Source organism: Artemia sp. Qi Xiang Cuo, chromosome 19 (assembly GCF_049724085.1).
Source record: "Artemia sp. Qi Xiang Cuo chromosome 19, ASM4972408v1, whole genome shotgun sequence".
NCBI lineage: Eukaryota > Metazoa > Arthropoda > Branchiopoda > Anostraca > Artemiidae > Artemia > Artemia sp. Qi Xiang Cuo.
In genome coordinates this window covers 2,460,836-2,532,924 of record NC_142812.1, presented here as the reverse complement: position 1 = coordinate 2,532,924, position 72,089 = coordinate 2,460,836, and positions in this window count along the sequence as shown.

The following is a 72,089-nucleotide window of genomic DNA, read 5'->3' as shown; positions in this document are numbered from 1 at the left end:
CAGGAGAAATTCCGATCAATATTTAATAACCTTCATATCGACTGTACACCGGAATGTATAAATTGTTTAAATAATTTTGAAATGGCAATGATTCGATTTGTAATGCCTTGTCTTACGATCGTCTGATTAGGGCAAGTAACTGAGTTGAAGAGACCTAGAACAGAACTTGTTGACGCTCTTAAGGGTAGAATAGTATATCTACCTGTTGATATGCAAGCAACTGCAGATATTCAGCCTGAAAATCTTCTTAACATTGATAGTTTTGTAGTCATTGTCCATGGTCAGCCTACTTACAACAAGAATGTTTGGACTGCACTAATAGATCTGATAAAAGTCCATGAAGCACTGTTGTGGTTAAGAGAAAACAACAGTCTCTATAAAACAATACGTGCATACACCCTAGAAGATTTAAATAAAATACTTGAAGCGTGTCTTGCTGAAAAATCGGCTGGTGTTGATAATTTACCTGAAATACCGGAAGCTGCAATCCTTCAGAAACTGAAAGAAAGCGCAAAATCTACATTGATTAAACATTTTTTTGTCCAGCCTCTCAATTCAGCGGTTCCAAAAGACTTCATAGAAAATTTTAGACAGATGGAACATCTTGGTACTGACTAATTTGAAATCAAGAAACTAAAAGGTGAGAGCGAAGACTTATTCCAGGAAGAACTTGATCTAAAAGTGTTTCCAAATCTTTTCCCGAAAGGCAAATATGGCTTGCGTGACAAGGCAAGACCGTTTCGGATTAGGAATGCAGAATATTTTAAATCAGGGCTTCTTAGCAGACATACTAAGTTTCGTCTTGACAAACAGTTTCTTTTTCACAGCTTCCAATTTTATAATAAGGAATGAACTCTAGCCTGTAGTAACTAAAATATTAAAATAAGTAATCACACAAAAGCTTGATCTAGTTTATTAAAACTGGGGATTATATAAGTTTTATCGATATCATGGTTGCAGATAAAGTTGAAACCTAGTAAAGAAAAAATCATGTCATAGTAATCTGAGTTGCAGCGGTAGCTAGCAACTTAGTAAGAGACGATCATGTCCAATGTTAAGAAATATAATAACCCATAGTTCCTAACAAAGGAGTCAGATCAAAACAAAAAGTACACCAATAGAACCACCATGTCCGAAACCCCTGTATAGAAAACTTTCTGTCCCTTGGCTTGAACAGCAAGGGAAATATATTGGCTTGAAAATCAAGAAAAGTGGCAGCTACTACAACATTCTGCCTAAACGGGATATATATTTTATTTCTTTTTTCTTTCTTTTCCACAGATAGCCTGGCATTGGAACATCGTAGAGGGTTGTTCAATAGCTCATTTTAAAGGAAATAAATTGGGTTAAAAATCTATAGTAACTAAAATAAATTATTTCTAAAAGAGAATAAATTTTTCCACCAAAAACTGCATTTTTGATGTCTTTTCACACTGCTGTCTTTCAAACATAATCGTATACCAGCGGTAAGATTTGAACCCAAACCTCCGAAGAGACTGGTGGCTAACACCAGTGTCTTGGACCACTCGGCCAGGCTGCCTCTCATAATTTGGGTTTCAGCAGTAGCTAGCAACCTAGTAAGAGACGATCAGTCCCATGCTAAGAAATATAAAAACCCAAAACTCCTAAAAATAAAGTAAGATCAAAACAAAAGCCCATCATTAGAACTACCTTGTCTGAAAACCTACTAGATAAATAATGAATGTCGTCATAGTTTTATATTAGAGCTATGACGTGAATAGAAAAACACGACATTATGTTGTGGTTTCTGAACGCGTCATGAAATAATATCATTGCGCCATGACGTCATGAAATAATCCGGTTTGCAGCGGTAGCTAGCAACCTAGTAAATGACGATCTCGTCCAATGTTAAGAAATATAAAAACCCATAGTTCCTAACAAAGGAGTCAGATCAAAACAAAAAGTACACCATTAGAACCGCCTTGTCCAAAACCCATGTACAGTCAACTTTCTGTCCCTTGGCTTGAACAGCAAGGGAAATATATTGGTTTGAAAATCAAGAAAAGTGGCAGCTACTACAACATTCTGCCTAAATGGGATATTTTTCTTTTTTTCTTTTGTATCCAGAGATAGCTTGGAACAGGAACATTACATAAAGGCTCGATCATCGAATTTAAGCAGAAACTAAGTAAAGGACAATTATGCCTCAATATATTCACAGTGATGTATAAGATTTCCCGTTACAGCTGTGAACAGTTCCACAGTTGCCGGTCCATACCTTGGAAGCTTTTCACTAAACATACAATATTTCTTTTGGATATTACTATGAAGTTTTGCGAAAGCATCTCTAGCTGACTTTTCAACAAAATCTATTCTTTCAGAGATAATTTTAATCCTTAATTTTGAATATTTTTCCTAATCTCGGTAAAACAATCGTAACATTTTTTTCACTTTACAAAGATCAGCCTGTGCGTTCTTTGCAGCTTGTGTAATCTGTATAAATATCCATGCTATCCGAGCAATAGTTTGAATATTTCAATACAAGCTAAGAAAATACCTTAAAATGTTAAAATTAGTTTTATTTTTGGTTAGGTTCTAACTCCCCGAAGTGGGATTGACTATGTGTTTTCAGACCAAAAATTCCATTTTTAATATATTTAATTTTTCATTTTAGATTTGCTAAAGTTATTATGTAAACTGCAAAAATATTTATGATATCTGAGCAATAATTTTAATCTTTTCATTCAAACTAACAAAATACCTGAAAATTTAAAAATAAGTTTTATTTTTTGTTAGGTTATGGATACTCGATACGAGTTATAAGATGTGTTAATTAGATGAAAATATTAGTTTTTGTTTTGTAATAAGATGCCTTCTAAGCGAGTTATACGTAATTTAAAAAAAACAGTACTATACAAGAAAAAAGAGAGAACATCTTGAAAAGAGAAAAGCAAAGTTATTCAACTGACAAGGTGTATCGAGATGCGAAATTGAATAGTGACAAACAGCGTTATTATAATGATGTAGTTTATAGACATTCGAAAATTTAGACAGCAAAATAAAAGAGTAAGGAACGGTATGATAATGATGAAGATTACAGAAAAGTAACAATAGACACAGCCAAACAAAAGAGCAAGGAACGGTATTATAACGATAAAGATTACCGAAACAAACATAAGAAAAAAGTTGCTACCAGAATAATGGGTAGATCCGGGTTGCAGCGGTAGCTAGCAATCCGGGTTGCAGCGGTAGCTAGCAACCTAGTAAGAGACGATCACGTCCAATGTTAAGAAATATAAAAACCCATAGTTCCTAACAGAGGAGTCAGAATCAAACAAAAAGTACACCATTAGAACCGCCTTTTCCGAAACTCCTGTATAGGAAAATTTCTGTCCCTTGGCTTGAACAGCAAGGGAAATATATTGGCTTGAAAATCAAGAAAAGTGGCAGCTACTACAACATTCTGCCTAAACGGGATATTTTTTTCTTTTTTACTCTTTTCTTTCTTTTCTACAGATAGCTTGGCACTGGAACATAGTAGAGGGTTGTTCAATAGCTCATTTTAAAGGAAATTAATTGGGTTAAAAATCTATAGTAACTAAAATAAATTATTTCCAAAAGAGAATAAATTTTTACACCAAAAACTGCATTTTTGATGTCTTTTTACACTGCAGTCTTTCAAACATAATCGTATACCAGCAGTAAGATTTGAACCCACGCCTCCGAAGAGACTGGTGGCTAACACCAGTGCCTTGGTCTACTCGGCCAGGCTGCCTCTTATAATTTGGGTTGCAGCAGTAGCTAGCAACCTAGTAAGAGACGATCAGTCCCATTCTAAGAAATATAAAAACCCAAAACTCCTAAAAATAGAGTCAGATCAAAACAAAAGTACATCATTATAACTTCCTTGTCTGAAACCCTACTAGATAAATAATGAGTGTCGTCATAGCTTTATATTAGAGCTATGACGTGAATAGAAAAACACGAAATTATGTTGTGGTTTCTGAAGACGTCATGAAATAATATCATTGCACCATGACGTCATCATGAAATAAAATCATTACTCTGTGACGTCATAATTACTACTTAAGAACTACAAAGATGAAAATGGTCTCATTCGTGAATTACATAATGGTTAGATCAAAGCAAGCTGCACGCAAGTTAAAAAAACAGTACTACACAGACAACAGAGATAGTATCTTGAAAAGAGAAAAGCAAAGGTATTCAACCGACCAGGCGTATCAAGAATTAAAATTGAGAGAGCAAAACAAAACAGCAAGATATGTTATCAAAATGATAAAGATTACAGACATGCAAAAATTGAGACAGCCAAACAAAAGTTCAAGGAGAGTTATCACAATGATGTAGATTACCGCATCAAATATAAGAAAAATCAAAAGCAAAGGTATTCAACCGTCCAGGTGTATCGAGAAGTAAAAATTGAGACAGCCAAACAAAAGATCAAGGAGCGTTATCAAAATGATAAGATTTAAAGAGAAGCAAAAATTGAGCAGGCTAGACAAAAGAGCAAGGAACGGTATGATAATGATGAAGATTACCGAAACAAACATAAGAAAAAAGTTGCTACTAGAATAATGGGTAGATACTGGGGTGACAAAAGCTATAATGAAAAATTAAATTCTCTGCGAGATTGTACCGAAGAACGCATAAGGACAAAGAGAAAAATTACATTCAGAAATACAAGAAGATGGCAGAAATGCAGGCTGATCTTCGTAAATTGAGAAACATTTTACGCATATTTTACCAGGATCACGAAAAGTATTCAAAATTACAGATTAAAATTCTCTTTGAATATAATAAACATCAAACTCTTCCCTATACTAACTTGCATACGCAACTTCACTATAGTTAAGATTACAGTTTCTATATTTTTACATTAAAAGACGATCACTGAATTTACATTAAAGAACAAACTTCCAGCCGATTTTAGCTATGTATATCCGGGTTGCAGTAGTAGCTAGCACCCTAGTAAGAGACGATCATCCGGGTTGTAGCGGTAGCTAGCAACCTAGTAAGAGACGATCACCTCCAATGTTAAAAAATATAAAACTCCCAACTCCTAAAAAAAGAGTCAGATCAAAACAAAAAGTACACCATTAGAACCACCTTGTCCGAATCCTCTATAAAGGAAACTTACCGCCCTTTGGCTTGAATAAGAAAGAAAATATATTGGCTTGAAAATTAAGAAAAAAGACTTTTACCATGTTATTCTCCACAAACGGGTTATTTTTTTCTTTCCGCTTGATTTTTCTCCTCAGCTAGCTGGGCACTGGAATATCATAGAAAGCTGTATAATAGCTCATTTTAAAGGAAATTGCAACATCTAGTCACTTTTGTATTTAAAAATAAAATACTTTTTAAAGTAGAATCAATTTTGTCAAAAAAATTGCATTTTTGATGTATTTTCATACTTCAGTCTTTTCAAAGATATTTGAATTTTGAAGCAATAAAACAGTTCATGGTAATGAACTGTATAGTAATAATAGCTACTTGTCTCAATAGTAACTGAAACTCCTGGAACAAAAATTTTCTTTTTTGGCTTAATCGCTAAAATTATTATGTAAACTGCAAAAATATTTATGATGCCTAATCAGTAATAGCAATTTTTTAATTTAAACAACAAAAATACATGAAAATTCTAAAATTAGTTTTGCTTTTTGTCTCCTGGAAGAAAAATTTTTTTCATCTCAGTTCAAATTTACTTTTGTATCCTGGAACCAAACTTTTTTTGGTTTGTAACCCGTAAAGTACATATCTCCATATTATTGTCTCATAATTTCAATTATTTTAGTTTTCAGTCCAGAATCGCTAAACTTATTATGTAAAATGCAAAATATTTATGGTGTCTAACCAATAATACTAATTTTGTAATTCAAACAAGAGAAATACCTGAAAATTTTAAAATTAGTTTTGTTTTATGCTAGGTTTTAGATACTCGACACGGGTTTTGTGTACTTAATAATTTTAAACATTGAAAAAATATGGTCTCACGCAAGTGGAAAAAAAGAAAGAATAACCAAAAAAAAATATCAAAATAGAGCAATCCAAATTTCTACTAATAGAAAACTTTACTACATGAAAAATAAAGCTAATCCTGAAATATCAGAAAAGTTTATTTAAAAGAGGTAAAAATGCCACCGAACGCAATAAAGCTCGAGAACGCGTAAGGATTGCTACTAAGATGTCTTGTGATCCAGGATTTAAGAAAATGAAATATGACAGAGCAAAACAGAGTTATGTTACGGATCAGGGGTATCGAGAAGGGAAAATTGAGACAGCCAAACAAAAGAGCAAGGAACGGTATGATAACGATATAGAATATCGAAACGAACATAAGAAAAAAGTTGCTACCAGAATAATGGGTAGATACTGGGGTGACAAAAGCTATAATGAAAAAATTAAATTTTCTGCGAGGTTGTACCGAAGAACGCATAAGGACAAAGGGAAAAATTACATTAAGAAATACAAAAAGATGGCAAAAATGCAGGCTGATCTTTGTAAATTGAGAAACATTTTACGCATGTTTTATCGGGATCACGAAAAGTATTCAAAATTACAGATTAAAATTCTCTTTGAAAGAGCGGATGCTGTTGAAAAGTCTGCTAGAAATACTTTGGCAAAGCTTCATAGCAATATTCAAAAGAAATGTTGTCAGTTTAACGAAAAGCTTCCAAGGTATGGATTGGCAATTTTGGAACAGTTTATAGATGCAATGGAAAATGTTCGACAACACAGTGAATATACGGAGGCGAACTTCTTAGAAAATTCGTATATTAATTTTGGAAGGAGCAATTGCAGTTTATGTAGCAGCACTAAAAATATATATACAAGCATACCTATCAACAGCGAAGGAAAAGCAATGTTTTTCAATTATGGTGAAAACGAGCCTGTTAGGGTTATTAGTAAATGTGCTTGTAAGACTAATGATTTAGAACAAATTCCAGGAACACCGACTCAAGAAAAAAACATTTCTAACTGTGTTTTAAACAGTTCTTTTAGTTCTACTGAATATTTGGCAAAAAATTCTCTGTGTAGTAGAACAAACTGTCCTGAAAAGTACGAAACAACTATTGAAAAATGCTTTAAAACTAGATCTGACAAGGAAATTATGATGGCTGAAGTCACCTATAACAATCTGAGTAAACATTCAAAACCAAAAATTGGGCAGCAGGTTATTTGGCAATGTCACCCTGATATCTGCAAGCTCTATCCGACGGATATTGAATTATGTCAAATTCTTTTTGATATCCTTGAAAATAATATAGCATTATAATTTTCAACTGACAAAGTTGTTAATTTCTACCTTGGCGGCTTGGGTTATTGTTAAATCAATTACAGGGACACAAGAAAGCATGGGCATACGTTATACTGTAGCCCAAATGAGGGATGTCAGAGCTATTTGCGTTCTCTAAGGGCACTAGCTCCACATTTTCCTGTCTTGAACTGTTTCATTAATAGCGTATATAAGGCAGTATCAAAATGTAATATTATACAACATATTAATCTACTAAAAGTCGAGGCCTCGTACAAGGAACTAAGTCATTATATAGAAGAAGTGTCAAGTAGACTCTGTCGTAATAATAGTCAAGACTTCATTTACGGTGATAGCAATATTAGAGTTTCTGTGGATGAAAATACAATATTAAAATTATTTGGTGAGAGCCTTAATAAGGTAGCTAACAACAGGGATGTATACCCCACAATGCATTGTGACAGTTGTGAGCAGATAAAGACAAAATACCAATTGAAGAGTCTAAGATCCCTTTCAAATAAGAAAGGTTTTGATGTAATGATTGCCACGATTTTAGAACACCTACAACAGGACATACCCAAAGATGACAGAGAACAACTAATTTAATGTACAGGTTGGAAATAGGATGTCATAGATTCATTCTCTGTCTGTGATTACTGTGCTGGGAAAATTTTGAAAAGTCGGGAGAATGTCCAATCAGTATTAAATAACCTTCATAAAGACTGTACACCGGAATGTATAAAGTGTTTAAATAATTTTGAAATGGCAATGATTCGATTTGTAATGCCTTGTCTTACGATCGTCAGATTTAGGGCAAGTAACTGCATTGAAGAGACCTAGAACAGAACTTGTTGACGCTCTTAAGGGAAGAATAGTATATCTACCTGTTGATGTGCAAGCAAATGCAGATATTCAGCCTGAAAAAACTTCTTAACATTGATAGTTTTGTAGTCATTGTCAATGGTCAGCCTACTTACAACAAGAATGTTCGGACTGCACTAATAGATCTGAGAAAAGTCCATGAAGCACTGTTATGGTTAAGAGAGAACAACAGTCTCTATAAAACAATACATGCATACACCCTAGATGATTTAAATAAAATACTTGAAGCACGTCTTGCTGAAAAAGCGGTTAATGTTGATAATTTACCCGAAATACCGGAAGCTGCAATCCTTCAGAAACTGACAGAAAGCTCAAAATCTACATTGGTTGAACATTTTTCTGTCCAGCCTCTCAATTCAGTGGTTACAAAAGACTTCATTGAAGATTTTAAGCAGATGAAAGATCTTGGTACTGACCAATTTCAAATCAAGAAACTAAAAGATGAGAGCGAAGACTTATTTCAGGAAGAACTTGATCTAAAAGTGTTTCCAAATCTTTTCCCAAAAGGCAAATATGGCTTGCGTGACAAGGCAAAACCATTTCGGATTAGGAATGCAGAATATTTTAAATCAAGGCTTCTTAGCAGACATACTAAGTTTCGTCTTGACAAACAATTTCTTTTTCACAGCTTCCAATTGCAAGAATTCTCTTACATGTTTAATAGTGTCAGTCATATGTTGCGGACTGTGAAACCAAATAAAAATGCTCGTCAATTTATAGACAGGCTTCATTCCCGTGATGGAGAGATGGAAGCGACTTTGTTTTCTGTTCAGTCAAAAATCAGAGGATCTCAGTAGTATTTTCAATCTCTTTCCTATAAAGTAAAGTCAATGATTGAGCAATTGGGTCCACTGACTTTGTTTCTGACAGTTTCATGTGCTGAGTGGTACTCTCCTGAATTTATTGACTATTTACGGACTCTCCATAAGAACTTACCTGGTGTAGCAAAATGACCCCAGCAGAGTTGACGTGTCTAGATCCAGTTGCAGTTTCCATGCACTTTGACAAAAAATGGATACCTATATTTAATGAGCTAATTTCTTCAAAGACAAATCCTTTGTTTGGTAAAATTAAGGATCATTTCTGGCGTATCGAGTATCAGTAACGCGGTGCGCCTCATGTACATTGTGTATTGTGGATTGAAGATGCTCCTATTATTGGGAAATCAACAGCGTCTGAAGTGATTCAGTATATCAATAGTATTATAACTTGTGAAATACCAAATAGATTGACTAGTCCAACTCTTCACAAACTGGTCAAAGACCATCAAGTGCACCACTGTAATAAATACTGTCAAAGAAAATATAAGAGAAAAAGAGGGAGATGGGTTACATATTGTAAGTTTGGCTTTCCTCGTCCTACAAAGGAACGAACAGAATTATATGATATCCTTGACTGCTTGGCTCATGGTACAAACCGTAAAAAGCCATTACAATAAAGAACGACCTCTTGCCTATTCTAAATTTTATACACTACTTAATTATAGTATAGGTTATCCGGGTTGCAGCGGTAGCTAGCAACCTAGTAAGAGATGATCAAGTCCAATGTTAAGAAATAAAAAACCCATAGCTCCTAAAAAAGGAGTCAGATCAAAACAAAAGTACACCATTAAAACCGCTTTTTCCGAAACCCATGTATGGGAAACTTTCTGTCATTTGGCTTGAACAGCAAGGGAAATATATTGGCTTGAAAACCAAGAAAATTGAATTTAACTACGTTATTCTCCACAAACGGCATATTTTCTTTTTCTTTTCCACAGATAGTTTGGCACGGGAACGGGAAGCTAGCAACCTAGTGAGAGACGATCAGTCCAATGCTAAGAAATATAAAAACCCAGAACTCCTAAACATAGAGTCAGATCAAAACAAAATTACAATAAAAAACGAACTCTTGCCTATACAAACTTGTATAGTGGGACATAATCTGGGTTGCAGCGGAAGCTAGCAACCTAGTAAGAGACGATCACGTCCAATGTTAAGAAATATAAAATCCCATAGTTCCTAACAAAGGAGTCGGATCAAAACAAAGAGTACACCATTAGAACCGCCTTGTCCGAAACCCCTGTATAGGAAACATTCTGTCCCTTGGCTTGAACAGCAGGTGAAATATATTGGCTTGAAAATCAAGAAAAGTGGCAAGTACTACAACATTCTGCCTAAACGGGATATTTTTTTTTCTTTTTTCTTTGTATCCAGAGATAGCTTGGCACTGAAACATCGTAGATAGTTGTTCAATGGCTCACTTTAAACTAAATTAATTGGGTTAAAAATCTTTTTTTAACTAAAATAAATTATTTCTAAAAGAGAACAAATTTTTACACAAAAAAGTGCATTTTTGATGTCTTTTCACACTGCTGTCTTTCAAACATAATACCAGCGGTAAGATTTGAACCCAAGCCTCTAAAGAGACTGGTTGCTAACAGCAGTGCCTTGGACCACTCGGTCAGGCTGCCACTCATAAATAAATATACATGTGAATTTTGGGTTGCAGCAGTAGCTAGCAACCTAGTAAGAGACGATCAGTCCCATGCTAAGAAATATGAAAACCCAAAACTTCTAAAAATAAAGTCAGATCAAAACAAAAGTACATCATTAGAACTACCTTGTCTGAAACCCTACTAGATATATAATGAATGTCGTCATAGTTTTATATTAGAGCTATGACGTGAATAGAAAAACACGACATTATATTGTGGTTTCTGAAGACGTCATGAAAAAATACCATTGCGCCATGACGTCAAGAAATAAAATCATTACGCCGTGACGTCATAATTACTATATAAGAAATGTCAGAACTGTAAATGGTCTCATTCATGAATACATAATGGTTAGATCAAAGCAAGCTACACGCAAGTTAAAAAAACAGTACTACAAAAAAACAGAGATAGTTACTTGATCTGGGTTGCAGCGGTACATAGCAACCTAGCAAGAGACGATCACGTCCAATGTTAAGAAATATAAAAACCCCTAACTCCTGAGAAAAGAGTCAGATCAAAACAAAAATTACACCATTAGAACCAACTTGTCCAAAACCCCTATTAATGAAACTTATCACTCTTTGGCTTGAATAACAAAGAAAAAATATTGGCTTGACAATCAAGAAAATTGACTTTAACCAACTTATTCTCCACAAACGGGATATTTTTTTCTTTCCGCTTGATTTTCCTCCTCAACTTGCTGGGCACTGGAAAATCATAGAGAGCTTTATAATAGCTCATTTTAAAGAAAATTGCAACATCTAGTCACTTTTGTAATTAAAAATAAAATACTTTTTAAAGTAGAATCAATTTTGTCAAAAAAATTACATTTTTGATGTATTTTCATACTGCAGTCTTTTCAAACATATTTGAATTTTATAATAAAGATCGAACTCTTCCCTATACTAACTTACATACGCAACTTTACTATAGTTAAGATTACATTATTTATATTTTTACATTAAAAGACGATCACTGAAATAACAAACCATTCCATACATTGGACTTAGTTAGCTACTTGATTGTTTGAGTTTCGTCTCTTACTATTTAAAAGAAGAAAAAGCCGTAGGCTTTTTCCTGTTTGTATTTATAGTTAAAAAACGAACTCAAGTCCAAAGAAACTGAACACTGTGGTTCATTCATATTATCTTCAGTATTTTAGCTAGAATGTTACAATAAGGAACGAACTTTAACCCTTAGTAACTGAAGTATTAAATCAAACAGTTCGTGGTCATAATAAAGAGCTGTGTAATGGCTCCTTTTAAATGAACTTACAGTAAAGAACGATCGCTCATGCATAGTAACTGATATATGGTGGTTCCACGGATAGTTACTTGTGGTTCGTGTCTTACTATTTCAATCCGAGTTGAAGCGGTAGCTAGCAGCCTAGTAATTAGATAAGGGATCGATGTGGTTCATTATAAATTATAAAAGGTTTAGAGCTTCTAATGTTTGAAGATTATAGAGTTAAAAATTTTCTAATACCGGGAATCGAACCCGGGCCTTCTGGATGAAACCCAGCTATCCTATCCGCTACACCATATTGGACTATAAAACAGCATGATTTAGGAACCATATGCATATTATTATTTCATCATACCATTTTACAGTAAAGAATAACTGATTATATGGTGGTTCCAGGTGTAGTTACATTTACAGTAAAAAACGATCGCTCATGCATAGTAACTGATATATGGTGGTTCCAGGGGTAGTTACTTGTGGTTCGTATCTTACTATTTCAAAGAAGAAAAAGCCGTAGGCTTTTTCCTGTTTGTAATGATATAGCATAAAACGAATTCCAAGTTATAACTGACGTCATCCAGGTTGTTATAGTAAAGAACAAACTCTTGCCCTTAGTTACATACTATGTCATGTCAAATTAGCTAATTAATTTCATCTAATTTTATTTAAAAATAATTCCCACACCGGGATTCGAACCCAAGACACTTAATTGAAAGCCAACTACCCTAAACCACTAAACCATATGAGATATATATAGGAAGCTAATTAAATGTTTTATGATCTCTTATAGCATAACTTTCATCGGATATAGCTGAAACCTAGTAAAGAACAAACAACTAACGATTATTTATTTATGAATGAGACCATTTACAGATTTGATGTTTCTTGTATAGTAATTATGACGTCAAGGCGTAATGATTTTATTTCATGACGTCATGGTGCAATGGTATTATTTCATGACGTCTTCAGAAACAACAATATAATTTCATGTTTTTCTATTCACGTCGTAACTCTTTCTAAACTTTGAAAATAGGGTTTTATTGGTTTTCTAGTAAGAGACGATCAGGCCAATCCTAAGAAATATAAAAACCAAGAATTCAGACCAGATCAAAAGCAAAAGTAGAGTCAGATCAAAACAAAAGTACATCATTAGAACCACCTTGTGCCTAAACAGTATATTTTTTCCTTTTTTTCTTTTTTCTTTCTGATTTTCCACAAATAGTTTGGCACTGGAACATCGTAGAGAATTGTTCAATGGCTGATTTTAAAGGAAATTAATTGGGTGAAAAATCTTCTGTAACTAAAATAAATCATTTCTAAGAGATAATACATTTTCAATTAAAAACTGCATTTTTGATGTCTTTTCATACTGCAATCTTTTCAAATATATTTGATTTTTGTACACATAAATCATAATCGTATACTAGCGGTAAGATTTGAACCCATGCCTCCAAAGAGACTGGTGGCTAACACCAGCGCCTTGGACCATTAGGCCAAGCTGCCTCTCATAACTAAATATGTGAATCCGGGTTGCAGCAGTAGCAATCAACCTAATAAGAGACAATAATGCCAATGCTAAGAAATATAAAAACCCAAAGCTTCTAAAAATAGAGTCAGATCAAAACAAAAGTAAGTCATTAGAACCACCTTGTCTGAAACCCTATTACATAAATGATGAATGTCGTCATAGTTTAATATTAGAGCTATGACGTGAATAAAATAACACGAAATCATTTTTTTGTTTCTAAAGACGTCATGAAGTAATATCGTTACGCCATGATGTCATGAAATAAAATAATTACGCCATGACGTCTTAATTACTATATAAAAATTACAAAAATGTAAATTGTCTCATTCATGATTATGTAATGGTTAGATCAAAGCAAGCTACAAACAGCATTATTGTAATGATGTAGTTTATAGACATGTGAAAATTGAGACAGCCAAAAAAAGAGCAAGGAACTGTATCATAATGATGAAGATTGCAAAGAATCAACAATTGAGCAGGCATCACAATGATGAAGATTACCAAATTAAATATAAGAAAAAAGAAAAGCAAAGGAGTTCAACTGACCAGGTGTATCAAGAAGTAAAAATTGAGAGAGCCAAACAAAACATAAAAGAGCGTTACTGGGGTGACAACAGCCATAATAAAAAAATTAAATTCGCTGTGAGGTTGTACCGAAGAACGCATAAGGACAAAGGAAAAAATTACATTCAAAAATACAAGAAGATGGCCAAAACACCAGCTGATCTTCGTAAATTGAGAAACATGTTATTACATAAAGGCTCGATCATCGAATTTAAGCTGAAACTAAGTAAAGGACAATTATGCCTCCATATATTCACAGTGATGTATAAGATTTCCCATTACATCTGTAAACTGTTCCACAGTTGCCGGTCCAAACCTTGGAAGCTTGTCACTAAACATGCAACATTTCTTTTGGATATTGCTATGAAGTTTTGCGAAAGCATCTCAAGCTGACTTTTCAACGTAATCCTGGTAAGATAATTTTAATCTTTAATTTTGAATATTTTTCGTAATTCCGGTAAAACATTCGTAAAATTTTTCTCAATTTACAAAGATCAGCCTGTGCGTTCTTTGCAGCTTGTGTAAACTGCAAAAATATCCATGGTATCCGAGCAATAGTTTGAACATTTCAATACAAGCTAGAAAAATACCTTTAAATGTTAAAATTGGTTTTATTTTTGGTTAGGTTCTAACTACCCGATGTGGGATTGACTATGTAGTTTCAGACCAAAAAATTCCATTTTTTAAGATATTTTATTTTTCAGTTTAGAATCGCTAAAGTTACAATGTAAACTGTGAAAATATTTATGATATCAGAGCAATAATTTTAATCTTTGCATTCAAACTAACAAAATACCTGAAATTACACATTAAAGAACGATCTTTAGTCCATAGCAACTAAAGTTATAGTAAAAATTGACCTCTAGCCTATTTAATTTTTAAATTAAGCGATTTTAATTCAACATAATAAAATTTCTCCCCGACCGGGCATCGAACCCATTCGCCCGCGTAACAAGTATTAGTGTTCACCAACGGACTATCAAAGACTTATAAAATATGAGTTACTTATAAGAAATGATAAAAATTTCGTTAGCACACTAAAAATTATATTAGGAATTGTTCTGATTAATTATAAATGGCGATTATGTTAGTTTTTATATTTAGGAACGAACTGTTGCCCTTAGTAAATAAAAAATTTTCTAATCCGGGTTGCAGCGGTAGCTAACAACCAAGTAAGAGACGATCACGTCCATTGTTAAGAAATATAAAAACCCATAGCTCCTAAAAAGTAAGTCAGATCAAAACAAAATGTACAATATTAGAACCGCCGTTTCCGAAAACCCTGTGTAGTAAAATTTCTCTCCCTTAGCTTGAACAGCAAGGGAAATATATTGGCTTGAAAATCAAGAAAAGTGGCAGCTACTACAGAGCTCACCACAGATGACATTTTTTTCTCTTTTTTTCTTTATTTCCAAGGATAGCTTGGCACTGGAACATCGTAGATAGTTGTTCAATGGTTCATTTTAAAGGAAATTAATTGGGATAAAAACCTATAGTAACTAAAATAAATTATTTCTAAAAGAGAATAAATTTTTCCACCAAAAACTGCATTTTTGACGTCTTTTCACACTGAAGTCTTTCAAATATAATACCAGCGGTGAGATTTGAACCCACGCCTCCGAAGAGACTGGTGGCAAACACCATTGCCTTGGACCACTGGGTCAGGCTGCCTCTCATTATTATATATATTTAAATCTTGGTTGCAGCAGTAGCTAGCAACCTAGTAAGAGACGATCAGTCCAATGTCAAGAAATATAAAACCCAAAACTCCGAAAAAAATAGTCAGATCAAAACAAAAGTACATCATTAGAACTACCTTGTCTAAAACCCTACTAGATAAATAAGGAATGTCGTCATAGTTTTATATTAGAGCTATGACTTGAATAGAAATACACGACATGAAGTTGTTGTTTCTGAAGACGTCATGAAATATCATAACGCCATGATGTCATGAAATAAAATCATTACGCCGTGACGTCATAATTACTATATAAGAAACGTCAAAACTGTAAATAGTCTCATTCATGAAAACATAATGGTTAAATTACCGAAAAATATATAAGAAAAAAGTTGCTACCAGAATAATGGGTAGATACTGGTGTGACAAAAGCTATAATGAAAAAATTAAATTCTCTGCGAGGTTGTACCAAAGCACACATTAGGAGGAAGGGAAAAATTACATTCAGAAATACAAGAAGATGGCAAAAATGCAGGCTGATCTTCGTAAATTGAGAAACATTTTATCCCGGTTGCAGCGGTAGCTAGCAACCTTGTAAGAGACAATCACGTCCAATGTCAAGAAATATTAAAACCCCAAACTCCTAAAAAAAGAGTCAGATCAAAACAAAAAGTGCACTATTAGAACCACCTTGTCCGAAAGCCCTATAAAGGAAACTTACCGTCCTTTGGTTTGAATAACAAAGAAAACATATTGGCTTGAAAATCAAGAAAATTGACTTCAACCACGTTATTCTCCACAAACAGGATTTTTTTCTTTCTTTCTTCTTTTCCACAGATAGCTTGGCACTGGAACATCGTAGAGAGTTGTTCAGTGGCTCATTTTAAAGGAAATCTCTAGATCTAGTGCTATTTGTACTTAATTTTTTTAATTAATTATTTTTACTTAAAACTTAATTTTTTATATAAAATATTGATCAATGTATAAACTGCAACAATATCCATGGTATCCGAGCAATAGTTCGAATATTTTAATTCAAGCTAGAAAAATACCTTAAAATGTTAAAATTAGTGTTATTTTTTGTAAGGTTCTAACTACCCGATGTGAGATTTACTATGTATTTTCAGACCAAAGAATTCAATTTTTTAATATCTTTTATTTTTCAGTTTAGAATCGCTAAAGTTATTACGTAGACTACAAAAATATTTATAATATCTGATCAATAATTTTAATCTTTTCATTCAAACTAACAAAATACCTGAAAATTTAAAAATTAGTTTTTTACATTAAAAGACGATCATTGGAATAACAAACAATTGCATACATTGGAATTAGTTAGCTACTTGATTGTTTGAGGTTCGTCTTTTACTATTTCAAAGAAGAAAAAGCCTTAGGCTTTTTTGTGTTTGTAATTATACATAAGAGATCGATACTGTAAAATGGAATTTTGTAAGTATCGTCGGTATCATGGGTTTTTATAGTAAAGAACGATCTCTCATCCATAGTAACTGATATATGATGGTTTCCGGGGTAGTTTATAATAGAGGCAACTCGTCTCAATAGTAACTTGCTACATAGAGTTCCTTCGGTATTGACTTGTCCAAAACCCCTGTATAATAAACTTTTTGTTATTTTGCTTGAACAGCAAGAGAAATATATTGGCTTGAAAATTAAGAAAAGTGGCGGCTACTACAACATTCTGTCTAAACGGCATATTTTTTTCTTTCACTTTTTTTCTTTTCCACAAATAGCTTGGCACTGGAACATCGTAGAGATTTGTTCAATGACTCATTTTAAAGGAAAATAATTGGGTTAAAAATCTTTTGTAACTAAAATTAATTATTTCTAAAAGAGAATAAATTTTAACACTAAAAACTGCATTTTTTATATCTTTTCATACTGCAGTCTTTTCAAAGATATTTAATTTTTGTACATGAATCATAATCGTATACCAGCGGTAAGATTTGAACCCACACCTCCGAAGAGACTGGTGGCTAACACCATTCGCCTTTGATCACTCGGCCATGCTGCCTCTTATAACTATATATTTGAATCCAGGTTGCAGCAGTAGCTAACATTCTGGTAAGAGACGATCAGTTCAATGCTAAGAAATATAAAAACCCCTAATTCCTAAAAATAGAGTCAGATCAAAACAAAAAGTTCACCATTAGAACCTCCTTGTCCGGAAACCCTATAAAGAAAACTTACCGCCCTTTGGCTTGAATAACAAAGAAAATATATTGGCTTGAAAATCAAGAAAATTGACTTTAACCACGTTATTCTCCACAAAAGGGATATTTTTCTTTCTTCTTCTTCTTCTCTTCCACAGATAGCTTGGCACTGGAATATTGTAGAGTGTTGTTCAATGGCTCATTTTAAAGGAAATCTCTAGATCTAGTGCCATTTCTACTTAATTTTCTTTTAAAAATTAATTATCTTTTACGAAAAGCTTAAATTTTTTATATCCAATATTGATCAATGACGTCATAGTCGTTGGATGTAGTTTGTATTACATAAAGGCTCGATCATCGAATGTAAGCTGAAACTAAGTAAAGGACGATTATGCCTCCATATATTCACAGTGATGTATAAGATTTTCGATTATATCTGAAAACTGTTCCACAATTGCCGGTCCCTACCTTGGAAGCTTTTCACTAAACGTGCAACATTTCTTTTGGATATTATTATGAAGTTTTGCGAAAGCATCTCTAGCTGACTTTTCAACAAAATCCATTCTTTCAGAGATAAATTCAATCTTTAATTTTGAATATTTTTGGTAATCCTGGCAAAACATTCGTAAAGTTTTTCTCAATTTACAAAGATCAGCCTGTGCGTTCTTTGTAGCTTGTGTAAACTGCAAAAATATCCATGGTATCCGAGCAATAGTTCGAATATTTTAATTTAAGCTAGAAAAATACCTTAAAATGTTAAAATTAGTTTTATTTTTGGTTAGTTTCGAAATACCCGATGTGGTATTTACTATCTTTTTTCAGACCAAAAAATTCATTTTTTTAATATATTTTATTTTTCAGTTTAGAATCGCTAAAGTTATTATGTAAACTGCAAAAGTATTTAAGATATCTGAGCAATAATTTTAATCTTTTCATTCAAACTAACAAAACACCTGAAAATTCAAAAATTAGTTTTTTACATTAAAAGACTATCATTGGAATAACAAACAATTGCATACATTGGAATTAGTTAGCTACTTGATTGTTTGAGGTTCGTCTCTTACTATTTCCAAGAAAAAAAAGCCGTAGGCTTTTTACTGTTTGTAATTATACATAAGAGATCGATACTGTAAATTGGAATGTTGTAAGTATCGTCGGTATCATGGATTTTTATAGTAAATAACGATTTCGCATCCAAAGTAACTGATATATGATGGTTCCAGGGGTAGTTTATTATAGTAAAGGCGACTCGTCTCCATAGTAACTTGCTACATCTAGTTCCTTCTGTAATGAAATATAAAATATTTTTTTAAATAGTTCCTGGTTGTAGCGGTAGCTAGCAACCTAATTAAAAGACGATCATTTGAAGAGCATGCCATTGCATATATTGGGCTTAGTTAGATGTTACAGTAAAGAATAGTAAGAGACGATCACGTCCAATGTTAAGAAATATAAAAACCCCTAACTCCTAAAAAAACAGTCAGATCAAAACAAAAAGTACAGCATTAGAACCGCCTTGTCCGACACCCCTATAAAGGAAACTTACCGCCCTTTGGCTTGAATAACAAAGAAAATATATTGGCTTGAAAATCAAGAAAATTGACTTTTACCACGTTATTCTCCACAAACGCGATATTTTTTTCTTTCTTCTTTTCCACAGATAGCTTGGCACTCGAACATTTAGCTTGGCACTCGAGATTTTTTCAATGGCTCATTTTAAAGGAAATCTCTAGATCTGGCGCCTTTTGCACTTAATTTTTTTTTAATTAATTATTTTGTACGAAAAACTTAATTTTTTATATACAATATTGATCAATGACGTCATAGTCGTTGGATATATTTATTACATAAGGGCTCGATCATCGAATTTAAGCTGAAACTGAGAAATAGATAATTATGCCTCCATATATTGACAGTCATGTATAAGATTTCCCATTACATCTGTAAACTGTTCCACAATTACCGGTCCATACCTTAGAAGCTTTTCACTAAACATGCAACATTTCTTTTGGATATTACTATGAAGTTTTGCGAAAGCATCTCTAACTGACTTTTCAACAAAATCTATTCTATAAGAGATAATTTTAATCTTTAATTTTGAATATTTTTCGTAATCCCGGTAAAACATTTGTAAAATTTTTCTTAATTTACAAAGATCAGCCTGTGCGTTCTTTGCAGCTTGTGTAAACTGCAAAAATATCCATGGTATCCTAGCAATAGTTTGAATATTTCAATACAAGCTAGAAAAATACCTTAAAATCTTAAAATTAGTTTTATTTTCGGTTAGGTTTTAGCTAATCGATATGGGATTGACTATTTAGTTTCAGACTAAAAAATTCCATTTTTTAATTTTTTTTATTTTTCAGTTTAGTATCGCTAAAGTTATTATGTAAACTGCAAAAATATTTATGATATCTGAGCAATAATTTTAATCTTTTCATTCAAACTAACAAAATACCTGAAAATTTAAAAATTAGTTTTACTTTTTGTTAGGTTATGGATACTCGATACGAGTCATAAGAAATGTTAAGAAGATGGAAATATTATTTCTTGCTTTGTAATAAGATTTCTTCTATAGGAGTTATTATACGTAATTTAAAAAAACACTATACAAAAAACAGAGACAACATCTTGAAAAGAGAAAAGCAAAGGTATTCAACTGACAAGGTGTATCGAGATGCGAAAAGTGATAGTGACAAACAGCGTTATTATAATGATGTAATTTATAGACATGTGAAAATTGAGACAGCCAAACAAAAGAGTAAGGAATAGTATGATAATGATGAAGATTACAGAGAAGCAACAATTGAGCAGGCTAGACAAAAGATCAAGGAGCATTATCACAATGATGAAGATTACCAAAAAAATATAAGAAAAAAGTTGCTACCAGAATAATGGGTAGATACTGGGGTGACAAAAGCTATAATGAAAAACATAAATTCTCTGCGAGGTTGTACCGAAGAACACATAAGGACAAAGGAAAAATTACATTAAGAAATACAAGAAGGTGGCAAAAATGTAGGCAAATCTTCGTAAATAGAGAAACATTTTACGCATTTATAATAAAGAACGACCTCTTGCCTATAATAAATTTTATACGCCACTTAATTATAATATAGGTTAGTAATTCAACAGATAGCTTCGCACTGGAACATAGTGGAGAGTTGTTCAATGGCTCATTTTAGAGGAAATTAATGGGGTTAATAACCTTCTGTAATTAAAACAAATTATTTTTATCACATTAAGAGATTTTAATTATGTTCCTTAAGAAATCATCATAAGTAAAAATTTCCTATACGGAAATTGAACTCAAGCCACCTGAGTGAGAGCTATCCCGACCTCTAGACCATATAGGATATATTAAAATATCCGATTAATGAAGTTTATGTTAAAGAACAAATTATTAACCTAGTTAGCTGTCTGATTATTTAAGGATCGTCTCTTACTATTCCAAAGAAGAAAAAGCCGTAGCCTTTTTCCTGTTTGTAATTTAAAACCTGGGTCCAAGTGGTAGTTATAATAAGGAGCAAACTTTTGCGTATAGTATCTAAAATATTGAAATTAATAATTACATAAAAGCTCGATTCAGTTCATTTAAATTACATTAATATAATGTACTGTAGCCCATGGTAACTAAAGTATTAAAAGGAATCATTATATGGAGGATGACGCAACACACACTTATCTTTAGATAAGATAGTATAGAATAAATTAATTTTGATTAGTTTCCTTAATAAGTCATCATAGGTAAAAGTTTCCAAATCTGGGTTTCGATATAAGGTGTAAGTGTAAGGTGTAGAAAACTTATATAGGAAACTATATTGGCGTAGTTATCCGGGTTGCAGCGGTAGCAACCTAGTAAGAGACGATCACGTCCAATGCTAAGAAATATAAAAACCCCAAACTTCTAAAAAAAGAGTCAGATCAAAACAAAAAGTGCACCATTAGAACCGCCTTATTATAAAACTCCTGTACAGTAAAATTTCTGTCCCTTGGCTTGAACAGCAAGGGAAATATATTGGCTTGAAAATCAAGAAAAGTGGCAGCTACTACAACATTCTGCCTAATATATATGGGAATTTGGGTTGCAGCAGTAGCTAGCAACCTAGTAAGAGACGATCAGTCCAATGCTAAAAAATATAAAAACCCAAAACTCCTAAACATAGACTCAGATCAAAGCAAAAGTACATCATTAGAACCACCTTGTCTGAAACCCTACTAGATAAATAATGAATGTCGTCATAGGTTTATATTACACCTATTACGTGAATAGAAAAAAACGTCATTATGTTGTTGTTTCTGAAGACGTCATCATGAAATAATACCATTGCGCCATGACGTTTTGAAATAATCTGGGTTGCAGCGGTAGATAGCATCTGGGTTGCAGCGGTAGATAGCAACCTAGTAAGAGACGATCACCTCCAATGTTAAGAAATATAAAACCCCCCCAACTCCTAAAAAAAGAGTCAGATCAAAACAAAAAGTACACCATTAAATCTGCCTTGTCCAAATCCTCTATATAGGAAACTTACCGCCCTTTGGATTGAATAACAAAGAAAATATATTGGCTTGAAAATCAAGAAAATAGACTTTTACCACCCTATTCTCCACAAACGGGATATTTTTTTCTTTCCGCTTGATTTTTCTCCTCAGCTAGCTGGGCACTGGAAAATCATAGACAGCTGTATAATAGCTCATTTTAAAGGAAATTGCAACATCTAGTCACTTTTGTAATTAAAAATAAAATACTTTTTAAAGTAGAATCGATTTTGTCAAAAAAATTGCATTTTTGATGTATTTTCATACTGCAGTCTTTTCAAAGATATTTGAATTTTGAAGCAATAAAACAGTTCATGGTAATGAACTCTATAGTAATAATAGCTACTTGTCTCAATAGTAACAGAAACTCCTGTAAACAAAATTTTCTTTTTTTGATTAATCTCTAAAATTATTATGTAAACTTCAAAAATATTTATGATGACTAATCAGTATTAGTAATTTTTTAATTTAAACAACAAAAATACATGAAAATTCTAAAATTAGTTTTGCTTTTTGTCTCCTGGAAGAAAAATTTTTTTCATCTCAGTTCAAATTTATTATTGTATCCTGGAACCAAACTTTTTTTGGTTTGTAACCCGTAAAGTACATATCTCAATATTATTGTCTAGAAAAACACGAGCTATGACGTGATTAGAAAAACACGAAATTATATTGTTGTTTCTAAAGACGTCATGAAATAATACCATTGCGCCATGACTTCATGAAATAAAATCATTACGCCGTGACGTCTTAATTACTCTATAAAAAACGTCAAAACTGTAAATGGTCTCATTCGTGAATACATAATGGTTAGATCAAAGCAAGCAACACGCAAGTTGAAAAAACTGTACTACGAAAAAAACAGAGATAGTATCTCGAAAAGAAAAAAGCAAAGGTATTCAACCGACCAGGCGTATCGAGAAGTAATCAAACAAAACAGCAAGATGTGTTATCATAATGATGAAGATTATAGATATGCAAAAATTGAGACAGTCAAACAAAAGATCAAGGAGCGCTATCACAATGATGAAGATTACCGAATCAAATATAAGAAAAAAGAAAAGCAAAGATATTCAACCGACCAGGTGTATCGAGAAGTAATAATTGAGACAGCCAAACAAAACATCAAGGGGCGTTATCAAAATGATGAACTTTATAGAGAAGCAACAATTGAGCAGGCTAGACAAAATATCAAGAAGCGTTATCAAAATGATAAACTTTATAGTTACATAAAAGACCGATATAGTTCATCATAAACGGTATTTGTCAATTAGGTTTTTGTTATATTTTACATAAAGGACGAAAGGTTCAGAGCTTCGAGTGTACGAAGATTAAAGGATTAAAAATTTTCCCATGCTGAGGATTGAACCGGGCCTGCTAGATGAGAGCCAGCTATCCTATACACTAGACCATATGGGATTAGAAAACACAATGATTTAACATCCATATGCATATTTTTATTTCATCATCCGGGTTGCAGCAACCTAGTAACAGACGATCCCATCCAATGTTAAGAAATATAAAAACCCAAAACTCCTAAAAATTACAATAAAAAACGAACTCCTGCCTATACTAACTTGCATAGGCAACCGGGTTGAAGCGGTAGCTAGCAACCTAGTAAAAGACGATCATGTCTAATTTTAAGAAATATAAAAACCCATAACTCCTAAATCTGGGTTGTCAATCCAGGTTGCTCGTCTCTTACTATTTCAAAGAAGAAAAAGCCGTAGGCTTTTTCCTGTTTGTAATATTTTCATATTTGTTATCAGGGTTGCAACTGTATTTATTCCGGCCCTATGCAATACTCAAATCAAGCCAATAGGGAGTGTACCTTGAGTCACTAACCCCTCACTCATTGTTCAAGTATCCGTGTTGCAGCGGTAGCTAGCACTCCGGGTTCCAGTGGTAGCTAGCAACCTAGCAAGAGACGATCACGTTCAATGTTAAGAAATATAAAAACCCCTAACTCCTAAAAAAAAGAGTCAGATCAAAACAAAAAGTACACCATTAGAACCGTCTTGTCCGAAAACCCTATAAAGGAAACTTACCACCCTTTGGCTTGAACAACAAAGAAAATATATTGGCTTGAAAATCAAGAAAATTGACTTTAACCACGTTATTCTGCATAAACGGGATATTTTTTCTTTCTTCTTCTTCTTCTTTTGAACAGATAGCTTGGCACTGGAACATCGTAGAGAGTGTTCAATGGCTCATTTTAAAGGAAATCTCTAGATCTAGTGCTATTTGTACTTAATTTTTTTAAATTAATTATTTTTTACGAAAAACCAAATTTTTTATATACAATATTGGTCAATGTTTCCGGGTTGCAGCGGTAGCTAGCAACCTAGTAAGAGACGATCACGTCCAATGTTAAAAAATATAAAAAACCATAGTTCCTAAAAAAGGAGTCAGATCAAAACAAAAAGTACACCATTAGAACCGCCTTGTCAGAAACCCCTGTATAGGACACTTTCAGTCCCTTGGCTTGAAAAGCAAGGGAAATATATTGGCTTGAAAATCAAGAAAAGTGGCAGCTACTACAACATTCTGCCTAAACGGGATATTTTTTTCTTTTTCTTTCTTTTCCACAGATAGCTTGGCACTGGAACATCGTAGAGAGTTGTTCAATGGCTCATTTTAAAGGAAATTAATTGAGTTAAAAATCTATAGTAACTAAAATAAATTATTTCTAAAAGAGAATAAATTTTTCAACAAAAAACTGCATTTTTGATGTCTTTTCATGCTGTAGTATTTCAAACATTATACCAGCGGTAAGATTTGAACCCACGCTTCCGAAGAGACTGGTGGCTAACACCAGTGCCTTGGACCAGTCGGCCAGGCTGCCTCTCATAAATAATTTATATGTGAATCTGGGTTGCAGCAGTAGCTAGCAACCTAGCAAGAGACGATCAGTCCAATGCTAAGAAATATAAAAACCCAAAACTCCTAAAAATAGAGTCAGATCAAAACAAAAGTACATCAATAGAACTACCTTGCCTGAAACCTTACTAGATAAATAATGAATGTCGTCATAGTTTTATATTAGAGCTATGACGTGAATGAAAAACACGATATTATGTTATGGTTTCTGAAGACGTCATGAAGTAATATCATTGCGCCAAGACGTCATGAAATAAAATCATTACGCCGTGTCGTCATAATTACTACTTAAGAAGCGTCAGAACTGTAAATGGTCTCATTCATAATTAGATAATGGTTAGATCAAAGCAAGCTATACCCAAGTTAAAAAGACAGTACTACACAAACAACAGAGATAGTATCTTGAAAAGAGAAAAGCAAAGGTATTCAACCGACCAGGCGTATCGAGAAGTAAAAATTGAGAGAACAAAACAAAACAGCAAGATGTGTTATCACAATGATGAAGATTATAGACATGCAAAAATTGAGACAGCCAAACAAAAGATCAAGGAACGGTATAATAATGATGAAGATTACCGAATCGAATATAAGAAAAAAGAAAAGCAAAGGTATTCAACCGTCCAGGTGTATCGAGAAGTAAAAATTCAGACAGCCAAACAAAACATCAAGGGGCGTTATCAAAATGATAAACTTTATAGAGATGCAACAATTGAACAGGCTAGACAAAAGATCAAGGAGCGTTATAACAATGATGAATATTACCGAAAAATGTATAAGAAAAAAGTTGCTACCAGAATAATGGGCAGATACTGCGGTGACAAAAGCTATAATGAAAACAATAAATTCTCTGCGATGTTGTACCGAAGAACACATGAGGACAAAGGGAAAAATTACATTTAGAAATACAAGAAGATGGCAAAAATGCAGGCTGATCTTCGTAAATTGAGAAACATTTTACGCATGTTTTACCAGGATCACGAAAATTATTCAAAATTACAGATTAAAATTCTGTTTGAAAGAGCGAATGCTGTTGAAAAGTCGGCTAGAAATGCTTTGGCAAAGCTTCATAGTAATATCCAAAAGAAATGTTGTCAGTTTAATGAAAAGCTTCCAAGGTATGGATTGGCAACTGCGGAACAGTTTATAGATGCAATGGAAAATGTTCGACAACACAGTGAATATACGGAGGCGTACTTCTTAGAAAATTCGTATATTAATTTTGGAAGGAGCAATTGCAGTTTATGTAGCAGCAATAAAAATATATATACAAACATACCTATCAACAGCGAAGGAAAAGCAATGTTTTCAATTATGGCGAAAACGAGCCTGTTAGGGTTATTAGTATATGTGTTTGTAAGACTAATGATTTAGAACAAATTCCTGGAACACCGATTCAAGAAAAAAGTATTTCTAACTGTGTTTATACAGTTCTTTTAGTTCTACTGAATATTTGGCAAAAAATTCTCTGTGTAGTAGAACAAACTGTCCTGAAAAGTACGAGACAACTATTGAAAAATGCTCTGAATCTAGATCTGACAAGGAAACTATGATGACTTAAGTCACCTATAACAATCTGAGTAAACATTCAAAACCAAAAATTGGGCAGCAGGTTACTTGGAAATGTCACACTGTTATCTGCAAGCTCTATCCGACTGATATTGAGTTATGTCAAATTCTTTTTGATATCCTTGAAAAAAATATAGCATTAAAATTTTCAACTGACAAAGTGGTTAATTTCTACCTTGGCGGCTTGGATTATTGTGAAATCAATTACAGGGACACAAGAAAGCATGGGCATTCGTTATACTGTCACCCAAATGAGGGATGTCGTTCTCTAAAGGCACTAGCTCCACATTTTCCTGTCTTGAACTGTTTCATTAATAGCGTATATAAGGCAGTATCAAAATGTAAGATTATACAACATATTAATCTACTAAAAGTCGAGGGCTCGTACAAGGAACTAAGTCATTATATAGAAGAAGTGTCAAGTAGACTCTGTCGTAATAATAGTCAAGACTTCATCTACGGTGATAGCAATATTAGAGTTTCTGTGGATGAAAATACAAAAGTAAAATTATTTGGTGAGAGCCTTTATAAGGTAGCTAACATCAGGGATGTATACCCCACAATGCATTGTGACAGTTGCGAGCAGATAAGGACAAAATACAAATTGAAGAGTCTATACAGTAAAGAACGATATCTCATCCATAGTAACTGATATACGGTGGATCCAGGGGTAGTTCCCTGAGCTTCGTCTCTTACTATTTCAAAGAAGAAAAAGCCGTAGGCTTTTTTCCTGTTTGTAATGATAATCCAGGTTGCATTTCAAAGAAGAAAAAGCCGTAGGCTTTTTTCTTGTTTGTAAGGATATAGCATAAAAGGAACCCCAAGTTGTAACTGACGTCATACTGGTTTTGATACCAGTATGAAAAAACTCTTGTACTCCAGTACGAAAAAAAACAGTATGAAAAAAGAACAAACTCTTGCCCTTAGTTACCTACTATGGCTTGTCAAATTAGCTAATTAATTTCATCTACTTTTGTTTTCAAAATAATACAGAAAAAACAGAGATAGCATCTTAAAAATTGAAAAGCAAAGGTATTCAACCGACAAGGCGTATCGAGATGCAAAAATTGATAGTGACAAACAGCGTTATTATGATGATGAAGCTTATAGACATGCAAAAATTGAGACAGCCAAACAAAGGAGCAAGGAAAGGTGTGATAATGATAAAGATTACTAAAACAAACCCAAGAAAAAAGAATAATAGGTAGTCCGGGTTGGGGCGGTAGCTAGGAACCTAGTAAGAGGCGATCACGTCCAATGTTGAGAAATATAAAATCCATAGTTTCTAAGAAAAGGAGTCAGATCAAAACAAAAAGTACACCATTAGAACCACCTTGTCCGAAACCCCTGTATAGGAAAACATTAAGGAACGAACTTTAGCCCATGGTAAATGAAATAATAGAAGGTTTCATAAAGGACCGATATAGCTCATCATAAATGTATAATAAAGAACGACTTCTTGCCTGTACTAAATTTTATACGCCACTTAATTATAGCATAGGTTAGTAATTCCACAGATAGCTTGGCACTGGAACATCGTAGAGAGTTGTTCAATGGCTTATTTTAAAGTTTTTAAATGGCTCATTTCAATGGCTTTTTTTCAAACTTGGGTTAGTACAGCTAGAACATAGGCTCCTAACCACTAGACGAACACGTCTTATACATTAAGATGATTTTAAAAATTTTCTAAACGATCATCGGAACAACCAACCATTGCATACATTAGACCTATCCGGGTTGCAGCGGTTTTACAATAAAGAACGACACCTAGCCCATGTTAACTGAAACATAAATAGGGATTATGTAATTTTCATCAGTACCATGGCTGTTTATATTAAAAGACGATCATTAGAATAACATACCACTGCATACATTGGACTTAGTTAGCTACTTGATTGCTTGAGGTTCGTCTCTTACTATTTCAAAGAAGAAAAAGCCGTAGGCTTTTTCCTGTTTGTGATAATATAGCATAAAACGAAACCCAAGTTGTAACTAATGTCATCCTGGTTGTTATAGTGAAGAACGAACTCTCGCCCTTACGTACCTATGTCTTGTCAAATTATCCAGGTTGCAGCGGTAGCTAGCAACCTAGTAAGAGACGATCACGTCCAAAGTTAAGAAATATAAAAAACCATAGCTCCTAAAAAAGAAGTCAGATCAAAACAAAAAGTACACCATTAGAACCGCCTTGTCCGAAACCCCTGTAAAGGAAACTTTCTGTCAATTGGCTTGAACAGCAAGGGAAATATATTGGATTGAAAATCAAGAAAATTGACTTTAATCATGTTATTCTCCACAAACGGCATATTTTTTCTTTCTCTTTTTTTTCTTTCTTTTCCACAGATAGCTTGGCACTGAAACATCGTAGAGAGTTGTTCAATAGCTCATTTTAAAAGAAATTAATTGGGTTAAAAATCTTTAGTAACTAAAATAATTTTTTTCTAAAATAGAATAAATTTTGCCACCAAAAACCTGCATTTTTGATGACTTTTCATGCTGCGGACTTTTCAAAGAGATTTGATTTTTGTACATCCGGGCTGCAGCGGTAGCTAGCAACCTAGCAAGAGACGATCACGTCCATTGTTAAGAAATATAAAAACCCCTAAGTCCTAAAAAAAGAGTCAGATCAAAACAAAAAGTACACCATTAGAACCACCTTGTCCGAAACCCCTATAAAGGAAGCTTACCACCCTTTGGCTTGAATAACATAGAAAATATATTGGCTTGAAAATCTAGAAAATTGACTTCAACCACGTTATAAATTTAAATAAAATACAGGAAAATGCAGTTTGGAGAAAATGTGTAGCAGCTGTTTTTATTTTTTTTTTGTTGATGTTGATATTTTCGTATTGTGGTTATATTTTCAAGATATTGTATTTTTTTCTTCCCTGATTTGATTTTGAAATTGATACGAGGTCTTCCACAAGCCATCCTTCTTGGGACCTCTAGTGCCTAAGTGCTTTAATGTAATTATTGTAGTATTTAATAATTTGAATTGGATTGAATTGAATTGAGGGATTGAACCCACGATCCGGGTTGAAGCCTAAAAGGCTTTAATAAATCCAGGTCACAGTGGTAACTAGCAGCCCAGTAAGAGACGGTCTTGTCTAATGTTAAGAAATATAATAACCCATAACTCCTAAAAATAGATCCAGATAAAAAAAAGGGACACAATTAGAACCGCCGTGTCTAAATCCCTTAAATGGGAAACCTTCTGTACCTCGGCTTGAACAGCAACGGAAATATATTGGCTTTAAAATCAAGAAAAGTGGCAGCTACTACAGCATTCTGCCTAAGCAGTATTTTTTTCTCTTTTCCACAGATAGCTTCTCACTGGAACATGGTAGAGAGTTTTAAATGGATCATTTTCAAGAAAATGTCTAGATATATTGCCATTTGTAATTAATTTTATTTTTAATAAAATCAATTTCTTACAAAAGACTTCTTTTTTTATGTACAATATCGATAAATGATGTCATTTTCGTTGGATCTAGTACATAAAAGATCGATCATCGAATAAAGCTGAAACTAAATAAAGGACTATTGTGCCTCCATATATTCTCATTGATATCTAATATTTTCCATTACATCTCTAAACCACTCCAGAGTTACTGGCCCATACATTGGAAACTTTTCATTAAATCCGGGTTGCAGCGGTAGCTAGCAACCTAGTAAAAGACGATCACGTCCAATGTTAAGAAATATAAAAACCCCTAACACCTTAAAAAAAGAGTCAGATCAAAACAAAAAGTACACCATTAGAACTGCCTTGTCCGAAACCCCTATAAAGGAAACTTACTGCTTTTTGGCTTGAATAGCAAAGAAAATATATTGGCTTGAAAATCAAGAAAATTGACTTTAACCGCGTTATTCTCCACAAACGGGATATTTTTTTCTCTTTCTTCTTTTCCACAGATAGCTTGGCACTGGAACATCGTACAGAGTTGTTCAATGACTCATTTTAAAGGAAATCTCTAGATCTAGTGCCATTTGTACTTAATTTTTTTTAATTAATTATTTTTTACGAAAAACTTAATTTTTTATATACAATATTGATCAATGACGTCATAGTCATTGGATGTAGTTAGTATTACATGAGGGCTCGATCATCGAATTTAAGCTGAAACTAAGTAAAGGACAATTATGCCTCCATATATTCACAGTGATGTATAAGATTTCTTATTACATCTGTAAACTGTTCCACAGTTGCCGGTCCATACCTTGGAAGCTTTTCACTAAACATGCAACATTTCTTTTGGATATTACTATGAAGTTTTGCGAAAGCATCTCTAGCTAACTTTTCAACAAGATCTATTCTTTCAGAGATAATTTTAATCTTTAATTTTGAATATTTTTCGTAATCCCTTTAAAACATTTGTAAAATTTTTCTCAATTTACAAAGATCAGCCTTGGCTTAACATTGGACGTGATCGTCTCTTACTAGGTTGCTAGCTACCGCTGCAACCCGGATAAAAAAATTCACATATATTTTGTTATGAGAGGAAGATTGGCCGAGTGGTCCAAGGTGCTGGTGGTAGCCACAAGTCTCTTCGGATGCGTGGGTTCAAATCTTACCGCTGGTACACGATTATGATTTATGTACAAAAATCAAATATCTTTGAAAGACTGCAGTATGAAAAGACATCAAAAATGCAGTTTTTAATTGAAAAGTTTATTCTCTCTTAGAAATAATTTATTTTAGTTACAAAATATTTTTAACCCAATTAATTTCCTTTAAAATGAGCCATTGAACAACTTTCTACGATGTTCCAGTGCGAAGCTATCTCTGGAAAACAAGAAAAAAGAAACAAAAATATCCCGTTTAGGCAGAATGTTGTAGTAGCTGCCACTTTTCTTAATTTTCAAGCCAATATATTTTCCTTGCTGTTCAAACCAAGGGACAGAATGTTTACTATACAGGGGTTTCGGACAAGGTAGCTCTAGTGGTGTACTTTTTGTTTTGATCTGACTCCTTTTTTAGGAGCTATGGGTTTTTATATTTCTTAACATTGGACGTGATCGTCTCTTACTAGGCTGCTAGCTACCGCTGCAACCCGGATGTTATTCAAGCTAAGGTTCGTTCTTTACTGTAATGTTATTCAAGCCAAAGGACGGTAAGTTTGCTATATCGAATTTTTAGACAGGGCGGTTCTAATTTTAGACAGGGTGTACTTCTTGTTTTGATCTGAATCTTTTTTCAGGAGTTATGGGTTACTTTAGTTTTTAATATGGGGCGTGATCGTTTCTTACCAGGTTGCTAGCTACCGCTGCAATCCTGATCAAACAATCCAGTAAATAACTAAATTGAATGCATACAATGATTTGTTATTCCAATGATCGTCTTTTAATGTAAACTGAAAAATAAAATATATAAAAAGAAATATATAAATATATTCCTAGGTTACTAGTTACCGTTGCAGCGGTAACTTGCAACCTAGGAAGAGACGATCACGTCCAATGTTAAGAAATATAAGAACCCATACCTCCTAAAAAAGGAGTCAGATCAAAACAAAAAGTACACCATTAGAACCGCCTTGTCCGAAACTCCTGTATAGTAAACTTTCTGTCCCTTGGCTTGAACAGCAAGGGAAATATATTGGATTGAAAATCAAGAAAAGTGGCAGCTACTACAACATTCTGCCTAAACGGGATATTTTTTTTCTTTGTTTCCAGAGATAGCTTGGCACTGGAACATCGTAGATAGTTGTTCAATAGCTCATATGAAAGGAAATCTCTAGATCTGGCGCCTTTTGAACTTAATTTTTTTTAAATTAATTATCTTTTACGAAAAACTTAATTTTTTATATACAATATTGATCAATGACGTCATAGTCGCTGGATGTAGCTAGTATCCGGGTTGCAGCGGTAGCTAGCAACCTAGTAAGAGACGATCACGTCCAATGTTAAGAAATATAAAACCCCTAACTCCTAAAAAAAGAGTCAGTTCAAAACAAAAAGTACACCTTTAAAACCGCCTTGTCCGAAAACCCTTAAAAGGAAACTTACCGCCCTTTGGTGTGAATAACAAAGAAAATAAATTGGCTTGAAAATCAAGAAAATTGACTTTAACCACGTTATTCTCCACAAACAGGATATTTTTTCTTTCTTCTTTTTTTCCACAGATAGCTTGGCACCGGAACATCGTAGAGAGCTGTTCAATGGCTTATTTTAAAGGAAATTAATTGGGTTAAAAACCTTTTGTAACTAAAAGAAATTATTTTTAAAACAGGATACATTTTTCCACTAAAAACTGTATTTTTGATGTCTTTTCAAAGATATTTGATTATTGAAGCAATCAAACAGTTCATGGTAAAGTTGTATTTAAACTTTATATTCCATAGATAGCTTGGCACTGGAACATCGTAGACAGTTGTTCAATGGCTCATTTTAAAGGAAATCTCTAGATCGAGTGCTATTTGTACTTAATTTATTTTAATTAATTATTTTTTACGAAAAACTTAATTTTTTATATACAATATTGATCAATGACCTCTTAGTCGTTGGATGTAGTTAGTAAATATCCGGGTTTATAATAAAGAACGACCTCTTGCCTATACTAAATTTTATGCGCCACTTAATTATAGTATAGGTTAGTAATTCAACAGATAGCTTTGCACAGGAACATCGTAGAGAATTGTTCAATGGCTCATTTTCAAGAAAATTAATGGGATTAAAAACCATTCGTAATTCAAACAAATTATTTCTATTACATTAATAAATTTTAATTATATCCGGGTTGCAGCGGTAGCTAGCAACCTAGTAAGAGACGATCACCTCCAATGTTGAGAAATATAAAACCCCAAAACTCCTAAGAAAAGAGTCAGATCAAAACAAAAAGTACACCATTAGAACCGCCTTGTCCGAAACCCCTTGAAAGGAAACATACCGCCCTTTGGCTTGAATAACAAAGAAAATATATTGGCTTGAAAATCAAGAAAATTGACTTTAACCACGTTATTCTCCACAAACGGGATATTTTTTCTTTCCGCTTTTTTTTCTCCTCGGCTAGCTGGGCACTGGAAAATCATAGAGAACTGTATAATAGCTCATTTAAAGGAAATTGCTACATCTAGTGCCTTTTGTAATTAAAAATAAAATACTTTTTAAAGTAGAATCAATTTTGTCAAAATTATAATAAAGAACGACCTCTTGCCTATACTAAATTTTATACGCCACTTAATTTTAGTATAGGTAATTCAACGGATAGCACTGGAACATCGTAGAAAGTTGTTCAATGGCTAATTTTAAAGGGAATTAACGGGGCTAAAAACTTTTTGTAATTAAAACAAATTATTTTCATTACATTAAGATCCGGGTTGCAGTAGTAGCTAGCAGCCTAGTAAGAGACGATCACGTCCAATGTTATGATATAAAATTATAATAAAGAACGAACTCTTTCCTATACTAAATAAGCCTTTACTAGTTAATGATATAGTAATGATATGATTTTACTGATACCTAAATTACAGATTAAAGAAAATGATCCCGCGTGGCTTTGAACCACCAACCTTTTGGTTAAAGGCAGATCGTGCTTGCCACTTGTACTATGACGTCATTAATTAAAGTTTTAAAATTAACAATATGATACACATGATACTTTTATCTATTGTCTTTTCATATATTCCAGTATTTACTTTAAAAGACGATCATTGGAATATAAACCATCGCATACATTAGAATTAGTTAGCTACTTGATTGTTTGAGGTTCGTCTCTTACTATCTCAAGGAAGAAAGAGCCGTAGGCTTTTTCCTGTTTGTAATCAGGTTTACATTCTATATCCTGGTAGCAGCGGTAGCTAGCAAGCTAGTAAGAGACGATTAAGTCCAGTGCTAAGAAAAATAAAAACTCATAACTCCTAAAAAAAAAGTCAAATCAAAATTCGGGTTGCAGCGGTAGCTAACAACCTAGTAAGAGGCGATAACGTCCAATGTTAAAAAATATACAAACCCATAATTCCTAAAAAAAGTCCGATCAAATTTACATAAAGGACCGATATAGTTCATCATAAATACAGGTTGCAGTGGTAGCTAGCAACCTAGTAAGAGACGATCACGTCCAATGTTAAGAAATATAAAACTCATAACTCCTAAGAAAATTATATTAAAAGACAATCATTAGAAGAAGATTTATATAAAATTTAGAGGACGAAGAAGACATTAGAAGAAGATTTATATAACATTAAAGGACGATCTATAGCCCATGACTCTCTAAGATGTTCCAGTGCAAAGCTATCTGTGGAAAACAAGAAAGAAAATAGAAAAAAAATATCCCGTTTAGGCAGAATGTTGTAGTAGCTGCCACTTTTTTTTATTTTCAAGCCAATATATTTCCCTTGCTGTTCAAGCCAAGGGACAGAAAGTTTCCTATACAGCTACTAAAACATTCTGCCTAAACAGAATATTTTTTTCTTATTTTTTCTTTATTGTTTTCCATATATAGCTTGGCACTGGAACATCGTAGAGAGTTGTTCAATGGCTCATTTTAAAGGAAATTAATTGATTAAAAATCTTTTGTAACTAAAATAAAGTATTTCAAAGTAAGAATAAATTTTCAATTAAAATTACAATAAAGAATGAACTCTTGCCTATACTAAATAAGCCTATACTAGTGAATGAAATAGTATTTATAGTAAAGAATGATCCGGGTTGCAGCGGTAGCTAGCTACCTAGTAAGAGACGATCACGTCCAAGGTTAAGATATATAAAACCCATAACTCCTAAAAAAAAAGTGAGATCACAACAAAAAGTAAACCATTAGAACTGCCTTGTCCAAAACCCCTATATAGAAAACTTTCTATCATTTGACTTTAACGGCAAGGGAAATATATTGGCTTGAAAATCAATAAAAGTGACAGCTACTATAGCATTCTGCCCAAACGGCATCTTTTTTCTTTTTTTTTCTAATCCACAGAGAGTTTGGCACTGGAACATCGTAGAGAGTTGTTCAATAACTTATTTTAAAGACAATTAATTGGGTTAAAATCCCTCTGTAACTAAAACAATTTTTTTTAAAACAGAATACATTTTTCCACTAAAATCTGCATTTTTGATGTCTTTTCATACTGCAGTCTTTTCAAAGACATTTGATTTTTGAAGCAATTAAACCATTCGTGGTAAAGTTATAATAAAACTATATTCCATAGATAGCTTGGCACTGGAACATAGTAGAGTGTTGTTCAATGGCTGATTTTAAATTATAGAATATAAAATAGAGCAACTTCTTGCCTATACTAAATTTTATACGCCACTTAATTATAGTATAGGTTAGTAATTCAACAGATAGCATGGCACTGGAACATCGTAGAGAGTTTTTCAATGACTCATTTTAAAGAAAATTAATGGGGTTAAAAACTTCTTGTAATTAAAATAAATTGTTTTTATTGATAAGGTTGCTAATAAAAAGCCTTGATAAGGTTGCTAATATCAGGGATGTATACCCCACAATGCATTGTGGCAGTTGCGAGCAGATAAAGACAAAATACCAATTGAAGAGTCTAAGATCCCTTTCAAATAAGAAAGGTTTTGATGTAATGTTGGCCACGATTTTAGAACACCTCCAACAGGACATACCCAAAGATGACAGAGAACAGCTAATTCATTGTACAGGTTGGAAAGAGGATGTCATAGATTCATTCTTTGTCTGTGATTAATGTGCTGGGAAAATGTTGAAAAGTCATGAGAATGTCCGATCAGTATTAAATAACCTTCATATCGACTGTACACCGGAATGTATAAAGTGTTTAAATAATTTTGAAATGGCAATGATTCAATTTGTAATGCCTTGTCTTACGATCGTCAGATTAGTTATAATAAAGGATGACCTCTTGCCTATACTAAATTTTATAGGCCACTTAACTATAGGATAGGTTAGTAAATCCGGCTTGCTGCGGTAGCTAGCAACCTAGTAAGAGAAGATTACGTCCTATGTTTTACCTTAAAGAGCGATCTATAGTCCAGTTTTAAATTAATTGCATTAAACGACGATCAATGGAATAAAAACCATTGCATACATTGGGCTTATTTAGCTACTTAATTTTTTTGGTTCCTTCAAAGAAATTAGCCACCTGATTGTTCGATGTTCGGCTCTTACTATTTCCAAGAAGAAAAAGCCGTAGGCTTTTTCCTTTTTTGTAATCATATGTCCTTAAAAGTATACGGGTTGCAGCGGTAGCTAGCAAACCTAATAAGAGACGATTACGTACAATGTTAAGAAATATAAAAAACCCATAAATTCTAAAAAATTACAATAAGGAACAAACTGTAACCCATAGTAACTGAAGTATTAAATCAAACAGTTCATGGTCACCAGGGTTGCAGCGGTGGCTAGCAACCTAGTAAGAGACGATCACGTCCAATGTTAAGAAATATAAAAACCCATAGTTCCTAAAAAAGGAGTCAGATCAAAACAAAAAGTACACCATTAGAACCGCCTTGTCCGAAACCCCTGTATAGAATACTTTTTGTCATTTGGCTTGAACAGCAAGGGAAATATATTGGCTTGAAAATCAAGAAAAGTGGCAGCGACTACAACATTCTGCCTAAACGGGATATTTTTTTTTGTTTCTTTCTTGTTATCCAGAGATAGCTTTGAACTGGAACATCGTAGAAAGTTGTTCAATGGCTCATTTTAAAGGAAATTAATTGGGTTAAAAACCTTTTGTAATTAAAACAAACTATTTTAAAACAGGATAAATTTTTCCACTAAAAACTGTATTTTTGATGTCTTTCCATACTGCTGTCTTTTCAAAGACATTTGATTTTTAAAGCAATCAAACGGTTCGTGGTAATGTTGAATTTTAGACTTTATATTCCATAGATAGCTTAGCACTGGAGCATCGTAGAGAGTTGTTCAATGGATCATTTTAAATTATAATAAAGAACGAATATTTTACCGATTATCTACTAATAACCATATGTGACGTAATAAGTGACATGACGTAATATCTAAAACCTATTGTGTACTAATAACCATATATGACTTAATGAGCGACGTGACGTAAAAATTGAAAAAATTATTTTTTTTTTTATTTTCGTTTTTAGTTCAGAATCGCTAAAGTTATAAACTGCAAAAATATTTATGGTGTCTGAACAATAGTTTTAATCTTTTAATTTAGACTAGAAAAATACCTGAAAATTTAAAAATTAGTTTAATTTTTTGTTAGGTTCTTGATACTTGATACATTACTTAAATATTCAACTAATGGTTACATAATGGTTTCAATCAAGCAATCTACACGCAAGTTAAAAAAACAGTACTACCAAAAAAACAGAGATAGCATCTTGAAAAGAAAAAAGCAGGTATTCAACCGACCAGGCATATCGAGAAGTAATAATTGATTGTGACAAACAGCGTTATTATAATGACGTAGTTTATAGACATGCGAAAATTGAGACAGCCAAACAAAAGAGTAAGGAACGGTATGATAATGATGAAGATTACAGAGAAACAACAATTGAGAGAGCCAAACAAAACAGTAAGGAACGGTATGATAACGACATAGATTACCGAAACAAACATAAGAAAAAAGTTGCTACCAGAATAATGGGTACATACTGGGGTGACAAAAGCTATCCGGGTTGCAGCGGTAGCTAGCAACCTAGTAAGAGACGATCACGTCCAATGTTAAGAAATATAAAAACCCACAACTCCTAAAAAAAGAGTCAGATCAAAACAAAAAGTACACCATTAGAATATTAGAATCGCCTTGTCCGAAATTCCTATAAAAAAGACTTACCGCCCTTTGGCTTGAATAACAAAGAAAATATATTGGCTTGAAAATCAAGAAAATTGACTTTAACCACGTTATTCTCCACAAAGGGGATATTTTTTTCTTCCTTCTTCTTTTCCACAGATAGCATGGCACTGGAACATCATAGAGAGTTTTTCAATGGCTCATTTTAAAGGAAATTAATGGTGTTAAAAACTTTTTGTACTTAAAACAATGTATTTTTAAAATAGAATCAGTTTTTTACGAAAAATTGCATATTTTATATTAAAGATTGATCAATGACGTCATAATCGTATACCAGTGGTAGGATTTGAACCCACACATCCAAAGAGACTGGTGACTAACACCAGCGCCTTGGACCACTCGGCCAAGAAAAATATCCCACAAACGGGATATTTTTTTCTTTCTTCTTCTTCTTCTTCTTTTCCACAGATAGCTTGGCCCTGGGACATCGTAGAGAGTTGTTCAATGCCTCATTTTAAAGAAAATCTCTAGATCTAGTGCCATTTTTACTTACTTTTTTTTTAAATTAATTATTTTTTACGGAAAACTTAATTTTTTATTATAATAAAGAACGAACTCTACTATTTACCGACTATCTACTAATAACCATATATGACGTAATAAGTGACATGAAGTAATATCTAAAACATATTGTGTACTAATAACCATGTATGACTTAATGAGCGACGTGACGTAAAAATTGAAAAAATTAATTTTATTTTATTTTCGTTTTTAGTTCAGAATTACATGAAGGACCGATATAGTCCATCGTAAGTGGTGTTTGTCAATTAGGTTTTTCTTATATAATTATCCATTATTATGTAAAATGCAGTAATTTTGGGGTTAATTTAACTAATTTAACGGTTAATTTGTTAACTGAAACTAGAATAATTCCTCAAAATTTTAAATATGATCATTTTATTTAACTGCAAACTGCAAAAATACTTATGATATCTGAGCAATAATTATAATTTTTTAATTTGAACCAGAGATATACCTGAAAATCTAAAAATTAATTTGGTTTTTCTTTCGCTTAAAGTGACTCGTTACGCCATTTCGTCGGGTGTAAATCATAATATTTTCCTACCAGGAATCAAACTCGATTGAACTGTGTCAGAGTCTGCTATCCCAACCAACTACATAGGATATATAAAAATGTCTGATTAATGAAGTTTATGATAAAAACTATGTTAAAAGACGATCAGTAGAAGAACAAACCATTGCATACATTGGACTTAGTTAGCTGCCTGATTCTTTGAGGTTCGTCTCTTACTACTCCAAAGAAGAAAAAGCCGTAGTGTTTTTCCTGTTTGTAATCATCCGGGTTGCAGCGGTAGCTAGCAACCTAGTAAGAGACGATCACGTCCAATGTTAAGAAATATAAAAACCCCTAACTCCTGAAAAAAGAGTCAGATCAAAACAAAAAGTACACCATTAGAACCGCCTTGTCCGAAACCCCTATAAAAAATTTTACCGCCCTTTGGCTTGAATAACAAAGAAAATATATTGGCTTGAAAATCAAGAAAATTGACTTCAACCACGTTATTTTATACAAACGGGATATTTTTTTCTTTCTTTCCTCTTTTTCACAGATAGCTTGGCACTGGAACATCGTAGAGAGTTGTTCAATGACTCATTTTAAAGGAAATCTATAGATCTAGTGCTATTTGTACTTAATTTTTTTTAATTAATTATTTTTTACGAAAAACTTAATTTTTTATCCGGGTTGCAGCGGTAGCTAGCAACCTAGTAAGAGACGATCACCTCCAATGTCAAGAAATATAAATATACAATATTGATCAATGACGTCATAGTCGTTGGATGTAGTTAGTATTACATAAAGGCTCAATCACCAAATTTAAGCTGAAACTAAGTAAAGGACAATTATGCCTCCATATATTCACAGTGATGTATAAGATTTCCCATTATATCTGTAAACTGTTCCACAGTTGCCGGTCCATACCTTGGAAGCTTTTCACTAAACAAGCAACATTTGTTTTGGATATTACTATGAAGTTTTGCGAAAGCATCTCTAGCTGACTTTTCAACAAAATATAAGCCGTAGGGTAGGCAAAAAAGCCGTAGGGTTTTTCCTGTTTGTAATCATAGTTTGAGTAATTGTCAGGGTTGCAGCGGTTTACACAAAGGACCGATATAGCTCATCATAAATGGTGTTTGTCAATTATTATACTGTAAAGAACATTATCCGGGTTGCAGCGGTAGCTAGCAACCTAGTAAGACACGATCACGTCCAATGTTAAGAAATATATAAAACCATAACTCCTTAAAAAAAAGAGTCAGATCAAAACTTAGAGTACACCATTAGAACCACCTAGTCCGAAACCACTGTATAGGATAATTTATGTCCCTTGGCTTGAAAAGCAAAGAATATATATCGGCTTGAAAATCAAGAAAAGTGGCAGCTTTTACAACATTCTGCCTAAACGGCACATTGTTCTGGGTTGCAGCGGTAGCTGGCAACCTAGTAAGAGACGACAACGTCCAATATTAAGAAATATAAAAAGCCATAACTCCTAAAAAAAGTCAGATCAAAACAAAAAGTACACCATTAGAAACGCCTTGTCCGAAAACCCTGTATAGTAAACTTTCTGTTATTTGGCTTGAACAGCAAGGGAAATATATTGGCTTGAAAATCAAGAAAAGTGGCGGTTACTACAACATTCTGCCTAAACGGCATATTTTTTTCTTTCTTCTTTTCTTCCACAGAAAGCTTGGCACTGGAACATTGTATAGAGTTGTTCAATGGCTCATTTTAAAGGGAATCTCTAGGTCTAGTCGCATTTGTACTTATTTTTTTTAATCCGGGTTGCAGCTTTAGCTAGCAACCTAGTAAGAGACGATCACGTCCAATGTTAAGAAATATAAAAACCCATAACTCATAAAAAAGGAGTCAGATCAAAACAAAAAGTACACCATTAGAACCGCCTTATCCAAAACCCCTATAAAGGAAACTTACCGACCTTTGGCTTGAATAACAAAGAAAATATATTGGCTTGAAAATTACAATAAAGAACGAATCTTAGTCCATAGATCCGGGTTGCAGCAGTAGCTAGCAACCTAGTAAGAAACGATCACGTCCAATGTTAAGAAATATAAAAACCAATAGTTCCTAACAAAGGAGTCAGATCAAAATAAAAAGAACACCATTAGAACCGCCTTGTCCGAAAACCCTGTATAGGAAACTTTCTGTCCCTTTGCTTGAACAGCAAGGGAAATATATTGGCTTGAAAATCAAGAAAAGTGGCAGCTACTACAGCATTCTGCCTAAACAGGATATTTTTTTTCTTTTTTCTTTCTTTTCCACAGATAGCTTGGCACTGGAACATCGTAGAGGGTTGGTTAATAGCTCATTTTAAAGGAAATTAATTGGGTTAAAAATCTATAGTAATTAAAATAAATTATTTCTAAAATAGAATAAATTTTTCCACCAAAAACTGCATTTTTGATGTCTTTTCACACTGCAGTCTTTCAAATATAATCGTATACCAGCGATAAGATTTGATCCGGGTTGCAGCGGTAGCTAGCAACCTAGTAAGAGACGATCACGTCCAATGTTAAGAAATGTAAAAACCCATAGTTCCTAAAAAAGGAGTCAGATCAAAACAAAAAGTACATCATTAGAACCGCCTTGTTTGAAATCCCTTGAAAGGAAACTTACCGCCCTTTGGCTTGAACAGCAAGGGAAATATATTGGCTTGAAAATCAAGAAAATTGACTTTAACCACGTTATTCTCCACAAACGGGATATTTTTTTCTTTTTTTCTTCTTTTCCAGAGATAGCTTTGCACTGGAACATCGTAGAGAGTTGTTCAATGGCTCATTTTAAGGGAAATTAATTGGGTTAAAAACCTTTTGTAACTAAAACAAATTATTTTTAAACAGGATAAATTTTTCCACTAAAAACTGTATTTTTGATGTCTTTCCATACTGCTTTCTTTTCAAAGTACAGAAAAGAACGATCTCTCTCCCATACTAACTGATGTATGGTGGTTCCAGGTTTAGTTACATAAAGGACGATTATAGCTCATCTTAAATGGTATTTTTCAATTATCCGGGTCGCAGCGGTAGCTAGCAACCTAGTCTGGGTTGCAGCGGTAGCTAGCAACCTAGTAAGAGACGATCACGTCCAACGTTACGAAATATAAAAACTCATAGTTCCTAAAACAGGAGTCAGATCAAAACAAAAAGTACACAATTAGAACCGCCTTGTCTAAAACCCTGTATAGGAAACTTTCAGTCCCTTGGCTTGAACAACAAGGGAAATATATTGGCTTGATTAGATTAAAAGACGATCATCAGAATAACAAACCAATACATACATTGGATTTAATTTAGCTACTTGTTTGTCTTAGGTTCGTATCTTATTATCTCAAAGAAGAAAAGGCCGTAGGTTTTATCCGGTTTGTAATCAGGCTTTTAATGTTTAATGGTCAAACAGTTCGTAGTAACGAACTGTATAGTAATTACATTAAGGCAAGAACTTTAGCCTCTAGTAATCCGGGTTAAAGCCTTAGCTAGCAACCTAGTAAAAGACGATTACGTTCAATTTTAAGAAATATAAAAACCCCTAACTCCTAAAAAAGAGTCAGATCAAAACAAAAAGTACACCATGAGAACCGCCTTGTCCGAAAAAACCATATAGGAAACTTACCGTCCTTTGGCTTGAATATACAATAAAGAACGACACCTAGCCCTTGTTAACTGAGACATAAATAATTGGAATAACAAACCATTGCATAGTTTGTACTTAGTTAGCTGCTTAATTTTTTGAGGTTCGTCTCTTACTATTTCAAAGAAGAAAAAGCCGTAGGCTTTTTCCTGTTTTGTAATCATATAGCATAGAATATGGGTTGCAGCGGTAGCTAGCAACCTAGTAAGAGATGATCAGTCCAATCTTAAGAAATATAAAAACCCAGAACTCCTAAAAGAAGAGTCAGATCAAAACAAAAGACGTCATGACGTCATGAAATAATATCATGACGCCATGGTGTCCTTTTTTGGTTACATAAAGGACCGATACAGTTCATCATAAATGGTATTTGTCAATTTGTTTTTTTTTATATATTCCGGGTTGCAGTGGTAGCTAGTAACCTAGTAAGAGACGATCACGCCCAATAGTAATCCGGGTTTTTTCGGGTTGCAGCGGTAGCTAGCAACCTTGTAAGAGACGATCACGTCCAATGTTAAGATATATAAAAACCCCTAACTTCTAGAAAAATAGTCATATCATAACAAAAAGTACACAATTAGAACCGCCTTGTCTGAAACCCCCTAAAAAGGAAACTTACCACCCTTTGGCTTGAATGACAAAGAAAATTTACTGGCTTGAAAATCAAGAAAATATATTATATAAGGAATTGGTATGGTTAATCATAATCAAACAGTTCGTGGTAACGAACTGTATAGTAGGAGCGACTCGTCTCAATAGTAACCGAAACTCTAAAAACGATATTTTGATACCAATAGATACCTCAAAAGAATCAAATTTTTACGCTGATTTCAAATATATAAGTTTCATCACGTTTAATGTTACCCATCAAAAGTTACGAGCCTGGGAAAATCTGCCTATACTAACTAAGCCGTTGGCTTTATCCTGTTTGTATTCATATAGCGAACAGCTCGTGGTACGGAACTGTATAGTAAGAACGACTCGTCATAATAGTAACCGAAATTCTAAAAAACTGAATTATAATATCAATAGATACATCAAAAGAATTGGATTTGTATACTGATTTTAAATATGTTCCATTAAGAAATGAACTTTAGCCCATAGTAACTGAAGTAATAAAAGTAATTATTATATTGATGATTATTTTAATTATATTCCTTAGGTAATCATTAGTAAAATTTTCCAATACCGGGAATCGAACTCGAGCCAACTGGGTGAGAGCCAGCTATTTTAATCGCTAGACCATGTAGGATATATTAAGATATTTGATTAATGAATTGTATCTTAATTGTATCTCTCTTGAGACCATAGTATATTTATAGCTATGTTTGCGTACACCTCCTTATATTATCACGTTCTGAGTACTAAGAACCTATCAAAAATACTAGTTAATTTTAAAATTTTCAGCCATTTTCTAGTTTTAATTAAAGAATAATAATTATTGCTCAGACATCAAAAATATTTTTGCATTTTAAATAATAACTTTAGCTATCCATGAAACAAAAATTCATAATATAGAATGAACTCTTGCCTATACTAACTTATATACGCAACTTGATCTGGGATGCAGCGGTAGCTAGCAACCTAGTAACAAACGATCACATACAATCCTAAAAAATACATTTCTTAAAGGATACAAGACTGTACAACTCTGTAATAGCAAATGGTATTAACATCACATCCGGGTTGCAGCGGTAGCTAGCAACCTAGTAAGAGACGATCACGTCCAATGTTAAGAAATATAAAAACCCCTAACTCCTAAAAAAAGAGTCAGATCAAAACAAAAAGTACACCATTAGAACCGCCTTGTCCAAAACTATTGGCTTGATAATCAAGAAAATGGATTTTAACCACGTTATTCTCCACAAACGGGATATTTTTTTCTTTCTTTCTTCTTTTCCACAGATATGTTGGCACTGGAACATCGTAGAGAATTGTTCAATGGCTCATTTTAAGGGAAATCTCTAGATCTAGTGTTATTTGTACTTATTTTTTTTTATTAATTATTTTTTACAAAAAAACTTAATATTTTATATAAAATATTGATAAATGACGTCATAGTCGTTGGATGTAGTTAGTATTACATAAAGGCTCGATCATCGAATTTAAGCTGAAACTAAGTAAAGGACAATTATGCCTCCAAATATTCACAGTGATGTATAAGATTTCCCATTACATCTGTAAACTGTTCCACAGTTGCCGGTCCATACCTTGGAAGCTTTTCACTAAACATGCAACATTTCTTTTGGACATTACTATGAAGTTTTGCAAAAGCATCTCTAGCTGACTTTTCAACAAAATCTATTCCTTCAGAGATAATTTTAATCTTTAATTTTGAATATTTTTCGTAATCCCGGTAAAACATTCGTAAAATTTTTCTCAATTTACAAAGATCAGCCTGTGCGTTCTTTGCAGCTTGTGTAAACTGCAAAAATATCCATGCTATCCGAGCAATAGTTTGAATATTTCAATACAAGCTAGAAAAATACCTTAAAATGTTAAAATTAGTTTTATTTTTGGTTAGGTTCTAACTACCCGATGTGGGATTGACTATATATTTTCAGACCCAAAAATTCCATTTATTATATATTTTATTTTTCAGTTTAGAATCGCTAAGGTTTTTATGTAAACTGCAAAAATATTTATGATATCTGAGCAATAATTTTAATATTTTCATTCAAACTAACAAACTACCTGAAACTTTTAAAATTGGTTTTGTTTTTTGTTAGGTTATGGATACTCGATACGAGTTATAATAAGTGTTAATTACAAGAAAATATTATTTCTTGTTTTGTAATAAGATGCCTTCTAAGCGAGTTATACGTAATTTAAAAAAAACAGTACTATACAAAAAACAGAGACAACATCTTGAAAAGAGAAAAGCAAAGGTATTCAACTGACATGGTGTATCGAGATGTAAAATTTGATAGTGACAAACAGCGTTATTATAATGATGTAGTTTATAGACATGCAAAAATTGAGACAGCCAAACAAAAGACTAAGGAACGGTATGATAATGATGAAGATTACCGAAACAAACATAAGAAAAAAGTTGCTACCAGAATAATGGGTAGATACTTGGGTGACAAAAGCTATAATGAAAGAATTAGATTCTCTGCGAAGTTTTACCGAAGAACGCATAAGGACAAAGGGAAAAATTACATTCAGAAATACAAGAAGATGGCAAAAATGCAGGGTGATCTTCGTAAATTGAGAAACATTTTACGCATGTTTAACCAGGATCACAAAAAGCATTCAAAATTACAGATTAAAAATCTCTTTGAAAGAGCGGATGCTGTTGAAAAGTCGGCTAGAAATGCTTTGGCAAAACTTCATAGTAATATCCAAAAGAAATGTTGTCAGTTTAATGAAAAGCTTCCAAGGTATGGATTGGCAACTGCGGAAAAGTTTATAGATGCAATGGAAAATGTTCGACCACACAGTGAATATACGGAGGGGTACTTCTTAGAAAACTCGTATATTAATTTTGGAAGGAGCAATTGCAGTTTATGCAGCAGCAATAAAAATACATATACAAGCATACCTATCAACAGCGAAGGAAAAGCAATGTTTTTCAATTATGGTGAAAACGAGTCTGTTAGGGTTATTAGTATATGTCTTTGTAAGACTAATGATTTAGAACAAATTCCTGGAACACCGCCTCAAGAAAAAAGTATTTCTAACTGCGTTTTAAACAGTTCTTTTAGTTCGACTGAATATTTGGCAAAAATGCTCTGCGTTGTAGAACAAACTGTCCTGAAAAGTACAAGACAACTATTGTATACAGTAAAGAACGATCTCTCACCCATAGTAACTGATATATGGTGGTTCCAAGGGTAGTTGCAAGCTATCCAGATTGCAGCGGTATCCGGGAAGCCGCGGCAGCTGTAACCCGGAGTCTTTTTGCTTAAACAACAATTCGGTTTGCAGCGGTAGCTAGCAACCTAGTAAGAGACGATCACGTTCAATGTTAAGAAATATAAAAACCAATAACTCCAAAAAAAAGTCAGATCAAAACATTTACAGTAATACAATTTCCTTAAGAAATCATCAGAGGTAACATATCTCTTACTGGGAATCGAAATCGGGTCAACTAGATGACCCGATTGCCCATGGTAAAAAAAAATTTATTACATTAAAGAACGAACTGTAGTCCGTTATAACTGAAGTGCTATAATCCGGGTTACAGCGGTAGCTAGCAACCTAATCCGGGTTGCAGTGGTAGCTAGCAACCTAGTAAGAGACGATCACGTCCAATGTTAAGAAATGTAAAAATCCCTAACTCCTAAAAAAGTCAGGTCAAAACAAAAAGTACACCATTAGAACCGCCTTGTCTGAAACACCTGTATAGGAAACTTTCTGTCCCTTGGCTTGAACAGCAAGGGAAATATATTGGCTTGAAAATCAAGAAAAGTGGCAGCTACTACAACATTCTGCCTAAACGGGATATTTTTTGCTCTTCTTCTTTTCCAAAGATAGTTACATAAAGGCTCGATCATCGAATTTAAGCTGAAACTAAGAAAAGGACAATTTTGCCGCCATATATTCAGAGATAATTTTAATCTTTAATTTTGAATATTTTTCCTAATCCCGGTAAAACATTCGTAAAATTTTTCTCAATTTACAAAGATCAGCCTGTGCGTTCTTTGGAGCTTGTGTAAACTGCAAAAATATCCATGGTATCCGAGCAATAGTTTGAATATTTCAATACAAGCTAGAAAAATACCTTAAAATGTTAAAATTAGTTTTATTTTTGGTTAGGTTCTAACTACCCGATGTGGGATTGACTACGTATTTTCAGACCAAAAATTCCATTTTTTATATATTTTATTTTTCAGTTTAGAATCGCTAAAGTTATTATATAAACTGCAAAAATATTTATTATATCTGAGCAATAATTTTAATCTTTTCATTCAAACTAACAAAATACCTGAAAATTTAAAAATTAGTTTTATTTTTTGTAAGTACATTAAAAACGATCATTCGAAGAACATACCATTGTATATACTAGACTTAGTTAGCTGCTGGATTCCTTGAAAAAAAAATCTTATTTATCAACTTAAACCAGAATAATTCCTGAAAATTTTAAATAAAACAATTTTATTTAAATGCAAAGTGCAAAAATATTTCTGAGGTCTGATCATTCATTTTCATTTTTTAACTAAAACCAAAACAGAACCCGGAAATTTTAAAATTAGTCTGGTTTTCCTTTTGTTTCAATTGACTCCCTATGATATTTCTTACGCCATTAATTTTATATCATCTTAGTTCAAAGTTATTATTGTATCCTGGAACCAAACTTTTTTGGCTTATCTGGTTTGCAGCGGTAGCTAGCAACCTAGTAAGAGACGATCACGTCCAATATTAAGAAATATAAAAGCCCATAACTCCTAAAAAAAAAGTCAAATCAAAACAAAAAGTACACCATTAGAACCGCCATGTCTTAAGCCCTTGCATAGGAAACTTTCTGTAATTTGGCTTGAAAAGCAAGGGAAATATATTGGCTTGAAAATCAAGAAAAGTGGTAGCTACTACAGCATTCTGCCTAAACGGCAATCTTTTTTTCTTTCTTTCTTTTCCACTGATAGCTTGGCGCTGGAACGTCGTAGAGAGTTGTTCAATGGCTCATTTTAAAGAAAATCTCTAGATCTAATCCCATTTGTACTTATTTTTTTTTAATTTAATCAATTTTTTACGAAAAACTTAATTTTTTATGTACAATATTGATCAATGACGTCATAGTCGTTGGATGTAGTTAGTACATAAAGACTGGATCATCGAATAAATCTGAAACTAAGTAAAGGACAGTTACGCCTCCATATATTCACAGTGATGTTTTTACATAAAGGCTCGATCATCGAATTTAAGCTGAAACTAAGTAAAGGACAATTATGCCTCCATATATTCACAGTGATGAATAAGATTTCCCATTACATCCGGGTTGTAGCGGTAGCTAGCAACCTAGTAAGAGACGATCACGTCCAATGTTAAGAAATATAAAAACCCATAGTTCCTAACAAAGGAGTCGGATCAAAAAAAAGTACACCATTAGAACCGCCTTGTCCGAAACCCCTGTATAGTAAACTTTCTGTCCCTTGGCTTGAACAGCAAGGGAAATATTTGTATAAAGGATCCTTTTTTTTAATTTGAAAAGGCCCTAGATGTGGCAGTTTCTTTAAAATTAGCTATTAAACATCTCTCTACGATTTTCCAGTGCCCCGCTATCTGAGGAATAGAAAAAAAGAAAGAAGAAACAATATATGCAGAATATCGTAAGTCGCGGCCATTTTTCTTGAATTTTTACATATCCGGGTTGCAGCGGTAGCTAGCAACCTAGTAAGAGACGATTACGTCCAATATTAAGAAATATAAAAACCCATAGTTCCTAACAGAGGAGTCAGATTATTATTAGAGTAAAGAACATCCGGGGTGCAGCGGTAGCTAGCAACCTAGTAAGAGACGATCACGTCCAATCTTAAGAAATATAAAAATTCATAAGTTCTAAAAAAAATATAATAAAGAAACTAAAGAAAATTAAGCAAGATTTGTCCTTATATCGCAAAAAAATATTAAAAAGCCTGTCAGATGAGAAATTACAGTAAATAACGATCTCTCATCCATAGTAACGGATATATGGTGGTTCCAGGGGTAGTTACTTGAGGTTCGTCTATTACTATTTCAAAGAAGAAAAAGCCGTAGGATTTTTCCTGTTTGTAATGATATTGTTTAAATCCGGGTTGCAGCGGTAGCTAGCAACCTAGTAAGATCCAGGTTGCAACGGTAGCTAGCAACGTGTTATGTTAAGAAATATAAAAACCCATAGTTCCTAACAAAGGAGTCGGATCAAAAAAAAAAAGTACACCATTAGAACCGCCTTGTCCGAAACCCCTGTATAGTAAACTTTCTGTCCCTTGGCTTGAACAGCAAGGGAAATATTTGTATAAAGGATCAGTCAAGTTAATCTTAAGCAGTTCTTTTTCTTTTCCTACTCCGACAGGCTTGCACTGGAACATCATAGAAAGCTGTTCAATAATTAATTTTAAAGGAAATTGAAGTGGCTAAAAACCTTTTGTAGTTGAAAAAATTAATTTTCAAAATTTAATCAATTTTCTACGAAATTTTTATTAAGGACTGTCGTCGTCTTACTTCGATAAGACAAATCCCTGACGTTAAAATAACATAAGCTACAATAGTGTTAAAGCAAAATAAAGTTTTTCTTAAAAAATTAATTATATTTTTAAAATTATTTTTTTTTAATTTGAAAAGGCCCTAGATGTGGCAGTTTCTTTAAAATTAGCTATTAAACATCTCTCTACGATTTTCCAGTGCCCCGCTATCTGAGGAATAGAAAAAAAGAAAGAAGAAACAATATATGCAGAATATCGTAAGTTGCGGCCATTTTTCTTGAATTTTTACATATCCGGGTTGCAGCGGTAGCTAGCAACCTAGTAAGAGACGATTACGTCCAATATTAAGAAATATAAAAACCCATAGTTCCTAACAGAGGAGTCAGATCAAAACAAAAAGTACACCATTAGAACCGCCTTGTCCAAAATCCCTGTATAGAAAACGTTCTGTCCCTTGGCTTGAAAAGTAAGGGAAATATATTGGCTTGAAAATCAAGAAAATTGGCGGCTAATGCAACATTCTGCCTAAACGATATTTTTTTTCTTTCTTTTCCACAGATAGCTTGGCACTGGAACATCGTAGAGGGTTGTTCAATGGCTCATTTTAAAGGAAATTAATTGGGTTAAAAATCTATAGTAACTAAAATAAATTATTTCTAAAAGATTACAGTAAAGAACGATCTCGCTCCCATAGTAACTGATACTTTACATCCGGGTTGCAGCGGTAGCTAGCAACCTAGTAAGAGACGATCACGTCCAATGTTAAGAAATATAATTACAGTACAGAACGATCTCTCTCCCATAGTAACTGATATGTTACATTAAAAGACGATCATTGGAATAAAAAGTTATTGCATGCATTGGACTTAGTTAGCTACTTGATCATTTGAGGTTCGTCTCTTACTATTTCAAAGAAGAAAAAGCCGTAGGCTTTTCCCTGTTTGTAATATTTTTCTGTTTGTTATCAGGGTTACAGCGGTATTACATAAAGGACTGATATAACTTATCATAAATGGTGTTTGTCAATTATTATTTGAGTAAAGAACATCCGGGGTGCAGCGGTAGCTAGCAACCTAGTAAGAGACGATCACGTCCAATCTTAAGAAATATAAAAATTCATAAGTTCTAAAAAAAATATAATAAAGAAACTAAAGAAAATTAAGCAAGATTTGTCCTTTTATCGCAAAAAAATATTAAAAAGCCTGTCAGATGAGAAATTACAGTAAATAACGATCTCTCATCCATAGTAACGGATATATGGTGGTTCCAGGGGTAGTTACTTGAGGTTCGTCTATTACTATTTCAAAGAAGAAAAAGCCGTAGGATTTTTCCTGTTTGTAATGATATTGTTTAAATCCGGGTTGCAGCGGTAGCTAGCAACCTAGTAAGATCCGGGTTGCAACGGTAGCTAGTAACGTAGTAAGAGATGATCACGGCCAATGTTAAGAAATACAAAAACCCATAGCTCCTAAAAAGGAGTTAGATCAAAACAAAAGTACACCATTAGAACCGCCTTGTCCGAAACCAATGTATAGGAAACTTTCTGTCATTTGGCTTGAACAGCAAGGGGAATATATTGGCTTGAAAATCAAGAAAATTGACTTTAACTACGTTATTCTCCACAAACGGCATATTTTTTTTTCTTTTTTTCTTTCTTTTCCACAGATAGCTTGGCACTGGAACATCGTAGAGAGTTGTTTAATAGCTCATTTTAAAGGAAATTAATTGGGTTAAAAATCATTAGTAACTAAAATAAATTATTTCTAAAAGGGATTTACAGTAAAGACCGATCTCTGGCCCATAATAACTGGTATATTGTGGTTGCAGGGGTAGCTACAAGCTAGTCGGATTGCAGCGGTATCTGGGTTGCGGCGGTAGCTGCAACTCAGAGTCTCTTGGCTTGAAAACCAAATTACAAAGAGCTACCTGGGTTAGAGCCAGCTTTTCGGGTTGCACCGGTAGTTACAGTAAAGAACGATCTCTCTTCCATACTAACTGATATATGGTGGTTCCAGGTTTAGTTACATAAAGGACGAATATAGCTCATCATAAATGGTGTTTGTCAATTATCCGGGTTAAAGCGGTAGCTAGCAACCTAGTCTGGGTTGCAGCGGTAGCTACCAACTTAGTAAGAGACGATCAAGTCCGATGTTAAGAAATATAAAAACCCATAGCTCCTAAAACAGGAGTCAGATCAAAACAAAAAGTACACCATTAGAACCGCCTTGTCCGAAACCCCTGTATAGAAAACTTTCTGTCATTTGGCTTGAACAGCAAGGGATATTACAGTAAATGTCAATTATCCGGGTTGCAGCGGTAGCTAGTTATATTAAAGAACGATGTTTAGTCCATAGTAACTGAAGTGTTATAAGGAACCATTATATAGATGATGCTTACAGTAATCAATTATCAAAGGTTACTGTTTACATAAAGTAAAGAAAGAACTTCCACCCCATAGAAATCATGTCAAAGATTGATCAATGATGTCATAATCGTAGGTTGTAGCCAGGTCGTCTCTTACTATTCCAACTATACTATAATTCAGTGGCGTATATTATAATGATCTGACTCCTTTTTTAGGAGCTATGGGTTTTTATATTTCTCAATTTTATATTATCTCTTTACATTGGACGTGATCGTCTCTTACTAGGTTGCTAGCTACCGCTGCAACCCGGATAGCAATTACATAATCCCTATTTATGTTTCAGTTAACATGGGTTAGGTGTCGTTCTTTATTGTATTTTTTTGTTAAAACCCCCAAAACATTACTGCATTTTAAATAATAATGGATAATTATATAAAATGAAACCGTATTGACAAACACCATTTATGATGAACTATATCGTTTCTTTATGTAAAACTCTATAATCTTCGAATATTTGAACCTTTTATAATTTATAATGATGTATAATATAAATACTGTAATCTTAACTATATTAACTATAGTGAAGTTGCGTATGCAAGTTAGTATAGGGAAGAGTTCGATCTTTATTATAATTATGTATTCATGAATGAGACCATTTACAGTTTTGACGTTTCTTATATAGTAATTATGACGTCACTGCATCAAAAATACAGTTTTTATTGGAAAAATTTATTCTCTGTTAGAAATAATTTATTTTAGTTACTATAGATTTTTAACCCAATTAATTTCCTTTAAAATGAGCTATTGAACAACCCTCTACGATGTTCCAGTGCCAAGCTATCTCTGGATACAAAAGAAAAAAAAAAGAAAAAAAGAAAAAAATATCCCTTTGGGGAGAATAACGTGGTTAAAGTCAATTTTCTTGATTTTCAAGCCAATATATTTCCCTTGCTGTTCAAGCCAAGGGACAGAAAGTTTCCTATACAGGGGTTTCGGACAAGGCGGTTCTAATGGTGTACTTTTTGTTTTGATCTGACTCCTTTTTTAGGAGCTATGGGTTTTTATATTTCTTAACATTGGACGTGATCGTCTCTTACTAGGTTGCTAGCTACCGCTGCAACCCGGATTAACATTGGACGTGATCGTCTCTTACTAGGTTGCTAGTTACCGCTGCAACCCGGATTATTATTAAACCCGGATTAAAAAATTATTATCATATCTTATATGTAAATTTTATTTTATAAGTCTTCGATAGTCTAATGGTAAGCATGCCCACTTGTTACCTGGGAGAAGAGGGCTCGATTCCCCGTCGGGGAGAACTTTTAATACGTTGAATTAAAAGCACTATCTTTTCAATTTAAAATTTAAAAAAGAAGCTTGTTTATTTACATTCTAGCTAAAATAATGAAGATAATATGAATGAACCACAGGGTTCAGTTTCTTTGGACTTGAGTTTGTTTTTTAACTATAAATACAAACAGGAAAAAGCCTACGGCTTTTTCTTCTTTTAAATAGTAAGAGACGAAACTCAAACAATCAAGTAGCTAACTAAGTCCAATGTATGGAATGGTTTGTTATTTCAGTGATTTACTAACCTATACTATAGTTAAGTGGCCTATTTTGATAGCTACCGCTGCAACCCGGATAAGATCCTCTTGACTAACACCATTTATGATCAATCCTTATGTCCCACTATACAAGTTTGTATAGGCAAGAGTTCGTTCTTTATTGTAATTATAGAGGATTCGGACAAGGCGGTTCTAATGGTGTACTTTTTGTTTTGATCTGACTCTTTTTTTAGGAGTTGGGGGGTTTTATATTTCTTGACATTGGAGGTGATCGTCTCTTACTAGGTTGCTAGCTACCGCTGCAACCCGGATACCGCTACAATTTGGATAGCCTGCAGCTACCCTTGGAAACACCATATATCAGTTACTATGGGCAGCGGTAATTGATCTGTAATTCTTTACTGTAAGAATTACTCAATTACTTTATCAAAATTACGGATCAATTACTTTACTGTAATTGATCTTTTGTTTGGCTGTCTCAATTTTTGCATGTCTATAATCTTCATCATTGTGATAACACATCTTGCTGTTTTCTTTTGCTCTCTCAATTATTACTTCGCGATACGCCTGGTCGGTTGAATACCTTTGTTTTGCTCTCTCAATTATTACTTCTCGATACACCTGGTCGGTTGAATACCTTTGCTTTTTTCTTTTCAAGTTACTATCTCTGTTGTTTGTGTAGTACTCTTTCTTCAACTTGCGTATAGCCTGCTTTGATCTAACCATTATTCTAATCAAGAATGAGAGAATTTTCAGTTTTGACTTTCCTTATATACTAATTATGACGTCACTCTATTCACGTCATAGCTCTAATATAAAACTATGATGACGTTCATTATTTATCTAGTAGGGTTTCAGACAAGGTATTTCTAATGATGTACTTTTGTTTTGATCTGACTCTATTTTTAGGAGTTTTGGGTTTTTATATTTCTTAGCATTGGACTGATCGTCTATTACTAGGTTGCTAGCTACTGCTGCAACCCAAATTCACATATATATTTATTTATGAAAGGCAGCCTGGCCGAGTGGTCCAAGGCACTGGTGTTAGCCACCAGTCTCTTCAGAGGCGTAGGTTCAATTCTTACCGCTGGTATACGATTATGTTTGAAAGACTGCAGTGTGAAAAGACATCAAAATGCAGTTTTTGGAGTGGTCCAAGGCACTCGTGTTACCCACCAGTCTCTTCGGAGGCGTGGGTTCAAATCTTACCGCTGGTATACGATTATGTTTGAAAGACTGCAGTGTGAAAAGACATCAAAAATGCAGTTTTTGGTGGAAAAATTTATTCTCTTTTAGAAATAATTAATTTTAGTTACTATAGATTTTTAACCCAATTAATTTCCTTTAAAATGAGCTATTGAACAACCCTCTACGATGTTCCAGTGCCAAGGTATCTCTGGATACAAAAAAAGAAAAAAAGAAAAAAAGAAAAAAATATCCCGTTTGTGGAGAATAACGTGGTTCAAGTCAATTTTCTTGATTTTCAAGACAATATATTTCCCTTGCTGTTCAAGCCAAGGGACAGAAAGTTTCCTATACAGGGGTTTCAGACAAGGCGGTTCTAATGGTGTACTTTTTGTTTTGAGTTGACTCCTTTGTTAGGAACTATGGGCTTTTATATTTCTTAACATTGGACGTGATCGTCTCTTACTAGGTTGCTAGCTACCGCTGCAACCCGGATCCCTTGAAACTCCGGGTTACAGCTTCCGCAGCAACCCGGATACCGCTACAATTTGGATAGCCTGCAGCTACCCTTGGAAACACCATATATAAGTTACTATAGGCGAGAGATCGTTCTTTACTGTAATTGCTGTTCAAGCCAAGGGACAGAAAGTTTCCTATGAAGGGGTTTCGGACAAGGTGGTTCTAATGGTGTACTTTTTGTTTTGATCTGACTCCTTTTTTAGGAGCTATGGGTTTTTATATTTCTTAACATTGGACGTGATCGTCTCTTACTAGGTTGCTATCTACCGCTGCAACCCGGAAAAGCGGAAAGAAAAAAATATCCCGTTTGTGGAGAATAACGTGGTAAAAGTCAATTTTCTTGATTTTCAAGCCAATATATTTTCTTTGTTATTCGAGCCAAAGGGCGGTAAGATTCCTTTATAGAGGATTCGGACAAGGCGGTTCTAATGGTGCACTTTTTGTTTTAATCTGACTCCTTTTTTAAGGAGTTGGGGGGTTTTATATTTCTTGACATTGGAGGTGATCGTCTCTTACTAGGTTGCTAGCTACCGCTGCAACCCGGATGAACGTTCTTTACTCAGGCAGTGCTAGAGCGCTGTCTATAATAATAAACTGATTACACACAGGAAAAAGCCTACGGCTTTTTCTTCTTTGAAATAGTAAGAGACGCGTCTCAAGCAATCAAGTAGCTAGCTAATTCCAATGTATGCAATTGTTTGTTATTCCAATGATCGTCTTTTATTGTAAAAACAGGAAAAAGCCTACGGCTTTTTCTTCTTTTAAGAAGTAAGAGACGAAACTCAAACAATCAAGTAGCTAACTAAGTCCAATGTATGGAATGGTTTGTTATTTCAGTGATTTACTAACCTATACTATAGTTAAGTGGCCTATATAATTTAGTATAGGCAAGAGGTCGTTCTTTATTATAAACTCTCACCAAATAATTTTATTATTGTATTTTCATCCACAGAAACTCTAATATTGCCATCACCGTAAATGAAGTCTTGACTATTATTACGACAGAGTCTACTTGACACTTCTTCTATGTGATGACTTAGTTCCTTGTACGAGCCCTCGACTTTTAGTAGATTAATATGTTGTATAATCTTACATTTTGATACTGCCTTATATACGCTATTAATGAAACAGTTCAAGACAGGAAAATGTGGAGCTAGTGCCCTTAGAGAACGCAAATAGCTCTGACATCCCTCATTTGGGCTACAGTATAACGAATGCCCATGCTTTCTTGTGTCCCTGTAATTGATTTCACAATAATCCAAGCCGCCAAGGTAGAAATTAACCACTTTGTCAGTTGAAAATTTTAATGCTATATTGTTTTCAAGGATATCAAAAAGAATTTGACATAATTCAATATCCGTCGGATAGAGCTTGCAGATATCAGGGTGACATTGCCAAGTAACCTGCTGCCCAATTTTTGGTTTTGAATTTTTACTCAGATTGTTATAGGTGACTTCAGCCATCATAATTTCCTTGTCAGATCTAGTTTTAGAGCATTTTTCAATAGTTGTCTCGTACTTTTCAGGACAGTGTGTTCTACTACACAGAGAATTTTTTGCCAAATATTCAGTAGAACTAAACGAACTGTTTAAAACACAGTTAGAAATGCTTTTTTCTTGAGTCGGTGTTCCAGGAATTTGTTCTAAATCATTAGTCTTACAAACACATTTACTAATAACCCTAACAGGCTCGTTTTCGCCATAATTGAAAAACATTGCTTTTCCTTCGCTGTTGATAGGTATGCTTGTATATATATTTTTATTGCTGCTACATAAACTGCAATTGCTCCTTCCAAAATTAATATACGAATTTTCTAAGAAGTACGCCTCCGTATATTCACTGTGTTGTCGAACATTTTCCATTGCATCTATAAACTGTTCCGCAGTTGCCAATCCATACCTTGGAAGCTTTTCGTTAAACTGACAACATTTCTTTTGGATATTGCCATGAAGCTTTGCCAAAGCATTTCTAGCCGACTTTTCAACAGCATCCGCTCTTTCAAAGAGAATTTTAATCTGTAATTTCGAATACTTTTCGTGATCCCGATAAAACATGCGTAAAATGTTTCTCAATTTACAAAGATCAGCCTGCATTTTTGCCATCTTCTTGTATTTCTGAATGTAATTTTTCCCTTTGTCCTTATGCGTTCTTCGGTACAACCTCGCAGAGAATTTAATTTTTTCATTATAGCTTTTGTCACCCCAGTATCTACCCATTATTCTGGTAGCAACTTTTTTCTTATGTTTGTTTCGGTAATCTATATCGTTATCATACCGTTCCTTGCTCTTTTGTTTCGCTGTCTCAATTTTCCCTTCTCGATACCCCTGATCCGTAAGATACCTCTGTTTTGCTCTGTCATATTTCATTTTCTTAAATCCTGGATCACAAGACATCTTAGTAGCAATCCTTACGCGTGCTCGAGCTTTATTGCGTTTGGTGGCATTTTTATCTCTTTTAAATAAACTTTTCTTATATTTCAGGATGTTAGCTTTATTTTTTGTGTAGTAAAGTTTTCTATTAGTATAAATTTGGATTGTTATATTTTGATATTGTTTTTGGTTATTCTTTCTTTTTTTCCACTCGCGTGAGACCATATTTTTTAAGATTTAAAATTTAAAATTTAAGATTTAAAATTATTAAGCACACAAAATCCCGTGTCGAGTATCTAAAACCTAGCATAAAACAAAACTAATTTTAAAATTTTCAGGTATTTATCTTGTTTGAATTACAAAATTAGTATTATTGGTTAGACACCATAAATATTTTTGCAGTTTAAATAATAAGTTTAGTGATTCTGGACTGAAAACTAAAATAATTGCAATTATGAGACAATAATATGGAGATATGTACTTTACGGGTTACAGGATACAATAATAAATTTGAACTGAGATGAAAAAAAAATTTCTTCCAGGAGACAAAAAGCAAAACTAATTTTAGAATTTTCATGTATTTTTGTTGTTTAAATTAAAAAATTACTATTACTGATTAGGCATCATAAATATTTTTGCAGTTTACATAATAATTTTAGCGATTAAGCCAAAAAAGAAAATTTTGGTTCCAGGAGTTTCGGTTACTATTGAGACAAGTAGCTATTATTACTATAGAGTTCATTACATGGACTGTTTTATTGCTTCAAAATTCAAATATCTTTGAAAAGACTGCAGTATGAAAATACATCAAAAATGCAATTTTTTTGACAAAATTGATTCTACTTTAAAAAGTATTTTATTTTTAAATACAAAAGTGACTAGATGTTGCAATTTCCTTTAAAATGAGCTATTATACAGCTCTCTATGATTTTCCAGTGCCCAGCTAGCTGAGCAGAAAGAAAAAGCGGAAAGAAAAAAATATCCCGTTTGTGGAGAATAACGTGGTAAAAGTCAATTTTCTTGATTTTCAAGCCAATATATTTTCTTTGTTATTCAAGCCAAAGGGAGGTAAGTTTCCTTTATAGAGGATTCGGACAAGGCGGTTCTAATGGTGTACTTTTTGTTTTGATCTGACTCTTTTTTTAGGAGTTGGGGGGTTTTATATTTCTTGACATTGGAGGTGATCGTCTCTTACTAGGTTGCTAGCTACCGCTGCAACCCGGATGGAGAATAACGTGGTTAAAGTCAATTTTCTTGATTTTCAAGCCAATATATTTCCCTTGCTGTTCAAGCCAAATGACAGAGAGTTTCCTATACAGGGGTTTCAGACAAGGCGGTTCTAATAGTGTACTTTTTGTTTTGATATGAATTTTTTCTTAGGAGTTGGGGGGTTTTATATTTCTTAACATTGGAGGTGATCGTCTCATACTAGGTTGCTAGCTACCGCTGCAACCCGGATTCCTTCACTGTTGATATGCTTTTAAATTTTAAATTTGAAAAGAAACTTTTTTAGTTACCCCCTAGCTAAAATAATGGAGATTATATGAATGAACCACAGGGTTCAGCTCCTTTGGACTTGAGCCCATTCTTTACTACACATCTTTATATAAAATATTTAACTTACTATTGGCTAGAGTCTGTTCTTTATTATAATAAATCTTTCAAATTGATTACAAACAGGAAAAAGCCTACGGCTTTTTCTTCTTTGAAATAGTAAGAGACTAGCCTTAAGCAATCAAATAGCTAACTAAATCAAATGTATGTAATGGGTTTTTCTTCCAATGGTCGTCTTTTAATGGAAAATTTTAATATATTGGCCTGCAATATAACTGTACTAGCCTAAACTATAATTAAGTGGCCTATAAAATTTAGTAGAGGCAAAAGGTCGTTCTTTATTATAATTTAATTATTGACTTTTAAATGATGTTCATTATGGTTTTCTGTATTTTGTTGTTGTTCTTTGCATTTTTAGTCTAAAGATTTATTTGTTGTCGACTCCAAAGTCCGAATTCGGCCCTTTGTGGGCTTTTGATAGCAATTTTTTTGGAAATAAATATCTTATCTCCTACCGCTGCAACCCGGATAACTAAATCAAATATATGTAATGGGTTTTTATTCCAATGGTCGTCTTTTAATGGAAAATTTTAATATATTGGCCTTAAATATAACTGTACTAGCCTACACTATAGTTAAGTGGCCTATAAAATTTAGTAGAGGCAAGAGGTCGTTGTTTATTATAAGAACTCAAAGAATCAGGCAGCTAACTAAGTCCAATATAAGCAATTGTTTGTTTTTCTAATGATCATCTTTTAATTTGAAGTTTCTTACTAGGTTGCTAGCTACCACTTAAACCCGGATTGTGTAATAGGTTGCTAACTACCGCTGCAACCTAGATATTCTTATTTCTGCTACTATGGGCTAAGGTTCGTTCTTTCATGTAAAACTAGCAAAACATTTTTTAAGTCTGATGAAGATTTAACTAATGTGTCAAAAGTAAGGTTGCAAGTCGACGATTTTGTTTTGGCCTTATTATAATTGGTATGGTGAAATAATAATATGCATATGACTCTTAAATCATACTTCTTAATGGTCCCATATGGTTTAGTGCCTAGGATAGTTAACTTTCACTTAACAGGCCAGGGTTCGATTCCCGGTGTGGGAAAATTTTTAACTCTATAATCTTCGAACATTTAAACCTTTTATAATTTATAATGATGTACAATATAAATACTGTAATCTTAACTATAGTGAAGTTGCCTATGCAAGTTAGTATAGGGAAGAGTTCGATCTTTATTATAACAACCCGGATTATTAAACCCTGATTACAAACAGGAAAAAGCCTAAGGCTTTTTCTTCTTTGGAGTAGTAAGAGACGACTTTCAAAAAATCAGGCAGCTAACTAAGCCCAATGTATCCAATTGTTTGTTCTTCTTATGATCGTCTTTTAATATAACGTCTCTTACTAGGTTGCGAGCTACCGCTGCAGCCCATATTGTTTAATAACAAGCCGACATATTTTCTTTGTTGATTGAGCAAAGAGACTTCGGGTTACAGCTGCCACTGCAATCTGGATAGCTTGCAGCTACCCCTGGAACCACCATATATAAGTTACTATGGGCGAGAGATCGTTCTTTAATGTAAAATCTTCGAATATTTGAACCTTTTATAATTTATAATGATGTATAATATAAATACTGTAATCTTAACTATATTAACTATAGTGAAGTTGCGTATGCAAGTTAGTATAGGGAAGAGTTCGATCTTTATTATAAAAACTTGATGAAACTTTTATATTTAAAGTTTATTATATACATTTGGTTATCACGAACTGTTTGATTATAATTAACCAGAACAATTCCTTATATATTTTTTTGTATTAAAGAAATTATTATCATGTCTTTTATGTAACTTTTATATGATAAGTCTTCAATAGTCTAATGTTAAGCATACCCACTTGTCATTTGGAAAAACAGGGTTCGATTCCCCGTCGGGGAGAACTTTTAGTATGTTGAATAAAAAGCAATATCTTTTACATTTCAAATTTAAAAAAGAAACTCGTTTTAGTTACATCCCAGCTAAATTAATGAAGATAATATAAATGAACCACAGGGTTCAGTTTCTCTGGGCTTGAGTTCGTTCTTTACTATGTTATTATTACTAACCTTTAGTCTCCTTAGGGATCTTTCTATTCCTTCTTTACTTTAAACATATCGATCCTTTATGGATTGCTCGCTACCACCGCAACCCAGATACCAGTTACTATGGGCTATAGTTCGTCCTTTAATGTAAAATCACTCGTTTTATTCAAATCGTCATAAAGAGGATAGGAAACATTGGACATGAATGTCAAATAAAAAACATTAGACATTATGAACTTCTTCAGTGGCTATCCACGAGTTAAAATCAGAGTTGTATCCTAGCCAGCGAATAAGAAACTATCGCTTACCCTTGCGAGTACGTGTCTTTAATACTTATTAACATTGGACGTGATCGTCTCTTACTAGGATGATTGTCTTACTAGGAGGATAGCTACCGCTGCAACCCGGATTATGTAAACCCTGATACAAACAGGAAAAAGCCTACAGCTTTTTCTTTCTTTGGAGTAGTAAGAGACGACTCTCAAAGAATCAGGCAGCTAACTAAGTCCAATGTATGCAATGGTTTGTTCTTCTAATGATCGTCGTTTAATATAAAGCATGTACAAAGATGTATAAACCAATTTAATATCATGACTTATATATTATTTATATATTATAAGTCTCTGATAGTACAGTGGTCACTATCGCTGTTAGTCATTCGGAAGACATGGGTTCGATTCCCCGTCAGAAATTATATTGAATTTAAAGTAGTATCTCTTAAATTTACAATTTAAAAAAGAAACTCAGTTTCCCTACCTCTAAGCTAAATATAATAACTTTAATATAAATTAATAAAGGCAAGAGGTCGTTCTTTATTATAATTCCAGTGCCATGCTATCTGTTGAATTACTAACCTATACTATAATAATTAGGTGGCATATAAAATTTAGTATAGGCAAGATGTCGTTCTTTATTATATGCAACCCGGATTAAATATAATAACTGTACTCGCCTATACTATAGTTAAGTGGCCTATAAAATTTAGTATAGGAAAGAGGTCGTTCTTTATTATAATTGGACGTGATCGTCTCTTACTAGGTTGCTAGCTATCGCTGCAACCCGGAAAAAAAACACATTGTGCCCACATCGTTCTTTACTCAGGCAGTGCTAGCGCGCTGCCTATGATAATAAACTGATTACACACAGGAAAAAGCCTACGGCTTTTTCTTCTTTTAAATAGTAAGAGACGAGTCTCAAATAATCAAGTAGCTAGCTAATTCCAAAGGTATGCAATTTTTGTTATTCCAATGATCGTTTTTTATTGTAACTAGGTTTCAGCCATCTCTATAGCCATGATACTATTGGAAATTACATAATCCCTATTTATGTTTTAGTTAACATGGGCGAGGTGTCGTTCTTTATTGTAGTATCACTTGACAGGCTCGGGTTCGATTCCCGGTGTGGGAAAATTTTTTAACTCTATAATCTTCGAACATTTGAACCTTTTATAATTTATGATGATGCATAATATAAATACTGTAATCTTAACTATAGTGAAGTTGCGTATGCAAGTTAGTATAGGGAAAAGTTCGATCTTTATTATAACCCCCTCCACAGGACTTGGGCCAATCGTGAAAAAAGCTTGTAATGCGCAGGTGTTTTATTTGTGTGATATAGTGAAACAAACTGTTTTTTCGTTTCAATTATGGATTGTCTCTATTGCCATCAACATTATCTTTGAGAGCCAATTTATCCTTGCCTTTGTCGTTGTCATTTGAAGTGAACCACTGCTGTACACCTAAACTTTTCTTATATTTCAGGATGTTAGCTTTATTTTTTGTGTAGTAAAGTTTTCTATTAGTAGAAATTTGGATTGTTCTATTTTGATATTGTTTTTGGTTATTCTTTCTTTTTTCCACTCGCGTGAGACCATATTTTTTCAAGATTTAAAATTATTAAGCACACAAAATCCCGTGTCGAGTATCTAAAACCTAGCATAAAACAAAACTAATTTAAAAATTTTCAGGTATTTATCTTGTTTGAATTACAAAATTAGTATTATTGGTTAGACACCATAAATATTTTTGCAGTTTAAATAATAAGTTTAGTGATTCTGGACTGAAAACTAAAATAATTGCAATTATGAGACAATAATATGGAGATATGTACTTTACGGGTTACAGGATACAATAATAAATTTGAACTGAGATGAAAAAAAAATTTCTTCCAGGAGACAAAAAGCAAAACTAATTTTAGAATTTTCATGTATTTTTGTTGTTTAAATTAAAAAATTACTATTACTGATTAGGCATCATAAATATTTTTGCAGTTTACATAATAATTTTAGCGATTAAGCCAAAAAAGAAAATTTTGGTTCCAGGAGTTTCGGTTACTATTGAGACAAGTAGCTATTATTACTATAGAGTTCATTACATGGACTGTTTTATTGCTTCAAAATTCAAATATCTTTGAAAAGACTGCAGTATGAAAATACATCAAAAATGCAATTTTTTTGACAAAATTGATTCTACTTTAAAAAGTATTTTATTTTTAAATACAAAAGTGACTAGATGTTGCAATTTCCTTTAAAATGAGCTATTATACAGCTCTCTATGATTTTCCAGTGCCCAGCTAGCTGAGCAGAAAGAAAAAGCGGAAAGAAAAAAATATCCCGTTTGTGGAGAATAACGTGGTAAAAGTCAATTTTCTTGATTTTCAAGCCAATATATTTTCTTTGTTATTCAAGCCAAAGGGAGGTAAGTTTCCTTTATAGAGGATTCGGACAAGGCGGTTCTAATGGTGTACTTTTTGTTTTGATCTGACTCTTTTTTTAGGAGTTGGGGGGTTTTATATTTCTTGACATTGGAGGTGATCGTCTCTTACTAGGTTGCTAGCTACCGCTGCAACCCGGATCCCAATTTATGTATCAATTAACATGGGCTAGGTGTCGTTCTTTATTGTAATCAAGCCAAAGGACAGAAAGTTTCCTACATAGGGGTTTCAAACAAGACATTTCTAATGGTGTACTTTTTGTTTTGATCTGACTCCCTTTTTAGGAGTTATGGGTTTTTATATTTCTTAACATTGGACGTGATCGTTTCTTACTATCGTTTCTCCAAGTATTAAAAACGATTTATTTTAATTAGATGAAGTTTTAACCCCATGAATTTCCTTTAAAATTACCCATTGAACAATTCTCTACGATGTTCCAGTACCAATCTATCTGTTGAATTACTAACCTATACTATATATAAGTGGCGTATAAAGTTTAGTATAGGCAACAGGTCGTTCTTTATTATAACTACATCCAACGACTTTGGAGTCATTTATCAATATTGTACATAAAAAATGAAGTTTTTCGTAAAGATCTTTTCTGTTTAAAAAAAATTAATTACAAATGGCATTAGATCTAGAGATTTCCAAGCTATCTAGAGAAGTTCCAAGCTATCTGTGGAAAAGAAAAAAATATGCCGTTTGGGCAGAATGCTGTATTAGCTCTCACTTTTCTTGATTTTCAAGCCAATATATTTCCCTTACTGTTAAAGTCAAACGACAGAAAGTTTCCTATATAAGGGTTTTTGACAAGGCAGTTCTAATGGCATACTTTTTGTTTTGATCTGACTTAATTTTAAGGACTTATGGGTTTTTATATTTCTTAACATTGGACGTGATCGTCTCTTAATAGGTTGCTAGCTACCGCTGCAACCCGGATACAGCTACCCGTGCAACCACAATATATCAGTTATTATAAGCCAGAGATCGTTCTTTACTGTATTTTAACCCCATTAATTTCCTTTAAAATGAGCCATTGAACAACTCTACTGTTACTTATTCCAATGCATACAATACTTTTTTTATTCCAATGATCGTCTTTCAATGTAACTATTTAATTTTTTACTATGGGGCGTGATCATCTCTTACTATGTTGCTAGCTACCGCCTCAACCCGGATAGGTTGCAAGCTAATATTGCAACCCGTATTCCAGTTACTATGGGCTATAGTTCGTCCTTTAATGTAATTATAATGAACCACGTCAATCCTTTATGTAACTAACTAAGTCCAATGTATGCAGTGGTACGTTATTACAATGATCTTCTTTTAATGTAATCTCTTACTAGGTTGCTAGCTACCGCTGCAACCCGGATGAACAACCCTCTACGATGTTCCAGTGCCAATCTATCTGTGGAATTACAAACATATACAATAATTAAGTGGCGTATAAAATATAGTACAGGCAAGAAGTCGTTCTTTATTATAATTTTTAACCATATTAATTTTCTTTAAAATGAGCCATTGAACAACTCTCTGCGATGTTCCAGTGCCAAGCTATCTGTGAAATTACTAACCTATATTATAATTAAGTGACGTATAAAATTTAGCATAGGCAAGAGGTCGTTCTTTATTATACAGTATCGATCCTTTGTGTAAAAAAATTAATGTGACATGCCGTAACGAGTCAATTGAAGCAAGAGGAAAACCAAACTGATAGCAAAACACATCGAAGAGTTTAAGTTTTAGTTTAGAGTTTTAATTTAGAGTATTATGGCGTTTATAATGGCATTATAACGTCATAGTTATGTGAGGCAGCGTGGTCGAGCGGTTTAAGGGGCTGGTGTTAGCCACTCTTCAATTCGGAGGCATGGGTTCGAATCCTACCGCTGACAGTATTTTATACCAAAGCTGATTATAATCTTGTTTTAGTTACTATGGACTGAAGTTCGTTCTTTACTATAATTTCTTAAATCCTGGATCACAAGACATCTTAGTAGCAATCCTTACGCGTGCTCGAGCTTTATTGCGTTTGGTGGCATTTTTATCTCTTTTAAATAAACTTTTCTTATATTTCAGGATGTTAGATTTATTTTTTGTGTAGTAAAGTTTTCTATTAGTAGAAATTTGGATTGTTCTATTTTGATATTGTTTTTGGTTATTCTTTCTTTTTTTCCACTCGCGTGAGACCATATTTTTTCAAGATTTAAAATTATTAAGCACACAAAATCCCGTGTCGAGTATCTAAAACCTAGCATAAAACAAAACTAATTTTAAAATTTTCAGGTATTTATCTTGTTTGAATTACAAAATTAGTATTATTGGTTAGACACCATAAATATTTTTGCAGTTTAAATAATAAGTTTAGTGATTCTGGACTGAAAACTAAAATAATTGCAATTATGAGACAATAATATGGAGATATGTACTTTACGGGTTACAGGATACAATAATAAATTTGAACTGAGATGAAAAAAAAATTTCTTCCAGGAGACAAAAAGCAAAACTAATTTTAGAATTTTCATGTATTTTTGTTGTTTAAATTAAAAAATTACTATTACTGATTAGGCATCATAAATATTTTTGCAGTTTACATAATAATTTTAGCGATTAAGCCAAAAAAGAAAATTTTGGTTCCAGGAGTTTCGGTTACTATTGAGACAAGTAGCTATTATTACTATAGAGTTCATTACATGGACTGTTTTATTGCTTCAAAATTCAAATATCTTTGAAAAGACTGCAGTATGAAAATACATCAAAAATGCAATTTTTTTGACAAAATTGATTCTACTTTAAAAAGTATTTTATTTTTAAATACAAAAGTGACTAGATGTTGCAATTTCCTTTAAAATGAGCTATTATACAGCTCTCTATGATTTTCCAGTGCCCAGCTAGCTGAGCAGAAAGAAAAAGCGGAAAGAAAAAAATATCCCGTTTGTGGAGAATAACGTGGTAAAAGTCAATTTTCTTGATTTTCAAGCCAATATATTTTCTTTGTTATTCAAGCCAAAGGGAGGTAAGTTTCCTTTATAGAGGATTCGGACAAGGCGGTTCTAATGGTGTACTTTTTGTTTTGATCTGACTCTTTTTTTAGGAGTTGGGGGGTTTTATATTTCTTGACATTGAAGGTGATCGTCTCTTACTAGGTTGCTAGCTACCGCTGCAACCCGGATGTTTTATTGCTTCAAAATTCAAATATCTTTGAAAAGACTGCAGTATGAAAATACATCAAAAATGCAATTTTTTTGACAAAATTGATTCTACTTTAAAAAGTATTTTATTTTTAAATACAAAAGTGACTAGATGTTGCAATTTCCTTTAAAATGAGCTATTATACAGCTCTCTATGATTTTCCAGTGCCCAGCTAGCTGAGCAGAAAAAAAAAGCGGAAAGAAAAAAATATCCCGTTTGTGGAGAATAACGTGGTAAAAGTCAATTTTCTTGATTTTCAAGCCAATATATTTTCTTTGTTATTCAAGCCAAAGGGCGGTAAGTTTCCTTTATAGAGGATTCGGACAAGGCGGTTCTAATGGTGTACTTTTTGTTTTGATCTGACTCTTTTTTTAGGAGTTGGGGGGTTTTATATTTCTTGACATTGGAGGTGATCGTCTCTTACTAGGTTGCTAGCTACCGCTGCAACCCGGATAATTTTCTTAAATCCTGGATCACAAGACATCTTAGTAGCAATCCTTACGCGTGCTCGAGCTTTATTGCGTTCGGTGGCATTTTTATCTCTTTTAAATAAACTTTTCTGATATTTCAGGATGTTAGCTTTATTTTTGTGTAGTAAAGTTTTTTATTAGTAGAAATTTGGATTGTTCTATTTTGATATTGTTTTTGGTTATTCTTTCTTTTTTTCCACTCGCGTGAGACCATATTTTTTCAAGGTTTAAAATTATTAAGCACACAAAATCCCGTGTCGAGTATCTAAAACCTAGCATAAAACAAAACTAATTTTAAAATTTTCAGGTATTTATCTTGTTTGAATTACAAAATTAGTATTATTGGTTAGACACCATAAATATTTTTGCAGTTTACATAATAAGTTTAGTGATTCTGGACTGAAAACTAAAATAATTGCAATTATGAGACAATAATATGGAATGTACTTTACGAGTTACAAACCAAAAAAAGTTTGGTTCCAGGATACAATAATAAATTTGAACTGAGATGAAAAAAAAATTTCTTCCAGGAGACAAAAAGCAAAACTAATTTTAGAATTTTCATGTATTTTTGTTGTTTAAATTAAAAAATTACTATTACTGATTAGGCATCATAAATATTTTTGCAGTTTACATAATAATTTTAGCGATTAAGCCAAAAAAGAAAATTTTGGTTCCAGGAGTTTCGGTTACTATTGAGACAAGTAGCTATTATTACTATAGAGTTCATTACATGGACTGTTTTATTGCTTCAAAATTCAAATATCTTTGAAAAGACTGCAGTATGAAAATACATCAAAAATGCAATTTTTTTGACAAAATTGATTCTACTTTAAAAAGTATTTTATTTTTAAATACAAAAGTGACTAGATGTTGCAATTTCCTTTAAAATGAGCTATTATACAGCTCTCTATGATTTTCCAGTGCCCAGCTAGCTGAGCAGAAAGAAAAAGCGGAAAGAAAAAAATATCCCGTTTGTGGAGAATAACGTGGTAAAAGTCAATTTTCTTGATTTTCAAGCCAATATATTTTCTTTGTTATTCAAGCCAAAGGGCGGTAAGTTTCCTTTATAGAGGATTCGGACAAGGCGGTTCTAATGGTGTACTTTTTGTTTTGATCTGACTCTGTTTTTAGGAGTTGGGGGGTTTTATATTTCTTGACATTGGAGGTGATCGTCTCTTACTAGGTTGCGAGCTACCGCTGCAACCCGGATTAAGAAAAAGCCATAGGCATTTTTTGTTTGTAATACAGCAAGGTTTTCCGGGTTGCAGCGGTAGCTAGCAATCCGACTTACAGCGGTAGCTAGCAACTTATTAAGAGATACAGTAAAGAACAAACTTCCAGCCCATAGTACCTAAAATAAGACTATAAAATCAGCTTAAAGATCGATCAATGATGTCATAATCGTAGGTTGTAGCCAGGTCGTCTCTTACTATTCCTATTAAGAAAAAGCCAAATGCTTTTGCCTGTCTGTAATATTTTGCAATTACATAAATCCGGGTTGCAGCGGTAGCTAGCAACCTAGTAAGAGATTATTGGAATAAAGAATTATTGCATACGTTGGACTTAGTTAACTACTTGATCGTCTGAAGTTCGTCTCTTACTATTTCAAAGAAGAAAAAGCCGTAGGCTTTTTCCTGTTTGTAATATTTTCCTGTTTGTTATCCGGATTGCAGTGGTATTATCCGAGTTTCAGCGGTAGCTAGCAACCTAGTAGGAGACGATCACGTCCAATGTTAAGAAATATAAAAATCCATAACACCTTAAAGAAAGTTAGATCAAAACAGAAAGTACACCATTAGATCCGCCATGTCTGCAACCCCTGTATAGGAAACTTTCTGTCATCCGGGTTGCAGCGGTAGCTAGAAACCTAGTTAGAAAAGATCATGTCCAATGTTAAGAAATATAAAATCCATAGTTCCTATAATAAGAGTAAGATCAACTTTCGACTATTAAAAAGGGTACTAGCCCTTTGAATTTCAAATCGAAAGAGCCCTTTTTCAAGTTTTTATGACAAAGATTTCATAGAAACCTTATATGCCCCCAGGGCATAACTTATAATCCTTGCCCTGAGGACTGTGGGGGAGTGTCCTCCTCAAAAATATGTTTAATATCTGTAAATCAACTAGGCTGAGCAAAATAGCTATCTCAAAATTTTTATTGGATGTGTTTGGGGGAACGATGGGTGTCTGGGGGGGGGCAAATTGCCCTCCAATCACTTTCGTCTATTAAAAAGAGCACTAGTCCTTTGAATTTCCAATCGAATGAGCTTTTTTGAAGTTTCTACGACAACGCCTTCTATAAAAACCATATATGCCCCAAGGGCATAACTAAAAACCTTTACCTTGAGGGTTGTGGGGGAGTTTCCTCCTCAAAAACATATTTTCTATCTGGAAATCCACTGAGCTGAACAAAATGACTATCTCAAAATTTTGATTGGATGTGTTTGGGGGAATGATGGCACTACCTCTTTGAATTTCCAATCAAAGGAGCTCTTTTTGAACTTTCTAAGACCACGCTTTCTATAAGAACCTTTTATACCTCCGTTCATAACTTAAAACCCTTGCCCTGAGGTTTGTGGGGGAGTGTCCTCCTCACGAACATATTTTCTATCTGGAAATCAGTTACGCTTAACAAAATGGACATCTCAAAATTCTGATTGGCTGTGTTTGGGGGAATGATGGGCGTGAGAGGGGGGGCTAGTTGCCCTCCAATCACTTTCGACTATTAAAAAGAGCACTAGCCCTTTGAATTTCGAATCAAATGGGCCTGTTTTTAATTTTCCACGACAACGCCTTCTATAAAACCTTATATTTCCCCAGGGCATAATTTAAAACTCTTGCTCTGAGGGTCGTGGGGGTTTGTACTCCTCAAAAACTTATATTCAATCTGAAAATCAACTAGCATACGCTGAACAAAATGGCTATCTCAAAATTTTGATCGGGTGTGTTTGGGGGGATACTTGGTGTGGGTGGGGGGGGCTTGTTGCCCTCCAATCACTTTCGACTATTAAAAAAAGCACTAGCTCTTTGAATTTCCAATCAAATGAGCCCCTTTTTAAGTTTCTACGACAACGCCTTATATAAAAACCTTTTATACCCCCCAGGCATAACTTAAAACCCCTGCCCTGAGGGTTGTGGGGGAGTGTCCTCTTCAAAAAAATATTTTCTATTCGGAAATCAATTACGCTTAACAAAATGGCTATCTCAAAATTTTGATTGGATGTGTTTGGGGGAATGATGGGCGTGAGGGGGGGCTTGTTGCCCTCCAATCACTTTCGACTATTAAAAAGCTCAATGGCCCTTGGAATTTCCAATCGAATGAGCCTGTTTTGAATTTTCTACGGCAACGTCTTCTATTAAAACCTTATATGCCCCCAGGGCATAACTTAAAACTCTTGCTCTGAGGGTTTTGGGGGTTTTTCCTCCTAAAAAATTATTTTCTATCTGGAAATCAACTAGCCTACGCTGAACAAAATGGCTATCTCAAAATTTTGATTGACTGTGTTTTGGGGAATGGTGGACGGAGGGGCTAGTTGCTCTCCAATCAATTTCAACTATTGAAAAAGGAACTAGCCCTTTGAATTTCCAATCGAATGAGCCTGTTTTGAAGTTTTTATGGCAACGCCTTCTATAAAAACCTTATATGCCTCCAGGGCATAACTTAAAACCCTTGCCCTGAAAGTGGTAGGGGAGTGTCTTCCTCAAAAACATATTTTCTATCTGGAAATCAACTAGCATATTCTGAACAAAAAGGCTATCTTAA